At 38.0% G+C, this 72,089-nt stretch overlaps 2 protein-coding genes and 1 long non-coding RNA gene across 6 annotated transcripts in view; 2 read left to right on the top strand and 1 right to left on the bottom strand.

Annotated features, from left to right (window-relative positions):
* Window positions 1–16,580: 16,580 nt before the first annotated feature.
* LOC115926777 lies at window positions 16,581–18,880 on the bottom strand. The gene is made up of 3 exons (XR_004065262.1): window positions 18,821–18,880; window positions 18,461–18,513; window positions 16,581–17,072 (listed from the first exon to the last, which is right to left on the bottom strand). It is a non-coding gene; the product is annotated as an uncharacterized LOC115926777 (long non-coding RNA).
* A 17,436-nt stretch (window positions 18,881–36,316) lies between these two features.
* Window positions 36,317–65,144, top strand: LOC588060 (acyl-CoA dehydrogenase family member 10). 4 transcript variants are annotated; one of them, XM_030992074.1, is made up of 18 exons: window positions 36,317–36,417; window positions 40,012–40,193; window positions 41,099–41,247; window positions 42,339–42,533; window positions 46,882–47,040; window positions 47,436–47,806; window positions 49,019–49,200; window positions 49,973–50,123; window positions 51,755–51,903; window positions 52,558–52,731; window positions 54,074–54,265; window positions 56,350–56,516; window positions 56,988–57,128; window positions 58,570–58,707; window positions 60,193–60,531; window positions 61,911–61,994; window positions 63,130–63,273; window positions 64,237–65,144. In XM_030992074.1, exons 2-18 carry the CDS (start codon window positions 40,016–40,018, stop codon window positions 64,459–64,461), a joined length of 3,138 nt encoding a protein of 1,045 aa, XP_030847934.1. In that variant the 5' UTR covers window positions 36,317–36,417; window positions 40,012–40,015; the 3' UTR covers window positions 64,462–65,144. The 4 variants fall into 4 exon arrangements, with proteins under 4 accessions (XP_030847934.1, XP_030847936.1, XP_030847935.1 ...); XM_030992075.1 differs by lacking the exon at window positions 36,317–36,417 and adding an exon at window positions 38,801–39,596; XM_030992076.1 differs by lacking the exons at window positions 61,911–61,994; window positions 63,130–63,273; window positions 64,237–65,144 and having other exon boundaries at window positions 60,193–60,630.
* A 6,357-nt stretch (window positions 65,145–71,501) lies between these two features.
* op (ovoperoxidase) overlaps window positions 71,502–72,089 on the top strand; it is a 19,044-nt gene continuing 18,456 nt past the window's right edge. Inside the window, exon 1 of the mRNA XM_030992073.1 lies at window positions 71,502–71,770. Within this exon, the coding sequence (XP_030847933.1) occupies window positions 71,706–71,770 (65 nt within the window). The 5' untranslated portion in view covers window positions 71,502–71,705. The remainder of the gene's footprint in view (window positions 71,771–72,089) is intronic.

Raw genomic sequence — 72,089 nt, 5'->3', positions numbered from 1 at the left:
TTTCCCATCCCTCCTCGGCATAGTCCCACCCCTTGGACTCAAGGATGAGCGTTCTCCCAGTGCCGTATGCCATTATCATGCAGAACGACAAATGATGAGTCTGGCAACCGAAGCCGCATCTCTCTTTAAAGTTGCACACGATCTTTTTGGCCTTGCTACAATCTGGAGGGTTCTGGGTAAAAAAGATTAGGAAGGTGAAATAAAAATTGTCCCCTTCTATTTACTCTTCCACATGGTTCCTTTATTAAAAATCAATCAGAGAGAGAGGGAGAGAGAGAGAGTGAGAGAGTCTATTAGGAGAAATGAGTATGGTAAAACCGGTCATTCAAAGATTTGTTTGTTCTTCTTTTAAATACATTTTTGAGGCACTTCGTGATCATTTTGAAGCACAATTGTTTTAGGGGTTCAACGTTTTACCACATCACAGACACTGATAACATGTAGGGCTATGCCTCTCAGATTTAACATTAGTAAACGATGCCTTTATTGAAAATGTTGATCCTTTTCCCCATTCGATAGTGCCTATTATTGCCATACAGTCGACTGCGACTGCGCAGGAAAAAGGTAGTGATAAAGAAATGCTATTTAAAATCAATTCAGACCAGTGCTTCTAAAGAATCCAAACATGCAGCTGCACTTTCAATTTACACATGCATTCGTTCATAGAACACATGACTGTGTGACAATTAGCTTGGAAGATCTACTTGTCGAACATAAATACAGATTTCTTTATTTGCCATATCCCTATACCTCTTCGAAATATTTCTCCAATTAGCAGATAAAAAATGGAAAAGACAAAGTAACAGTTTCAGTCAAGAGTACTTTGTACACCCTAGCCAATGTTGATTAAAGTTGATTCTAATTCATGCTCTCTTCGTATAGAAGAGACAACTTCAGGTCCAATTGTAAACGTCAGTGTTTTAATTTCTTTAGTAGAATTCTTTTTTCTTTAGTTATTGACCTCTTTTAATGAAATCATATACTAAATGTATATGTTCATCTATCACAACTAAATGAGAAAAAAGGGCGATCGCGACGACTGTCCGTTTATAAAGTTTTCAATACCTTATTGTTTTGCTCTTCGTTAGAAATTATGTTCAGTTGCAGGCATGGTACTATTCAAAAAGGGGACGCCAAGACTATTTAAATTGACTTTAAAATATTTTCGATCATGTTTTCGGTAGACCATTTTCCCGATGATATCTTTTCTTACATAAAGATCTAGAGACAAATTGGCCTAACTCTTACTACCTGAACGAAATGAAGTCTCTGCTGTATAAGATTTGAGAGCTTGTTCGACTCATTTTGTTTCCATGATGAATTTCCATCTCCTCGACTCGTAGTGTTGTCTTCCGACATGATGTACCTGGGCAGAAATGCAAAAGATTTTTCATAGGTAATAAAAACACCTTATTCCTTTATCAGAAGACCTATCAAATAATGAATTAACAAAGACCACGTACATTTAGAAAAGGTCAATAAGTTTATTGGACACAAGAATTAGAAGTCGAAACCTGTACTTTGATTAAAGGAAATAGGCAGAACAACAGAGTAATTTTCCGGGGGCTGATTCTCTAGGGGGTAATTGTCCTGAAGGGGGGAGGGGGGGATAGTTATCCGGGGAATAATTTTCCGGGGCGGTGATTTTCCAGGGGGTAATTGTCCTGATATGCATCTGAGAAATCATTCTCTTTCTCTCTCTTTCTCTCTCACTCTCTCTCTCTGTCTGTCTCTGTACGTCTGTCTGTATCTCTCTCTCTCTCTCTCTCCCCTCTGTCTCTCTCTCTTTCTATCTCTCTCTCTCTCGCTCTCTCTCTCTCTCTCTCACTCTCTCTCTCTCTCTATTTCTCCATTTCCTTCTCTAATGCCATTTCCCCAGCAATTCTTTGTCTAATCAAGGCAGTGGATATTGAGTTTTGCAGGGTTGGGTATTTCTCCCTACCTATGTTTGTCAATATCTGGAAGATAGAAAGAAAGAGGCTTGGCGAAATGAGAAAACGGTTAATTACTTTTGTTCTTGGGCATGTTTCTTGATGTCTTTGTTCTGTAAACTGTCACTGTAGAGCTCCGTGATAGGTGAGCTTTGCTCGGAAGGCTTACTGTACTGGAATTGGCCAAGTACAATGAAGCTGACGATAAGCAAGGCTGTCGTCGTCGACAGCATCAACTTGAACCATTTGTCCATTTCTCACGGCTATCCCTCGTTAGGCAACCAAACGTAATTCTGCTTTCTACATTATAGATTAAGATAATTACATAGACAGTGTTAAATGGATCACAATAATGTCAAAGGTAATTAGCGTGTCACCTCTCTTGAAAACAGAAAAGGTCAGTTTTTTTTCTCTACCCCCTCCTCATTTTTCTTCTTCTTCTTCTTCTTCTTCTTCTTCTTCTTCCTCTTCTTCTTCCTCTTCTTCTTCTTCTTCTTCTTCTTCTTCTTCTTCTTCTTCTTCTTCTTCTTCTTCTTCTTCTCCTACGTATTACTTCTTCTTTTCTCCCTCACCTCCTTGCTCCCTCTCCTCCTTCTCACCCTTATTCTTCTTCTTCTACTTCTTCTCCTCGTCGGTTGGAAAGGGCACTCTAAGGGAGGGTCACTCTCGGAGGGCACATTATCGCCCAGCATTTTTGTAAGGCTTATTTCACTTGGATTTGTAAGTACTGAGAAGAAGGTTAACGTATCAAAGAACTTAAACAATGCACATGATTATACTATTAACATAAGAAGTAAGAGCTGGTCAGCTCCTGCATGGTAATGACAACGATTGTAACAGAATTTTCAATAAAAAGTACACCCTTTATTAATTTGTGTTTCGTATATGTCTGCTAACATACAAATTATTAAGTAAGCAATTAAAGATAGAAATACATTTTAAAAAATGCATTGGTAATTTTTTTGAAGGATGCTCGGTAGGTAGCAATTAGGATCAACGTTAATATTTATTTATTTATTTAAAATTGTTTATTTCATTAACAGTGACAAAGTAAAATTACACGTAAAACATTATGCATGGTAGCATTATGGTAGTAAAATTGCAATTATTTTTTACATATGATATATAATTGTGCTTCAACGACATTGGCAAATTGCTTGGTACATATACAGAAATCTGAATTGTATAACCATATTTGCAATAAAATTATATATTGAACTTATACAATATATGAATAGTAATACATTTTTATATTCAAAAGAATCAAATGTTTTGGTTGGAAAATGCATAGCCAGATGGGTATGGTATGGTTATGGTGTTTTCTTCAATAACAGAAACAGAGACAACAACAGAAACCAAATCCAGGAATTATGAAATCAAATAGAGGCTACAATGATTTAAACAAATTATACATTGTAGGTAAAATGTAGAACATTTTGTATTTGGGCCAATTTAGTAAAAGGTACATGTAGAATATTGCATAAAAATAAGATAAGTTTCGCATAAAAAACATGGGTAAAAGGTTGATAATGTAATGTTCGATACAATGTGCATCTTCTTGGGAATTGTTAAAAAGTCAAACAGGATACAATTATTTATGTCTAAATAAGACACGGTACCCCTTGCCCATCAACTCAAGGTAGAGACGACGTCATTTTGAATGAATCATAATGTGCCAGGAACCTGTCCATAACAAGTCAACCAATTTCAACCCCTATGAGGCCTTATACTTCGTTCAAAATTAAAGATATTTAACATTTGTGAGGTCACAGTGCGAAAAATTACATCTTATAAAGTAGTAAAAAAACCAATCCTGATGAGACTGAAAATACCTTTAATATGGCATCATATTTTTATCAACTATAAATGCGAATATACGCTTTGCGAGAAATTAGAGAATAAGTTACTCTTGGCCGCTTTACGTTATGGTCACATTTTAAGGTGAAAGGAAAAGGGGGCACTTATCACCCCCCCCCCCCCAAAAAAAAAAAAAAAAAAAACTTGTTAGAAACGAAAAGTAACACGTGTTAAATTTAAGAGGGCTATTATCACAATGTGAAATGAGGCACTTCTTGTACCTGAAAATGGGCACTCACCAGAGATGAAAAACTACTTATGGGAATGGAAAGGGGGTATTCGTCAAAGGAAAAGGGGCATATATTAAATATTAATAGGGGCATTAATCGGAGGAGAAAAGCGGCATTTGTGAAAAGGGGAAGGGGGCTCTTATACCAATTCAAAAAGGGCAATTATAAGAACGGAAAAGAGCACGTGTCAAAGTAAAATTCCAATTGTAAGAGGTGAAAAGCAGCCTTGAGAATAAAGTCACAAAGAAATTTTTTTTAAATCTTTTGCAGTGTAATCAATATGTTTTTCGTAATACTATCAGACTTTCGTGTCTGTTTCGGGGGCTATGGTTGACAATCTTTATAGTAAGGCGGCATAGATGAAAGTGTTCTGCACTTTTGTCTGAAACCTGAATATTTTGCACGTTGTGAAGTAACTTATTCTGATCAATATCAGATATGGAAGCATTGTCAGAAAGTGTGTTAATGGTTCATGAAATTAGTAACGTATGCTTGCACAATACTATTTGCCGAGTTAAAGCTCGTCCATATACAATGCAAAAGAAAAAGTCATCGAATGGGCTTCCATGTTGTCCCACCCCTCCCCCTCTCCCCCCCCCCCCCTCTTTCTCTCTCTCTCTCTCTCTATCTCTTTAACATGTGGTGTACCGCAAGGCTCTGTCCTAGGCCCAACGCTTTTCCTACTTTATATTAATGATATGCCATTTGCTACACGTTACTTTAACTTTCGACTCTTTGCGGATGACTCAAACTTATTCCATACATTTCCTGAAGGGCAAAAAGAAATTGATATGACTGAAGTGAACACAAATCTTCAAATTGTTTCAGACTGGTGTAATGCTAATAAACTGACAATTAATTTACAAAAGACGAGTTATATGCTAATAAGAAACCAGAGACGGCAGATTAATGTTCAAGGGCAACTGGCTATATCAGAAGCTGAAATAATAGAAGTTGATTCTTCGCTCTTTGTTGGGATAAAGATTGATAAACACTTGACTTGGAAACCCCACATACAAATGGTTAATAAATGCATCAGACAAAAAGTAGGAATCCTCTTCCGCTTACGGCATTTTGTGCCTAGAAATATCCTAGTGTTGTTGTATAAAACCTTTATTCAACCTCATATATCATACGGAATTGAAGTGTGGGGGAGCACTTACAAGTCTCACTTAAATTGCATACTGTATACACAGAAGATGGCCATACGGACAATCACATTTAGCCATTTTATGAGTCGTTCAGCACCATTGTTTTACGAATTGAAAATCTTAGATATTAACAAGTTCTATGAGTTGTCTCTACGTACATTTATGTATGACCTAGTACATAATAATTTACCTCACTGTTTGACGGATTATTGTGATAAAATTGAGCATAGATACAATACAAGAAAAAGAGAAAAGGGCCATCTACGTATACCACTGTATAAAACAACACAAGGCAAATTTTCAGTAACTTGTGTAGGAACCCGATTATGGAATGAACTTCCCGATGAAATCAAAAACAAAGGGTCTAGAAACACTTTTCGTAAACATCTCAACGATTACTTGATGAATAAGTGATTGAATTATGCAAGTACACATGTATATATTGTAAATAATCTCCATATTACATTTTTGTTGTTTTTTTTTTGTCAAAAAAATGCAATTTTTTGTATAAATAATCTGTAGATACATGTATCTATGACTTTTTAACCTGGTATATCCTCTTCATAATTATATTTGGAGTGTAGAAATTGTGCTACGGTATTACTCAACATGTATACTTCTACTGTCAAGTTTTATTTTTTGATAATGATATATTTATTTTTGCCAAGTGTGTGCTAAGAACAGGGGCCAGACTCGACTAGCACATGTGCTATTATTTGGCTCCTTTTCATCACCTTCTATATTCTATGAGAAAAGACATATGTCTAGCATATCAATACTTTGTTAGGTTTTTCTTTAATATGATCTATAATATTCATTTATGAACATGTACCATTCACGATGTATTCAAATGTTTAATCACTGATGTTATTGATGATGAATAAATAAAATAAAATCAAATCAAATCAAATCAAATCTCTCTCCCTCTCTCTCTCTCTCTCTCTCTTCTTTCATTTTCATTCATATTCAGTTGATAGGGGTACGTCCTCCCATGTAACATTTGATTTCAAGACTCGATCCTTAAATTCAGATGCCATCAACAGTTAACAGGTAAAGTCAAGTTTTGGAAATGCCCCTCTCAAAAATGAAATAGAAGCTCTTATTACCGATCATGTGAAATAATATGTTGTGACTAATACGTGATGATACAAATTTTGCCAGGAAACCGCCTACTAATTGTGTGCTAGATGATCAACCTTTTCTGATCGATTCCATAACATTTCTTTCACAATACATTCACATGACCAGAACTATTCTATACCTTTAAGAAACAAAACTAAAGTAAACCCATATATCTGACGCAATACTAAATGAAATATAACCATGAATATAAAGATAATACAGAGTTTGATACATAGACTGAAAATAGTAAACTAGTTAGGATTTGTTAGGGTAAATAGGACGCATTCTCAATTATGCAACCATGAGGTGGGGGGGGGTAGGGCGGAGAGGGGCTCGTATTTGAAGATAGGATGTAGTGGTGTGTGACCCCTAACCCCCCCCCCCCAATAAGTTATGTCTCTCATTGTGGTTTGTTTGCTACACTTTCGAAATTATCACCATGGGTGCGGGTGACAACAAATCCTACTTTTGTATATCACCAAACAGTCGTCATGCAAATGGTTTATTGGCGCTCATTGTGGAGCATTTACAAACTCATAATGCAAAACAGACTGCTCTGAAAACGCCTGTATCAGTGAATTCCTGATTTTCAATTTCGATGCCACAGTTTTTTGCAGCAGTGTTGAAATGTTTTCGGTTATTCCCAATGAAGTAGCTAATATTTAGGCTATATTTCCGTTTTTAATTAATTTTGGACAGGTGTGTTATATTATCCCTCATGCATAATCTAGTGATTTCGTATGTTTGATAATTATTACAAATTCATGAGATTCAGTGCATAAGCACGGCAAATATTTCTTTCTATTGGGCTAAAATAAGCTATGGATATATTGCAATCTAAATGAGGGATAACATGTTCCAGTTCAGGCCAGAAGCGGATTATATGTATCACTTTGGGCCGTTGGCCAAATCGGACCTCACACATATTTAATCTGTGAGATCATAATCATTAAAGCATACTAAAGGACAACACCATTACCAGAGGGTTGATTTCTGTCACTAAAACTTGTCATTCAATGGATGTTAGAGCCGCCTTTTTCATCAATGAATCTTGCTCAGTATTTAATGAACGGGAATCCCTCATCATTTAATACATTATTCAGTTTAGGAAGGATGGATTTTTTTGAACGAGTGGTCCCTAAAAGGAAACTTTATTGACACTTGCCATGATAGTGTTTCATCCCTGTATATATGTCTTTCTTACAAATCACCACTATCGTTGTCATCTTTGTTATCATTATCATCTTCTTCACCATCATCACCATCATCATCATCATTATACTTAAATATATTTTGCTGTGGCTAACCCACTTGGATCATTCTATAATATAATATTGAAAATTCACTGTTGCATTCGGCTACCTTGGCTACGGCTAACATTAGTAACCTTCGGCTACTCCAGTCAAAACATTGGGCTGAGACATTTATGACCAGCTGCCACCGCAATTATATTGTGCTGAACAATAACTAGATCAACCTGGGTCTGGCCTTTATCAGAGTCGTCATGTGCACAACAGTTTGGTCACATTCCAATTTTGGATGTAAAAAGAATGTTCACTTCGAGGAATTAAACTGGGACATGTGCATGTCACAGTTGATCTAAACTAATTGTCCTTGTGAGCACTCTGGGGCCCTCCAGAGCAGAAAAGTGTGTTGCAGTCTTTAGTTAGTATTTGCTATACATTGTTTTTTCAGATTTTGCGGGGGGGGGGGGGACAATCCCCAGAATAAAAATTAAGGGGGACGTGCTACCCCCCCCCCCCCCCTGCGTCGCCTCGGGATCACCGCCCCTGTATATCTATATCTATATACAAAGAGTACCTTGTGCAAATCAGCATACACTTATACATAGTTACATTGGAACTAACTCTCATCAATTATGACCGATACAGAAATTAGGAAACAAACCTCCAAATTAATGCTGTTTGAACTAGAAGCTGGTATTATTTATTTTGAATTTTTAAACATAGCATTCAATATATTTATGCGCTCTATAATCCTTTAATAAACCTTCAATTTATGCCATAAAGACAATTTTCCATGTTTAAACATCAAATATGGAAAATCATTGCTGAAAATGATATCTTGCATTGATATTTTATTTGAAAATTCAACAGTAATGAAAACCGGAAGATGGATGCATTCGATCCATGAAATCTTCCACGAACCCCTTACATACTTATAGGGGCGTGAGTGAGAGCTCAGTAGGTAAAGACAGCTAACAGGGGTGTTGTAACCGGCAGGTCCTAGGTTCGAAATAAAGTTGATGCTTTAGTGCCATTTGGAAAGGCATAGTTTAATCAAGGCCATCGGATATCATTTAAAGCAGTAGGTCCCCTTTGTTGCTCACTTGTACTTCCTTTCTTATAAGTTATAGCAGTCAGGTAAAAATTAATATCGCCACTCTTTATAATTTTGATATCTTTTAGATTCATCACGTAGTGGATTTAGATCTACATGTATTATTCTCTTACGAATTGTTTGTATCTTGAACTTGAAGCATTTCGGGAATACTAAATTAGAGTTTTGACTAAAAGATAATAGTCGATTATCGCCCTTTCAACTGCAATATATACGAATGAGTGAAAATGTAACCCTTGTGTGTGTCACAATTCACAGCATAAAAATGTTTGTAATTCCATTATTGCAGACCGTGCACAGGCCATAAAATCTTGCGATGCTCGACTTTATCGTGTTTTAAGCCACTTGACACTTCTATTGCCCATATAAAGATGATTGAAACTTGTTGAAATTTAGAATGGAAATACGGTGTACTTTTTTAATGGCTCGTCCCTAACAACGAGATATGGGGATCCTGACATTCAGCCAAAGGTAACCCCAAATTCAACCATAGTTAAAAAGTTTTCACCGAGTATTCTCCCGGTAAGGCAGCTTTATTTCAGGTACGAAATGTTCATAGAACTATCACAGCGATCTGTGATAGCTCCTTGATCAGACGGTCAACATTTATACTTCGCTTCCCAAATATGTTAATCAAAAGAAACATGCAATCAGGTGCTGGGTATAATTAAATGAAAATAATAGTAACAAACAATAATAAGGGGCGGGAAAAAAATCAACATTATCATTCCATCCAATAACTTACCGCGTAAACGCCTCTGATGTGAACGAGGCTAGTAGACAAGAAATGTTTAGCGATTCCAAGAGATCGAGGGGTAACATAAATCATGGAAACAAGGCAAACATTGAAGCTAGTAAATCCAGGAAAAACATGCCCAAATTTATCACGATCGAGTTGTACTAGTAGCAACTGCTCGTTCCTGTGATCCGCCGAGCGCTCAAATGTCTGTTAAAACTACGTGTACTGCCCTCACACGAGACCGAGTGCAATATTTAAAGTATCGGTATTATCTTTACATGATATACCGATACTTATTTGTACGCTTTCGACAAGAAACCTTCTTTATCAATTAAAAGTATCAAGCAATATCAATATCTAATTGATTACTTTTCATTTCCTTTTAGTCATGTACAAAAGGGGCTCCGCAACAGGGAAATGTGTTCACCTTTTTTAATGCAAATTCCTCAGTAAAATAAAGTTTTGCTAAAACGATATCACCGACTGATTTTTGGAAAATCGGAACTCATATTCTACGGTTAAAGCCCACCAGTGATATGCAATTCAGAATAATTATTTTAGCTGAAAATGTTTGCCGGGTGTAGAAAACCCACTATGAACAATACAGTTTAATACTTAGGTTAAAGCTAAAGTTTAGTACTGGTTGTAAAAACGTATTGACAACAAAACTGATAATTTATGGTCATAAAATGTTTGATGGATACTAAAATATCAAATTTCATCAATAGTTTTCAATTATCCTAACGCATTTTGAAGAATTCTGGTGTTAAAACAATCCTCGTCTGATACCCTTTTCACGAGGAAACCGTCGAATGACTTGTTTGAATGTGATAACGGTCCACATAAAACCACAGGGGTTCTGAAGTTGCTCCAAACGGACATAAATAACCATCAACTCTAGAGAATCAAGAGGACTGCTTTAAACTATTTTCTAAGGTAATGGGAGCACAGTAAATTTCTATTTCGGTATCAAAATACGATGATACATTGTGGGTATGAAGCTTTGATAGCCAAATACAATGTATGTCTTAGGAACCAACAAATCTGATTTTAGGGTTCAAATGTAACTATAGTTAGATGATATATTTTCTCTGTACATACATGTGTAATTGTGTTATACTATAGAAGGTACTTGTTAATTCAACCAGGCGCGGATCCAGGATTTTCCAATAGGGGGGGGGCCGGAAATTTGAAAATTGCGCATACCGTTTTTTCAACTCAACATAACAATACTGACAAGGTCATATTAGAAGCAACATACCGGTACAATTTTTTTGACATTTTCATCGAGGGGGGGGGGGGGGGGTTATAGCCTCTTGTCCGAAAAGTAATTTTCTGGTTTTACAATTCGGCTCGTGAGCAAAGCGATCGAACAAAATTTTGAGCATATGTATTCTGTGAAAGCGTTATTTATTACCCAAAAAGAACGAGAAAATATATCGAAAATTCATATTCGGGCAGCTCGCTGTCCCCCCCCCCCCCCATTACGCGCGAAGCGCAGAAGCTCCGATGTTTCATGAAATTATTAGAGAAAGAAGAGGATTCCTTGTACCATTCTCGACTCTTACTCCTTGTTTGAATTCAGTTCCTCCCCCCCCCCTCCCGCGCGAAGCGCGGAAGCTATGACCTTTCATTAACTATTAGAGAAAGAAGACGATTTTTTTGGAACCATTCTCGACTCTTATTCCTTGTCTGAATTCAGTTCCCCCCCCCCCTCCCGCGCGAAGCGCGGAAACTTTGACCTTTCATAGTTTAATGAAATTATTAGAGAAAGAAAACGTTCTGTTGTACCGTTCCCAACTCTTAATCCTTGTTTAAATGCAGTTTCCCCCCTCCCGCGCAAAGCGCGTGGAAGCTTTGATGTTTCATTAAATTATTAGAGAAAGAAGACGGTTCGTTGTTCCATTCTCGACTCTTAATCCTAGTCTGAAGTCAGTTTCCTATCGCCCGCGCGAAGCGCGGAAGCTTTGACCTTTCATAAATTATTAGAGAAAGAAGACGATTCGCTGTACCGTTTTTTACTCTTTGTCCTTGTCTGAATTGAGTTCCCCCCCCCCCCCTCTCGCGCGAAGCGCGGAAGCTTTGACGTTTCATTAAATTATTAGAAAAAGAAGAAGATTCGTTGTACCATTCTCGACTCTTAATCCTTGTCTGAATTCAGTTTCGGCCCCCTCCCAAGCGAAGCGCGGAAGCTTTGACATTTCATTTCATTATTAGAGAAAGAAGACGATTCGTTGTACCGTTCTCGACTTGTCAGAATTTTCAAAAATGTTTCCTTGTCTGCTCCTTATTCGTCCTATGTCCTCTTACTGCCCCTACCACCCTTGGCTACGCGCCTGCTTTAAAAGGTAATTCAATCGACAACGATTGAATACCTTGCAGGATAAAAAAATATCTGTTATAATTAATGGTACCTTACTAGAATGTGTATCTGAATATAAGTGTCTGGGGGTGTCGATTGATGATACTCTGACATTCAAATCTCATGTTACTTCTATTGCAAAAGTCATGAAACAAAAACTTGGCCTAATTAGAAGAAACAAGTATATATTTAATGTTGATCAACTCAAAAGATTATATTGGGGATTTGTTCTCCCCCATGCATTATATTGTTCAACCGTCTGGTCATCTTCATCCGAATCTAACTACAAAATATTAAACACGCTACACAAGCGCGCAGCATATATTGTAAGTGGATATACTTGGGAAACCTCATCGGAAACAGTTTTTCGAATACTAGCCTGGCCTACTCTAAAAGAACTGTTTAACAAGTCAATATCATGCATGGTGTATAAATGTGTAAGTGGGGTAGCACCATCCCAGTTAAGTAGTAAATTTGTTTTAAATGACAATGTCTCTACACGTGTAACACGAAGCACCAACAGGTTGTTATTACGTATCCCTCAATGCAAAACTCAATTTTATCGGAGGACATTTGTACCAGTTAGTGTAAATGAATGGAACTGTTTGTCCGATGAATGCCGATCTGCCCAGTCCTTAGCCATTTTCAAAAAATGTATCAAACCTGGCAATAAATAGCTTTTTTTAATGAAGGTGGAGGAGGGGGTTGCAGTGAGGTCAAATTCATTTTATGCTTGATTTTAATGTAATTTTTAGTTTGTAAACAGGTGGTAAACAGGTGTGTGTGTGTTAGCTTTCGTTACCCCTGTCATTTCTATATATAATATTGTTCATTGTCATTTTATGTTGTTTTTTAAACAGAGCCCTGTTGTAAACCAGCCTATTTTAATGTTTTTAACAATGTTTTGTAATGATTTTTAGCTGAACATGTTACTCTGTATAAAGATGCGAAATAAATAAATAAATAAATAAATAAATAAAGGAAAATGAAACAATCATGATTGTAATAGCACACAATTAGGTCAGTAGAAATGAACGGGAAAAAAAGAAAGATCTATTACACCAACCATGGATAAATCACGCCCGGGAGCGTCAGATCATAGTTTTGTGTTATCGGGCGAGGGCCGTGGAGTAGCGGCCAAGCGAGATTTTTCAATGTTGAAAGCTGAAATTATGCATTCTAGAAAATACCTAAGCCCAATATGTACGTTCTTTCCGCTATATTTCTTTCGAGCTATATTTCTAAATTTCCTGGGGGACGTGTCCCCCTATCGGGCCAGGATTGCCGCCCCTGTTCATGATTACTACGAAGATGAGTTCAAATACAAGAACAAGCGAGTCAGTATGAGCTGAATTTAAATGAAGGGCAAAATAAGAGTTGTAAAGCGGCCCTACCGTTAATTTCAAATTGTATGAGTATATAGCTTCTATTTAAAAGACATCCAAAATATGGTGCCCTTTTCAAATTGCTCACTAAAGAGTGATGACCTTTGTAGCGCAGGGGCTGTTTTTAACGTTTAACTTTGAATCCGCGGCTCGAGATTTTATGCGGCCGGCCCGGCCCTCTCTATTCACGAACGTTTGTCAAGCCTTCTGGAATGACCCCAAATCTCCCGATTACAGTTGTCCCTTATTCGTCGTTACTCTCACTTAGCGCCATTTCCTTTTCTTTCCCCCTTTCTCACCCGACTTTTCTCTTCCCCCATTTTTGTGTATTACGGGCCGGACTTCGTTGGGAGATTTTGGTCACACAAATTCGGTCCCTCCGCCCCCGGAGTGGGAGGGAAGGGGGGGGGGGCGTTCTTCGTGTTATTTTCTACTTTTTTTCTCTCTCTCTCTCTCTCTCTCTCTGTTTCTTTTCTTCTCTTCTCCTTTCATTTTTCCTCTTCTTTTCTTCCTCTTTTTTCCTTTTTTTTGCGCCGCCAATAGGGGGGGGGGGGGCCGCGGCCGTTTCGGCCACCCCCTGGATCCGCCAATGGTTGTAGTCATTCTCGAAGTCGTCACAGCGGATAAGAAGTCACAGTTCGTAGGGAAAAAAACTTGTCGGCCGACCGAAAATATACATCTCCTTCTCATCGACGTCAAACCTCTGCATTGATATAGTACACGAGGATCGAGCAAGAATACCAACACAGCTGAACCGACACAGCAACATATTTATCTGTGTCTTTCTTGTTCCCTCGACGAGACGACTCCACCCAACAACCCCCATAATTCTCTCTTTTACTTCCATTCCTCCTTTCTCAGACTCTCACCTTCCCTCTCTCTCCCCTCTTTCATCCCCGTTTCTTTTGTTTCCCTTTCACTCTTTTTCCTCCTTTTTTTCCTTTTTTCTTTTCTTTCTTTTCCTTTCTTTCCTCTCCTCCCTCTTTTTCTTTTTTCTCTTTCTTTCTTCTTTTTTCTTTCCTTTCTTTTCCTTTCTATCTTTTCTTTTCCTTTTCTTTTTATGTTTTCTCTCCCTTTCCCTTTCTTTTTTCCCCCCTTTTTTTTTTCCCTCTCTTTTTTCCCTCCCCCTTTTCTCTTTTTTCCCGACGGCAGCGCAATTTTACAGACAATATCCTTTGGCGACGCACCTGCCTTCCGGCATAAGCCATTCATATCGCCCTTCGTATGATAACATTTCTTATGATAAAGGAATGGACTAGCATTAAATTGAAAGATGACTTTTAACGATAATAAAAGTCTATGAGAAGAGAAACAGGGAAAGAGAGAGAGAGAGAGAGAGAGAGAGTGAGATAGAGAGAGAGGGGTTGGGTGGGGAGAGAGAAGGGGGCGAGTGGCAGGCCGTAAATTGATAGAATCGTTCTCAAACAAAATTACTGTATAGATTATAAAGGAATTGAATTGAAATATGATGGTGCAAATCGGTAAATCATCTTATACCAATGTATGCACAAAACAACAAAAACTATTGCTGCCGAAATACACTGTCAAATATGCTAGTGCAATCCTTTATGATAAATGAATGTATACTACTACTAGCAGGCGCGTACGCAGGATTTTTTCAAGGGGGGGGGGGGTTTAACATTTTTAAATCTGGCCGAAAATTTCGCAACGACTCAGCCAGCTGCCAAATAAGCGGGGGGGGGGGGGGGGGGTAAGAGGACACTTTTTTTTGGGTCCCAAAAAATCGCAACGACTCAGCCAGCCGCTGAATAAGCGGGGGGGGGGGGGGGGGTCTCGAAATGTAAAAATTTGACATTTTGCTCTGTTGGAGGGGAGGTCAGGTCAACTTTTTTTAGGTCAGCCATTGATATATATATATATTTTTTTTTTTTTTTTTTTTTTTTATTTTTTAATTAAAAAAAACAAACAATGATGATACACGTGTATAAAATAATGGGGAGAGAAGGGAAGTAGGGGAAAAGGGCGAGAAAGAGAGATGGGGGTGGAGAGGACAAGAGATAGAGAGAGAGAGAGAGAGGGAGAGAGAGAAAGAGAGAAAGAGAGAGAGAAGGGCTGGGGAGACGAGGCCGAATTTGATGACATTTTTCTCAAACGAAATTACTATGTAGAATATGTAGATAATAATGGCATTCAATCTCATTAGTTTATTACTCGGAATGTAAAAAACTCAAATTCGTTAATGGTATGGACAATATCAGTAAAATTTCATAACAATTTGAAGTAAGAGCAAAAGCATTATTAACGAAGAATTTATCATCATTGTGAAATATAGATATAAAATTAAGAATGATAAGGGCTTTTTCAATGATGATGCGTAAACAATGTAATTTATTTTCTCCAACTGTTCCTAGATGTAAATATGTAACTGAAAATAAACGATTCTGTAGAAATGTCATGCTCTACCTACACAACTGAGGTGTCTCTCATAAAGTTGTATGATATATTATTTCTTGTGAAATCATTAGCTTGAATTACAAAATATCAAAGGACATTTGCTTTCTAATCATGTGGCAATGCATGGACCAAATCTTCTTAAACGAACCAAATCTTCTTAAACGAACGTGCATCATACAAAATAACTATTTCATTGAAAAAAGGTCTTTTCATTCTAGTTTAAGTAAATGCATTTCCCCAGTAAACTATAGCAGAAATCACCTCGAAATAACTAGTTTTTATGTTTTAAAACTCCATCAATGTTTCCAATCATTTAGAATTTATATATATATATATATAATGTTAAAAGAAGGTATAGTACGGGATATTCATATATAATTATCGATATGATAATTAAATACAAGTCATGATCCAAAAGCAAAAATTGTCAGATAAAAAAAGAACATTAACTAAACTGTGGATACTTCATTGTGTAACAGTGATTAACAATAATTCCAAGTATCAATTTAAAGAAATCAAAGCTTCCCTCTTATCTGGAACCCCTCCCTATATTACACTAATTTGAATGCTCGAAGTAGGAAATTGTACGCACATTCGTGAATTTGATTTCACCGAACATGAATAAGAAAATTTCATAATTATTACACATTCTACATTATGTGTGTTTTCTTTTGTTTATTGTTTTAAAGTTTGATTATTTAATATTTAACATGAATACATATGTTCTTAACTTATTTATAATCTTGTTAAAAAAAAAATTGTTTTTAATTTATATATATATATATATAAATATGCAAACAGATTATGATGATCATATGTAACTTATTCAATTGTTTATCTTTTGGGTCTACCAATATAGTTTTAATTAAGTAAAGTGTTTATAGCTTATTTCCTATTATTGTCGTGTTATGGTTGTGAATCTGTCAGTGTTATATTACTTTTGTTTATATGTCATGATTATGTTGTTTTTTATCGACACATGCCCATATTCACCTGCGAGCGACCTTGAATTTGGATGAAAAAAAAATGCAAAATTGGCCACAAAGACCTATATTAGTTTAAAACTTTGAGTATTATTATCATCACCAATTTACAACAATATGAACTGAAATATGCTCACTGATTAATTTGTTTGTAGATCTACTACCAACGAACCAAGGGCGCATGATTCTCCGGCAGGGGCCACATTATAGAGACTGACTTTTCCAAGTCTCCAAAAGTGTCTCGAAAATTGCCCAAAAGTGCTTATATCCATTATACAAACTACTAAAACCTGTTGGCATGTCGGCAAAACCTCTATTTAACAGACCTAATTAAATTATGATCAGCTATACTACTCAATATTTCTTATATTCATGTGATATTTAACATCACTGTAGGCATATCAAATGCATAATAAAATTGTAAATGAAAGATGATTTTGTGGTTGTAAACACTGAATTGTTAAAACTTGACCGACTGCTTCTCATGAACCACGATGGCACCGGGAAAATTAAGAGTAGAAGTATACCATCAGCAGCTGAAAAAATAAGATCAAGGAAAAATGATTTCACATTGGTATCCACGGAAATTTTACCAAATTATGATTGAAAGATATAATTTTCATAAATACCAAATGGGTAAGTTTTGATGATTTAACGTTACAAAATGTAAAATTTCATCTTTTTTTGCAAATACCATCATACAAATCAACTTTTCAATTGCTTCACATTTATTATCCACTTCGATTAAAAAGATTCGATATTTTGTTTAAATGTCATGAAATATGCGAGGAATCCCTTATTAAAAGTCTAGGACGGAAAACAGGAGCATAATCAGTTGCGAATCCAGAATTAGTCCCCCAAAATTTGCGAATCGCAAAAAGGAAACAAAACAAAAAAATTGGGGGGACTAAAATTGAGGGGATTAAACATTATTGATTAGGGACACGTTCTCCTTTTATAAATTTGTACTTGAGGTATGCCACATAATATTTATTGCCATGCATGCCCCTGTGTCCCTCCCCCTTGATCCGCCACTATTATTGTATACTTACTTGGTATACTTACTTGCTACTTGGTATACTTGGTAGATTAGCCCTCTTTTCCTAAGGGAAGGGCTCTCAGTTGACTTTTAAAAGTCGCCACTGTAGGTGCAGACACTACTTTTTCTGGTAGGTTGTTCCAAGGTTGGACCACTCTGTTAGTATAAAAGTGGCCAGTCAGTTGAGTTCTGGAACGTCTTTGGAACACTTTTCTAGAATGCCCTCTTAATTCCTTATTTGGGTGGGAGAAGAATCTTTGTGCTGGAGTTGTGTAATAGCCATTAAGGTATTTGTACAAATTGATAAGGTCTGTTCTTGCTCTTCTCTCCTTCAATGTCTCAATAGGAATTTCCTTGTTACCAAGACGTAGGCATTTGGTCTGCACCTTCTCTAACTTCTCAATATTCTTCTTTGTAAGTGGGCTCCAAGCAGATGATGCATATTCCAGCGCTGGACGAATTATGGATTGGTACAAAATGGTGATTTTCCTTTCATCCAGTGCAGTGAAACAGCGTCGGAACATTGCAATCTTACAGCGAGCCTTTTTAACTAGTTCATCAACATGTTCGTTAGGGGTGAGGGTATTGCTAATTATAACTCCCAAGTCCTTTTGGTTTGTCACTTCCTGCAGATGAACACCATTGATAGAATAATTGTAGTTAATAGCTGCTCGGATGCGCAGGACAACACATTTTTCAGCATTGAATTCAAGTAGCCATAGTTTAGACCATGCAGCGAGTGCATTTAAGTCTCTCTGTAGTATGTCACAATCATCTTTCGATGTTATTTGGCGGTAAATCTTGGTATCATCAGCAAACATCTTAGCAGTAGTGAGAACCATATATGTGCCTGTCATAATTATATTGAAAACATCATTATCTTACTTCTTCCAAATTGAATCTGGCCTTGTCACCGCGGCTCTTTGATTCGAAGGTAGCTGTAAAACAAACCAACAAGAAAAGAAATTTCGTCACAAAATTAATATTCAACTCATTTATTTTAATGCCACTTTTTAAAGTTTTTAAAAAAACGCATCCCCAAAATTACGCTGAAAGTCTGGAGCTTCATAATTGATGCTAACACATACAGTGAGATTGCAAAATTGATATTGCAAAAAAAAATTGTTGAATAGCTAGCGCAGGTTTAAAAATAATGACGCAATCGAAAAATGGCGCCTCCTGTACAACGGACATGAAAGACTGCAGTGTCAGGTTTTTGTCATTAATTGGTTGTAATTCACTAACCTTGACGAAGGGATGAATTTAGAATGTCCCGAAGTTCCCAAGCATCAACCTCCATGTCCTGAGGAAAAACACAATAAAATTGTATAATCAATTTATAATTGGGTATTTTTGGCTTTATGTTGATATACCATAGACTTAATTATGTTTTGACATTGGTTATATACTTTATCAGTAAGTATCATGTACACCAATCGTCTCCACACACTATTTTGCATTCGATATAATTAAAGGCAAGTTTTTAACATAAAATCTATATAGAGAACGATACAAAATCAATGTAATTAATAATTCGGAAATGCATACAGCCTATTGACCTTTACTTTTGATAAATTGTTTTAAAATTTTGTCATAAGAATGTTTAATGAAAGTTCTAATTAACACATGTCTTTAAAAACGACGTGTAATATTATTATTTAACGTAATATTATATCTAACGTATTATTATGTCAAACGGTGTGTTCTATTTAATGTATCAATTCTTGTTTTCTTTTCTTTTAAAACCAAGTGTGGATTTTTATCGTCTTCTCACTTCATCACTCTCCTATGATAACGTAAAGAAAAAATCATAACCGGATGGGCAGTTTGGTAAGAATTCACAGCAGAAAGAATAGTGTGGGAACGGTTTTCATTTTCTATCGTTACTTTTTGTCAAAAATAAATCATCAAACTTTTGAAATAGGCCACTACAAAATGTGTGAGCGGTTCCAAATTGTGATTTTCGTTTGTTTTCATAAGCGTTTGAACAAACTTGTCTAATATTTTTGCCTGCCTTCCCCTATTATGATTCACGGTGTGAAAGGCCTTGGAAAGGTCTGAAAATATTGCCTTGAGTGCAAAATCATTGTCAAGCAGGCCTTTGTTTGCTCATGTCGGGCAGGCCCTTGTTGTACATTGTCAAGTGAGCATTGTGTTGCAGTATATGCTGAACTCGATAACCAAATTGTATTTTACTAAAAATATCATATCCATGCAGCAAGTGAGTCGTTCTTTTCTTCTTTACAAACAAGATGTTTACCAAAATGTGAAGACATCAATAATTCATCGAATTTACGTGTATGAAAGCACTCCTTCATAAAATTGCATTTTCATTTTTCAACTGTAAAATAATACAAATTCTGATCTGATCTTTGTTTTACTTTCCTTTGATCTTCTCCTCATCTCTCTCTCTCTCTCTCTCTCTCTCTCTCTCTATAGCATTATATTCTGGCTCCTCTCTCTCACACTCTCTCTCTCTCTCTCTCCTACTCTCCCCTCTGTTCTGTCTTCCTTTCTCTCCCTCCCCTCTCTCGTTGGCTAATTATTTAAAATTCACATTATATATATATATATATATATATATTTTTTTTACCTGTCCGGACAGTTCTTTGAAGGTTTTTTTTAACCGAATCATGTCAACATCTTCCTTTTCTTCTCCTCTCCGCTGTTGAATAAATATTTCCAAAATAACTTCATGTTATAAACTTGTTCATTCAATGTCATTGACTTTTAAAGTTAACACATATTCTTCACATCGTTATATTCCAAGTTAGAGGTTTAATCGAACTCTTCCAAACCTTGATTTGCAAAATTATTCTGAATTTATTAAACATTGTATCTACAATAATGATACATTGTACATAATGACATTTATCTAATTCAGTTCTCGTTGAAATATCATTAAACTACATTAAATAGTAGTAGTATAGTTGTTGTAGTAGTAGTAGTACGTGTAGTTGTAGCAGTAGTAGAAGTAGTAGTAGTAACAATAAATATGATAATTATGAATATAACAATTACAATAAAAACACAACTATTATTACTACTTCGACTACTACTACAACAACAACTACTACTACTACTACTACTACCAGGCGCAGATCCAGGATTTCTTAGGGGGGGAGGCCCAAATTTGAAATTATGCGAGCCAAATATTGGTACGTAATGGTGACCAACAGTGACGTAATGCGGGGGGGGGGGGGCGAGTTTCCCCCTCGCAAGCTTTAACGTTTCATTATATTATTAGAGAAAGAAGACGATTCGTTGTACCGTTCTCGAAAATAATTCTCGTCTGAATTTAGTTTTTCCCCTTCCGCGCGAAGGGCCGAAAATTTTACGATTTATTAAATTATTAGAGAAAGAAGACGATTCGTTGTAGAGTTCTCGACTCTTAATCCTCGTCTGAATTCAGGTTCCCCCCCCCCCCCCCTCCCGCGCGAAGCGCGGAAGCTTTTACGATTCAATAAATTATTAGATAAAGAAGACGATTCGTTGTACTGTTCTCGACTCTTAATCCTTGTCTAAATTCATTCCCCCCGTCCCCCTCCTGCGCAAAGCGCGGAAGCTTTGACGTTTTATTAAACTATTACAGAAAGAAGACGATTCGTTGTACCGTTCTTGACTCTTAATCCTTGTCTGAATTCAGTTCCCCCCCCCCTCCCGCGCAAAGCGCGGAAGCTTATACGTTTCATTTAATCATTAGAGGAAGAAAACGATTCGTTGTACAGTTCTCGACTCTTAATCTTTGGCTGAAATCAGTCCCCCCCCCCCCCCTCCCCTCCTGCGCGAAGTGCGGAAGCTTCTACGTTTCATTAAATCATTAGAGAAATAAGACGGTTCGTTGTACAGTTCTCGACTCTTAATCCTCGTCTGAATTCAGGTTCCCCCCTCCCGCGCAAAGCGCGGAAGCTTTTAATCTTCATTCAATCATTAGAGAAGAAGACGATTCGTTGTACCGTTCTCGAAAATAATCCTCATCGGAATTTAGTTCCCCCTCCATCCCGCACGAAGCGCAGAAGCTTTTACGTTTCACTAGATCATTAAAGATTCGTATTACCGTTCTCGCCTCTGAATCCTCTTCTGAATTCAGCCCCCCCCCCTCCCCTCCTGCGCGAGGCTTTGACGTTTTATTATTAGAGAAAGAAAACGATGCGTTGTACCGTTCTCTATACTCTTAATCCTTGTCTGAATTTCAAAGATGTTCTTTGTCTGCTCCTATTTCTTCCTACGTCCTCTTCCGATTTGGGGGGGGGGGCCGTCCCCCCCCCCCCTGGCTACGCGCCTGCGGTCAGATAAACACATCTTGATACCTTGTCCGATCCCGCAAGCTCAGGGGATTTAAGGCAATAAATTACGGTCAGATAAGCATTCAGGGGCCCGCCTTAGGGCCCCTGGTGGGGTCGAGGCGGCGAAGCCGGCCCCGGAAGCTCAGGCGTTTTAGGCGTTTAATTAAGGTCAGATGAACATATTTTTTTGTTTACCTTGTTATTTTGCGACACTGGCAGGTCACTATTTGGCGTGGGGTCCAGGTCCAAAAATCAGGGGTTTTAGGCATTAAATTACCGTCAGATGATCATCTAAGGGCCCGCCGTAGGGCCCTAGATGGAATCCAGGGGGCAAGGGGAAGCTTAGGGGTTTTAGGCATTTAATCACGGTCAGATGAGCCTCATTTTGATGCCTCATTATTTTGTTAACACTGGCAGTTAACTATTCTCACTTTCTTGCTCTCATTTTTTTAAATTTCTCTTTAATACACTTTTTCAAGAAAAGTGGGGGGGGGGGGAGCTCGAGGCTCTCGATCCCCGCCGTACCTCGGGCCCTGACATGTAGGAATCTCAAAAATCATATTTTTTCGCCTGGCTGTAAATTAAGAAATTTGTCATTTTCCAACAAACACATACAAACGTATAATTTACTAAACAGTGAGGAAAAATTTCGGAAATTATGTCATTTCAGCATTATTTGTAATCCACCGTTGTGGAATTAGAAATAAACCACGTTTGAATTTGATTTTGATTGGGGGGGGGGGGGGGTTAAAAGCCTGGGAGGCAAGGCCCTTTCGGCCCCCCCCCAATCTCCTTCTTCCCCCTATTCTTTTCTTCTTCCTCTTCTTTCTTTCCCTTTTTCTCCTTTTTCCCTTTCCCTTCTTTTCCTTTTTTCTCTTTTTTTTTTGCGGGGTGGGGGGGGGGGGGCAAGGCCCGCTCGGCCCCCCCTGGATCCGCGCCTGAATTCAACCAATATACATCTTCTTTTTTTTGGGGGGGGGGGGCACCTAAGAAGGCCCCGGTAGCACCGAAGCTATTCATCGCGTCCCAATAAAAAACGCGTAAAAAGGCGTATATTTCTCAGACTAGAATAATTATTTTAACAAATACTATATGTTTGAACATATTTGTGGCTTACACCCAGTAAAAAAAAAAATACTATATGATGTGTAAAACCCATCGATGATATAGTATAGTATTAATGACTGCTTTGAGAGAAATAGTTGTTTTATTACGCTCAAGGGAAGGTTAGAATTGTGCTATTCCCCGAGGCTTGCCGAGGGGAATAGCCCAATTGTAACCTTCCCGAGAGCGTATGAAAACAACTATTTCTCGAATATTAAAGCAGTCATTAATACTTTTATATGCCGAAAAAAATAGACTAAAAAATAAAAAATAAAAATATTTTACATTTTTGTCGAAGACGGGATTCGAACCCTTGCGTACAACAAGAGGTGTATCGAAAACCAACGCTTAGACCACTCGGCTATCGCGGCGCCGTTAACATGCTCGGCAGTTTTCTCCAATATATACATTGAAATGGATTGAAAACGGCTCCGCGTGAGGGATGCTTCGCAAAAGCTCCATGAAACGGACCCTTCTTTTACTTTTGCAATGCATATTGTCACGAACTTAGATCAAGATCTATCGGCAGATGTTGTTTTTTTGTTTTTGAGAGTTAATTTTCGTCTTCATGTCAACAATGCAAGATAAAATTGTCGGTAAGATCGATCGAGATTCAATTGTATTGAAATTGCCGACCAATTTTTCGCACACGTATGGTATCCTCCATCGCTCAAACCATTTTTTAACATGTAAACCTATGGGGTAACCAAGGAGACTGACCTATTTTTTTAATAACCATGGTTATTAAAAATATTGAAATGTTTTATGCATGGTTACCGGGAATTTTACAGGAACAGTTGAAGTTTATGAATGCAATTCGACCAATCAGATGGCTGGATTTCTTAAGTGAGGTATATAATTGTAGATAACAAATTGTACACCGCGGGCACTTAAACCTTCAATAACAATGCTTAATTTCCTTTTTTTTAATTATTTTTTATTAAATCGTAAATACGGGCTACTGAGGGGCCTATTGTCTTGCTTGAATAATGGAGTGATCATTAAAATTATTGGTATCATATCTTAGCTAATATGTTTAGTTTACAAATGACATCTTTACCATATTAAAAATGTCATTGTTTTGCTTTGTGGCACTCTGGTATCACCGTGGTATTGTTAGCTTGCTTGCAAGTATTAGGAACGAAATGTGTCCGTACGTGTGTTTAAAGAGTGATGACAAATGAACCTTATGTAAATAAAATTTTACCTTAATGAAAACATCATCATTTCAGAATTAAAAACAAAGGTGTCTGTAAGTGTGCACATATCACTTGACGTGTGCAAGAGTGATGGGAAATGAATTTTCTGTAATTAACTTGGAAGGTGACGCGAAACATTATATTTCTGGAAAGGGTGCCGTCCCCGGCCCCCCACTCCGTGAACGGAGGGATACCATGCGTGTTCCCAAACTCTCCGGCTCGTAACAAAATAAAAAGGTCTACCCGTATTGTCTTTACACACCGGACTTTTGCTGAAAGGGGGGGGGGGGTGCTGAAAAAGGCTCTTATAACAAAAGAAAAAGGTCGACCCGTATTGACTTTACACACCGGACTTTTGCTGAAAGGGGGGGGGGGTCGCTGGGAACACGCATATGCGTACCCTAAATAACACCGAGTTGGGGGGGGGGGGGATGGGGTGCTGTCGCTATACAAATGTTGAAAACGCTGGCCTTATGTATGCTGCGAGTTATACAAACATCTCGACCGGCATTCCTAAAAACTTGATTAGGTATCTAACTAGGATTATAGTTGCATGTAGTCCGAGACTCCGAGCAGTGGGCACCCGCATGGTCCTGTATTTCTTTTGTTGTTGGTTAAGGTACTTTAGTTTTATGTCCCATTTGCAGGCCAAACAAATGAAAAGGTTAAATTCCACTGGCATTCGAAAAGTAATACTAATTTAGAAGTTCCCTCATAACGAAAGGGCGTGAAAATGTCCGATTTTGGGAAAATAAAGACCGTTGGTTGTCGAATCATCTTTAGTGATTGCAATCTTTTTAGTAAACAGTCTGATTTTCAGACCCTTGTACCGAATGGTATACGTTTTGTGGTGCGCAAAGATTCAATCAGTCTAATTTTGGCCATTACAAGAACTGGGTTGTTGATGTAGTCAAATACTTATGTATCCTTTACAGCTCATTTTTACAGGGGGGGGGGGGGGGTTAACATTTTGAAATCGGGCCAAAAATTTCGCAACGACTCAGCCAGCCGCTGAATAAGCGGGGGGGGGGGGGGGGGGGCGGAAGAGGACACTTTTTTTCTCGAAATTTGAAAAATTGACATTTTTCTTCTTTGGGGTGGGGGTAAGGTCACCTGTTATAGGTCAGCCATGAGCATATTTTTGTTGTTGTTTTTGTTTTTGTAATTAAAAAAAATCAAAGAGGGGGGGGGGGGGTTAGGTTTGTTTTCTTACAAATACACACATAAAAAAACCTTAACCCCCTAACCCCCCCCCCCCCCCCCCCTGCGTACGCGCCTAGTTACACAATAGACTGTTTTTTACGGTTATCAACATTCTTGCGGGGCTCTAGGCTCCTCCTACTTTCTCCGGTGCGCAGTCAGAACCACTCTATTTATTGTGCAATGTCATTGGTTATATTTAATTGAATGTATAACTTCTCTCTTGATTGGTAGATTGAACTAATCTCGAGGCCGGGTGGCTAACGAATTATTCTATATATCTTGTAATTGGTTGTCTTCGTAAGAGCCCTCGATCTCGATTAGCTGAATAAGATCATGTGACTCCGGCCCCCCCCCCCCCCCCCACTCAGAGGTCGGAATGACCGCATGCGTGTTGCCAAAATGTCCGGTAAAGGGGTACTTTTCGTGCGACAAAGTCCGGCCCGAGATTTGTAAAAAAAAGGGGTGAATTTGACTTTTCACCCGGAGATTTCTTTAAAAAGGGGGTGTTTTTCTTTTTTTCTCTCATCTCTTTGGACTCCTGAGAAATTATTCCGAATTTAGGGGGGTACATTGAGCATTTTTCCTGATTTAGGGGGGTCTCCAAGGCAGGAAAAGCCCGTGAAAAGCCCGCGAAAGGGGGTTCGGAAATGTTGGCAGTCCTCAGATAGGGGGTGCTTTCAAAAAGAGGGTACGAGCATATGCGTACCCTAAATAACACTGAGTGGGGGGGGGGGGGCCGGGCATGTGACATTGAAGTCATGTCGGTCGCATGAGTATTTAAGCGCCATGTGCATGGTTAGGCGTTGTTGCGTGCCCCTGTAATCCAGCTAACGTTAATTGGATGTTACAAACTGATTCAGCCGAGGAACGCAGGTTCGAAACTGAGTCACGTCTTTCGGATGGTGACGTTTAAAGTAGATATTCATTGATTTTCAAAACTAACTTTATTTTCATTATTGCAAAGTTGAAACTTTGATTCGCCAAGGTTATCAAAATTCAATGCTTGGAAACATTCGAAGTAATGATTATTGTAAATTACAAAACGCTTAAATACAGCCCCGGCATAGCACCTGAAGAGCTCTTCGAACGCTGCTGAGATGTGTGGGATCACAGTATGGACATGACTTGCATAAGCAGACGATGTCCCATGACATCTCACACATTTCCAGTGCCTGTGTTTTCATCTTCTCTTGAGTTCTTTCTCTTACTTCACTACCGTCAGGCTAAATGTATTCTATTGCCTCACTCTAAACCCCGCGCATGGTTTTATTTTGATGACAAATGCAGCGATACAAAAATAAAGGAATCTGTCGCTTGTAAACAAAATAAGACGCCATTGTATATTCAACTGCACACACCGGGGTATGTTCGGCGTTTCAAGAGGGAACAAATGCCTTCCTTAATATCATTCCGAGGGTTTTTCCAATTTGAAAGTCTGGTTTCTTTGATTGTTGATTAACCCTAATCCTGTGTATTTACAAGCAAAATATTTTAGTTATCAGAATCGGGTCATATCCCCTTTTGAATGGTTTGACATGCCATTACATTTATATACACTAAACTTATTATAATTTGAGAAATAATAGCTTTGCAATTATGTTCATTCTCTATGGGATGTTGTCTGCTTGGGCAGTGTTGGTCCATATAGTGACGTCATTAAAACATCGATATTTTCCCGGCGAATCTCTCGTATATCCCAGCTGCTATGGAGGTTGTTGTATTTGTATTTTTATAAATCACCCGATATGCAGTTGACCTAAAACTTGTCCGATGGCAATCTGTTAGCTTTTCACCTTTAAAAGTCGGTCCCCAGACGTAAATAATCATATCTGATTGATATACACGTCTGTAAAAATCCAATACACAAACACACTTCGTACCCCCGTTTAGTTTGTTCCGTTTTTCTATTAAAAAGGAAGTGCTGCTAAATTCGCTTGATAGTAATTATAAATTGTCCGGGATAGTTGAGTTCTGTTGCAGAGGGCGCTACACCAAATAATTTTATTGTGAGATAATGAAAAACTGAGTATCAAATCTGAAAGAACATACAATTTAAACGACAAAATCATCTTTGTTTGATCAAAATCGGTTCAGAGACGGCTTAAATATGCATAAATATAACCATTTCTAATAATTATTGTGTACCACAACAAATATTAGATAATTTGGACAAGCCTTTGAAAGACGAAATAGCGCCTTATACGTTTTATTCCAGCCGAATTAATGCCGATGTTGGCTTTTTGTTGGCTTTTTCGTGTTGGTTATAATACGCACATTCAGTCGGCCTATGTATTGTTATCATTAATTAATTAATTAATTAACGGTTATCGTGTTTTTTTTAAAAGTAGAGCTGAGTTGGTATGATCGAATTGGCTAAATTTCACACATTTTTGGGTCTAAAATCATTTTCATAGCAATTTCAGGTTCTAAAAGGGCACTAGAAATGTCATAAATAAGAATAGGAGCAATAACCATGCACTTCGAAGGCATTTGCGGTCTGATACAAGAACTCAACTATCCCTTTAAATAAACAATCTTCGTTAACTCCTGGAGCTTCGGCTTAATTTTTAGCGACGTTATAAGTAAAAAAAAAGTGGACTTCAACTGTATTTCCGAGCCTGGTTCGTATTCATTTTTTCCCTGAACAACCGTCCCATAACGGGTCCATTACAATAAGGAATATCCGAGTAAAAACATTCATTAGATAAAATAAATGCGAAGACGAATATCACACACCCACCCCGGGACCAACCCACTGCAATTCGGACTCAGACAATGCTGCTGAAATACTCTTTCTAATTTATTTTGTTTAACGGCTTACAAAAACTGTTCCTGTAAATCTGTTGTAATATAGCGTGGCATGTTTAATCTTTTCTACTCTTTGAGTTGTAGGCCCATAAATTATGATAAAAAACATACGTATACATTAAGTTAAAAATGGTAAGCAAAATATTTGCATTAAAAAAATCCTTGGAATACTTTTTGTTGTTTCTTGTACTTGAAATATATATTGGAATACATATTCACAACATTTTACGAATGAAAATCAATCGAAATGTTTCAGTGGTGATATCACCAAGAAATTAAAATGAATGACCTCAATGGAAAGGTTTGTTGTGAAATGCAGAAGCGACAGGTTTACGCTTATGTGCATTGATGTTATGCAACCTGCCTTCTTTGTAACATTCGGAAAAGGGTTCGTCTTACAAAAACACTCATGAATTTGCAATTGTAACATAAATCCTTGCAAAAGTCTCAACTAGATCAAAAAACAATAGTACAGCATTACCCACGAAATTTCATCGAGGATGAATAGGGATGGATGAGTAATTATTTAGATGTTTCCAATTAAGTCTCGTTGCATTTATTTTGATGGATGAGTCTTTCGCAATTCTAGTCGGTTTACCAATAGTGCTAATGAACGACTTTGCTTATAAACTATAGGATTTCCCGGCCAAATTCGCGAGTTTGTCATTCGAATTCATTTACTTTGCAGTTAAGTTAGCGCAGATCAGCTTTGCCATGCAATTATCATTCAATTTTCCCGATTTTGTATTTAATTTAGGATATTGGTCGAAGGATTTCATAGATCTGTCATTCAATTTAAAAACTGATCAACTAGCATTCAAATTAATCGTCACTTGTCGAGGCGTCATTTTTATCATTCAAATTAACACCTGTCATTCGTATTCGAATTATGTTTATTCAAGTTAGGAATGTTACGGGGGAGAAATGCAACACACGTTTACAGCTTTAAAAAAATGTAATTAAATACATGATTTGCCATTGGGGTCTGTTCTGTTATTCAATTTATTCATTTTGAGGACAAAGCATTTGTTTGTAGGCAGACATTAGTTAAAGAAGGGGCGAAATCAAGGGATATGGCATCTCTGAACGGACATGTTCATATACCCCGGAAAAGTGGGGATACAAAAACACCTACCCCAGTCACAATATTGTACCCTTCCTCTATAATGAAATTGTATTAAATTTATGATGAAACACAAGACAAACAGCTTCCTTACATGTAAATTTACACAAGTATTGAGACCATCAAGTCCGTAGATTTAAGTCTTTTTTTTAACAATCAAACTTAAAGGCTGATGGATATCTGATAAATCTAAAAGTATGTAAAGAGTATAAATGCAAGAAAAGAAAATAGGATGAAATACACATGAAAAAACGATCTTGAAAGAAAAAGAATGAGCTATAAAAAGTGTTTAATAAACGAGAAATGTATATTGACCATTAATTTTAGTGCACAAAGTGCTAATTTGAATGCTACAAATGAATTCGAATGCTAGAAGTACACCGTCGCGATGTCAGAAAATCGTGTTGCGCTAAATCGAATGACCAAATAGCGAAAGAAGCACTTTGTTCATTAATTGGAATGAAACATACATAGATTCTAACGAAAACTTCATAGATTTGAAATCTAGAAAAAGGAATATAAACCCGAGATATACCCGACAGCACTAAAACCGTCGAATTTGAACTCAAGACAAATGAATTTGAATGGCAAACTCGCGAATTTGGCCGGAAAATCCTATATTAATAAATGTATTATAACGGGGGGGGGGGGGGGGAGGGTCCGTGTCCAACAAGTCTATATTAAAATTACCTATTAAATATACATCCTTATTTTCATGATGTATACGTTCTAGCAGAAAGCTATTAAGAGGCCGATAGCTCGTACATATTATAATATATTTTTTGTTATGCAAGCTTATTTCTACACTTTTTGAGACAGTGAAGGTAATATCTGGTCTTATTTTAAATGAACGCCAATTAGAAATGTGTATTGCAACTCAGTTCAGTTCAGATCAGTATTTATTTTACTCTCAATAAAAAAAAAACATACATAAAATATATATACAACAGAGTAATATCATAGAAATCAATACAGAGCAATTACGCATAAACAAATTATGAGAACGAGGGGAAACAAAAGAAGGGCAGATAGCCTAAATGTAGGACGTTGACCCCAATACATACATAATTATAACAAACAAACAGACAAACAAGTAAAACAAGGAAAAAAACATGTAATATATATCATCTCCTCTACCACCTCCTGTATCAGATTGTCTATCATAATGACAGTAAATAATTACTGATGCTATCAGGCGCGTACGCAGGGGGGGGGGGGGGGGTTAACTCCCCCTTGAGTTTTTTTATGTGTATGTTTCGTGTATGGTTTTTTTGGAACCCCCCCCCCCCCTTTGATTTTTTTTATTTTTATTTTTTTTTAATTAAGCGGCGGATTATTCAGCGGCTGGCTGAGTCGTTGCGAAATTTTGGGTCCGATTTTAACCCCCCCCCCCTTGAAAAAATCCTGCGTACGCCACTAAATGCTATATAGAACGGAAGCGAACTTTTACTCTATCAAGTTCTAGCGAAGCCTATTACTGAAAATTGTACAATGGCAGGAAATACAAGTTAACTCAAACATTCATTGTTTTGGTAAGACTGAGAGCACCCCCCTTTGTATTTTGTATGTGTGTATTTTGGATACCCCCCCCCCCCCCCCTCTTACCCCCCCCCCCCCCCCCCCCCGCTTATTCAACGGCTGGCTGAGTCGGTGTGATTTTTTTTTAGACCAAAAAAAGAAACAAAAAAAGTGTCCTCTTACCTATACATAATAATCTTTCTTCAAAATATCGAACTGGAGAATTCTGTTGTATTGCTTGTTTATGTACATACAAAGAGCTTACTGTCAAGAGGCACTAGATCCATGTGTGTAACTTAAGAAAGAACTCTTTATTTACCAGATTTTGTTCAGGTGTCTATGGAAAATTGTTATTTAAAGATGCATGCGTCATAATTTCTCTCGTAATTTAGGTTAATAATTTTGTTCAAGGTAAATAGAGGAAAATGTATATCATTATCTTCATTTGCTATCAAAAGATTTTTCTCCTTTCGGAAAATAGCTCTTCAAATGTTTTACATGTAGAGATATAAATAAACAAAGAAATGGATGAAATTGATAAGCAAAATAGATACTGAGTATGAATCAGGGAACAAACTGAAAGTTTTGTATCCTACATGCTGCCATTTGAAAAAAAACCGTCTTTCTCTTGTCTTTCTTCCTTTTTCTCTCCCCCTTCCTTTTTTCTTCTGCCCGTTTCTTCCCCTTTTCCCTTTTTCCCAGATAGTAAGCACAAATGGTGCCCAATAATCGCTGTTTTCACGAAGTGACGGTAGTGAAAAAAAATTGCATTCACTTTGCATGACGATTTTCCTCACTACCGCCACTTCGTGAAAACAAGGATGATCTGGATCACTTGTGCCACCTGGGCTAAATGGAGCCCATTATGTATCCCATATGGGGCCAATATTTAGTAGCCCATATGGGATCTATCTGGGCCAGCCCTTATGGGTCCCAGATGGGAATGAGCTGGGCGTACACATTATGGGTAGAATATGAATATGCCCATATGGGTAACACATGGGGGAAACCTTGGTTAACCAACATGGGATATATCTGGATTAACTAATATGGGTACCAGATGGGATTAAGCTGGGCATACCCATTTGGCCCAGTTTGGTATGGGTCCCATCTGGGTCCCATCTGCCTGGGGAAAAAAAAACGACAACGATGTGGTCATTTTTTTTTACCACGTTTTGGTAGTCAACCATGCAACTTAAAAACGACCACGACGTAGTCATTAATTTTTTGACCACGTATTTTTAAGAGTGTATGCTTCTTCGGTGCCGATGCCTTAGGGCCCCAGATGGTTTTCCATATGGGGCCCATGTTTCAGGAATATGGGACCCATGTAGGTCCCACATGGGCTTGCTACCTGGGTTATTATCCTCTCTGTCTCTCATTATCTCTCTCTCCCACTATCTATGTCTTTTTTTGCACTTTTGCGCTTCGCGCTTAACATTTAGCTCGTTACGTTTTAACGCTGCGGCTTTGCATTTGGCGCACTGCATTTCTATGATGCTGTTGATTGAATAAATTGAATAAATTCATCAATTCCTGATGAAGCCGTATGAGCGAGAATTCAATTTATTCTTGTCTCATATACGGTTGTCTCATTTACTTCGTTTTCTATTTATATATGTATGTATTATAAAAATGAGATAGCAAAATGTGTATATTGATGGTCACCTTGCGAGTAATAACCATTAACTAATCTCATCGGGCTCTCATCATTAATTTTTCTCTTCATTTTTTTTTATGGTGAATTATTGGGGGGGGGGGGTGATTGTACAGGCCACCCCCTCCCCCCCCCCCCCAACCTGAAATATTTGGGGGATATCCCCCCCCCCCCCCCCCCCCACCCCCCCCCCCCCCCCCCCCCCCCCCCCCATGCCTGTTTGGCTTTGCAGACAAGTCCTAACCGGCTCTGTCTGGTTCGTTAATATATTCTATTGTTATGTAGATTTTTTCATTGTTACTCATGCGTGAAATATGCATCATATGAATTGCATCAAAATAATGAAAGAGGAGGATCTATATGCTTTCCAAATATGTGTCATTTAGTAATTATAAATGTGACTAAGTTATGATAAAACATCGTTCATTTTCGGTTTCTTTTTTTTCTGGGACTCGCTGTATATTTAAAAAAAGGGACATTAAACGATTATAAACTAGTTTTTCGAATATGTTAGATAAAGTAGAACAAGTAGATGTAGGCCTGTAATTTGTCATTACCTTTCTTATACACAGAAACAATCCTGGCCTTCTTAAGACAATGTAAAACAAAATGCATTGGGGTGTAACACATTTCACGATAGATTTCTTCAGGACGTCAATGTTCTATGCCACTATACAGTGCGTCCCAGAAAAAACGAAACTGAGAATTATCGATGTTTTATCATAACTTAATCATAATTATAATTAAAAATGAAAAAAATTCGTACATATTTGTAAAGCACATATTCGGGGAACCGTCATTTCGTGTTATTGAGGTGATAAATCTAATTATGAAAATGCGATAGGCAAACTCTAATTTGTGCTCTCTAGCTTAATCCAGCATCACTCGCAAAGTTTAGTAACAGGAAACTTGATATTCAGGCCTATTGCAATAGGTTGTCTTTGTTTTATGTGTCTTTCCTATTATGTATGACATGGGTGTAACAATGGGATTACAGTGATCTTAATCTCTCAAAATAAAAATATTCAAACAACTAATGAAGACGAATTTGTCCTTATTTCTCACAATGTTGAGAGGAGTCACATTCACGTTGTAAGCCAGGAACAATAAGAGATTATGATATGAAAGAGAATATAGAGAAAAGAGGGGAGAGAGAGAGAGAGAGAGAGAGAGAGAGAGAGAGTATGGATTAATCGACAAACAGGTCAGGGTTTTTTCTTTTATTAGATCAACGTTCGGAAGGGCACTTGGGTAGTAATTCGCTAATATTATGCTACATGACATAGAAGTTTGTTGAAATGTTTTCAGGGAGATGTCATTCGGGAAAGTGACAGCCCGCCGCGTAATCGAATTAATATGGGTAATACCAATGTCTTAAATATAAATATTTTCCCCTTGAGGTTTCCCTTTGTAGGTGCCACTATTTTCAAGAAAGTGCTCTTCTTTTAAAGACGCTCCACCCCCCCCCCTGGATAATTTTTTGTTTATGGGGGTGGTGTTTGTTTTGTTTTGCTGTATGCCTTTATTGCTTGTTTGTTTGAATGCTAGACAATTTGACTAAAATGTTACACCTATTTTTACACCTACAGTTCGCATGGGCGTTTACATATTATAAAATTCTCGTACACTTTCTACGGAGAGTTAAATTATGAATATCATATTACTCTACATTTACGCATAATTATATCTATATTTCTTGTTATCAAATAAAGATATTGATTTAGAATAACATTATAAACCAGGTGGCGTGTTGTTACTATTCTTGAAATTCCTGCCACACGTTAATGCAGCGATCGCTCATTACATTAAAGCCCACGTACTGCACTGTTTACAGCTAATTGGCGCCATCTATATAACAAGCAATGGCTAATCGGTGCCTGTTGGTCCCCCATGACCCCTTTTTCCTAAGTTAGTTGAGAGCTGATTTGATGAGATAACCACCTGTCCGTGACCTTGCAGGGAGGTCTAATCCCCCTGGCCAAACTAGTGCAGACGGGATTTAAAACTCACGAGAGGGCAATCCAACCGTCAATTGTAATAATTTGATTTGTGTAAAAAACGAAATAATAAGATAAAAATGAAAGGCGTAAGTTTAAAATAAATCAGTTATGAGTTTGAAATATGAGATCACTACAAGTCTATGCGAATCTCAAATTGGCAGTTTGGTCCAAGTGGATGGTGATGAAGTCGCAGATAACTCAGTCTCCCATTTATCGTGTACAAAAATATCATAAATTTATGGGTTTTTTTCCTAGTCAAGGGTGCCCGCTCCCTTGGGTAAAGGATAGGTCCTCTGTTATAAAGAAAAAAGACCCTTCAGAGTCATGCATGTTTTGAGATTTCCTTTATAGTAATTGAATTAATCTGTTGAAACAAAATAATGGGAAAGTTGTCCGCCATTATAATGTACATCACAGTGACAACTACAGATTCAGCCAATTTGAAAAGCCCATACCTTAAAATTCACAACTTGTTCACTCATTGTTCGGATTCATTCAAACTTTCAACTTTACACTTCTCTGATTGTCTGCTTTCCTCTGGCATAGAACATAGTTTCCTATCAATATTTCCCTTTATTATCAGGGGGCAGCCGCGGGTAGGTAGACTCCCACCCAGCGGCGCCGGAAGTGCGGGCGGTGGGGGGGGGGGGGGGGGTAGGGGGCAGTCGCCCCCAAACGAAAAAGTGGGGGGGGGGGGGGAATGCATTTTCGTCCCGAACCCCCCCCCCCCCATCCTGAAACCAAATCAGCATAGTTAAGGAGTAAAAATGGTTTGTATTTTTTAACAAAAGGAAAATAAAAAATAACTCAGCTGGTGTAAACAAATAGACAGATACTTATTTATTAGTTCAGGGGGTGAGGGGGCCCGGGGTGGGGGAGGTTACTCAGGTTTGGTTTGGACGGGGGTGTGCCGCTGTGCCGCTCAAGCCTCAAGCCTCAACCCCCCCCCCCCACTCAGTATTATTTAGAATACGGGTATGCATGTTCCCTCCTTTTGAACCCCCCCCCCCCCCCACCCTTAGTCCGGTGTGTAAACTGTAAAGTCATGCAATATGGGCCGGATTTTTGCGTACTACAGTACGAGCCGGACTTTGGTGCGTGAAAAATACTATACCCCTTTACCGGACATTTTGGGAACACGCATGTGGTCCCTCCGACCCCGGATTGGCGGGGGGGGGGGGGGGTCAGAACCCTATTCATTATTCATGGCCATTTGGGGGCATTTTACTTGAAAAAAAAAATTGTATTTTTTTAAATGTGGGACCCATGTTTGGGGATTTTTTGTGAAAAAGTGCATTAGAGCGGCACACCCCCGTATTTCCTAATATGTGAGTCTCCCCGGTGTCTGCTTTAACGAAATTTGTTTGAGTAGGGTGTCTCCACGGGTCAAAGTCTGGATAGACTTCTGAACTAGCACCTAATTTTGTATTTGAGTGGATTGTGCCACGATTTAATATGCCCTTTTATTCACACCAACAGCAAAGAAATAAGAAACGTCTTGATAATCGGTTTCTCGAATTTGCCTACAACCTAGGCCTAGCCTAGTCTACAAGCACAGACCCTAATTTGACATTTTATCAAAAAATAATTGTGCCTTGAGAGAAGCCTAGCCCAGCTACCTACTGGTTGTGCCAATATGTCAGGAGCACTGATCTCTACGGAAATTGGTCAGGAGCAGCTACAGCACATGGCCTATGTTAGTCTTATAGTGCAGACTCACTTTTACGACTGACCAGAGTCTGTGCTTGCAGACTATAGGCCTAGCCATGGCCATCCGTGAGTAAACAAGAGTACGTACAGCGGCCCGCGCATTGCCAGTTTGCCACTCTCTTTCTCCGTCTACGTTTCTCTGGATTGTACTTGTAGACCTAGCTGTTTAGTGTTACGGTAATTCTCCAGATTTTGCCCAAACCGCCCAAGTAGTAAGACAGAAGTAACCGTCTGGTACGTATGGGTCATTCTTTAATAAAACTGTCATTTGTCAACCCCCGCGTCTCAACCTTCCCCAGGCACACATGTACACGGCGCCCACGTACATAGTGATTATAGATCGAGCTGCATTAGGCCATAGCTGCATTACTATCCTGGCTGTGTATGAAAAGCTGTGCTATTGATTCTCAACATTTCAAACACCTCTGTACAAAACTCAATTGATTTCACTCAAAATCGGTACTTTAGTGACATTTGTTGATACCTAAATAGCAGTAAAATATAATTTTTTCAACTTTCTGATGTTAGAAAGAATAATTTAAAAATTCAAATTGTGAGTCTCTACCGTCAAACTTACCGATCAGCTGCATCGGCATGATTGTGTGCATCTTTGTGTTATGAGTGTATTGACTATTCATGTATTCAAATGCTGCCTATTAACACGTAGGACAGTGTTAGATGTCAATACGCATTAGTATACTCTCTATGCTAGCTTTGCTGGAGTGATAAGGCCTATAGTATAGACCTATAGACCTATATCCAGTCCGTGCACAACCTCTGCTCTATTTCAAGCTCTCTAGATTGATTCTCAACATTTCAAACACCACTGTACAAAACTCAAATTGGTATGGGGTCTTGAATTTGGTTCAAATAAACATATTGTAAGCATATGCGATTTGACAATATTCCATGATCGTTGTCGCGGTTGAAATCGAAGTAAAGTGATGAAATTATAAATAATAAACCCTTCAGGCTTCATATCCTCTCAAGACTGATATTACTTTAACCTTAAAACATTGTTTCTTGACTACAATCGACCTATTTGCTATTCCTGTTTGGAAATTATATATCAAAATTGCATATTCTGAGATTTTCATGGCCGCAGCTGCCATGGAATGCATGGCCTTTAATATCCTAATGGAGAGTAATGCTTAATAAATTAGGCGCTATTTGACATTTTTCTTGAAAGCAGAAGTAGAAGCAGAAGTGTTTTAGAGGCTAAATTTTCTAGGGTTTATAATACAACCACAGGGGTATTCATATCAAATTATAAAGAATTACTACATGTATGCATCCAATTTTCAAAATTTCCAAAAACTTTGCATTACCTTGGCTTTAAAGGTACTATGTCCCTTTTGCAGCCAACCTCAAATTCTGTAGAACTTTGCAGGAATTATGAATATGTCACGTATGTCCTATCTGTAAAATTTAAACGTTAGCAGTGTCCTAATATTCAAATTATGCAAGGAATTAGGAAACCCATTTACTTGCTAGACTTCACTGTCAGACACTATTGAGTGACTGACTGGCTTTTTTCTTCTCTAGTAATAACATACATGAAATGAGCTGTAAAGGGTACATGAGCATTTGTCTACATCAATAACCCACTTCTTGTGATGGCCAAAATTAAACTGATTGAATCTTTGCGCAGCATAAAACGTAAGACCATTCGGTACAATGGTCTGAAAATCAAGACTGTTACTTATTGGCTCTGTAGCTCCTAAGTCGATTTGACAACTCTAAAAGTCCTTATTTTCCCATTTGAACACTTTTTCAAGCCCCACCTTCTTTAGGGCAGTTCTAAATTAGTATTATCTTTCAAATGCCGTTGGAATTTAACCTTTTCATTTTTTGGGCCTGCAAATGGGACATAGTACCTTTAAAGGTAATACAAAGTGTTGGTATGGGGTCATGGATATGGTTCAAATGAACATATTGGAAGCATATGCGATCCTACAATATTAAGTGATCGTTGTCGCGGTCGAAAACGAGTCTAAAGTTATGAAATTGTAAATAATAAACTCTTTATGTTGTATAGCTCCCTCTCAAGGTCAAGATATTAATTGAGCTACAAAACAATGTTTCTTGACTAAAATCGACCGATTAGCTATTCCTGTTTGAAAATTATTTATCACAACTACATATTCTGAGATTTTCATGGTCGCAGCTACCATTGTACAGCCGTAGGCGCCATTTGAAATTTATCAAAATTTACAGGGAGCACCGGTAAATTCAGATCCAATTTTTCTCGAATGCAGAAGTGTTTTAGGGGCTAAATTTTCTAGTGCTTATAATACATCCACAGGGGCATCCAAATACATCAAAATTGTGAAGAATCACTACTGTCAAACTTGCAGATCAACCACTTACATGTAGTATTCATTGTGTACACATGCATTAGTGTGCAATTGTGTGTAATGAGTGCAATTGCTACCTCTCAGCAATTATACAGCGCTGGAGGTCAATACGCATTAGCATTGATGCTTTGCTGGAGTGTCCCCAGGCCCATACACGGTCTGGTGGGAAGAAGGCCAAAAATTCTGTCTCTTTCGTTCATTAGCCTCTGATTTTGGGTAGGGTCGGCTTCTCTCTTTCGTTCGTTAGCCTCTGATTTGGGTAGGGTAGGCTCCTCTCTTTCGGAAAAGGAAAAGCAACAAATAGAGAATGGATTCTTGACTAATGTATATCATGTCTCTTGGATAAGAGCAAAGAATTCTATGATCCTGTCAGCCTTCTCCCGTACTACACTGTTTCTTCAAATCACCTCACATCTAGATGTGCATTAAAATTGGAGAACTGTATGATTCATTCAGTTTGCAGAAGTATTTTTTTGACCAACTGTCAGGAACCCTCAATGCACCTCGATTTTTGAATTCAACATGTCTCCTAGTGTCAGTATTTAGAGCTCTTTGGTGCTGTGTTTATGTTCCACAGTATGGTGTTTGGTATCCTCGGCTGTTCAAGAACTGGTATGCTTTCCAACCATGACTGCATGTAATGGAGCCCATTTTTACGTGTCTCTTGATGAAGGGTGTGATTGTTCCTTTAATTCATGAGCTTAGTATTTTAAATAAAGTGGAGGGATAAATGTTTTGCTTGTCCAAAATTCCACACCTTAGTCGCGATGGCCTGGGATTTCCACAATGTATGTTTTGTTTCTGGTTTGTAACCTATAGGTTGTTTTTAGCTGGTAGCTCCTTAAATTCCTTATTGGTTGAAGGTTCCTGACCTTTGGACCCTTAACAATTGTGCTTATAATTATCGAATGAGAAGTGACCTGCTTTATTTGCATTAGGACACGTACTAGCCAGAGCATTTTTCATTTTAGCTCTTGCCAAGGCACTCTGAATACACAAGTTACCGGGTATTAAAATATCCTGTCACAGGATCATTGAAGATTGCGGTACATGTAGGTGAGAATATTGTTGAAAGTTTATTAGCTAGGGAAGAGGGGAATTTTATTTGCTATGTTTTGTTTTTATTAATTTGTGTGACTTCTTTAACTTTTTCAGGCTGTATGCTAACACTGTGGTGTGCTTGTACTGAATTTGGTGCAGCAAACACAGATCGTGCAAAGTTGAGTTAACAATCAATTGCACTGTGTGCCTTTACAGTGTTGGTAATACATCTCTCGCTCTGGACTCTGAAGGTATCCAAGTCATGCATACACCAATTACACAGCATTTACAATTCAAATCTTATTCGAGAGATGATGATCCACATTATGCAATTAGAAGTATACAGAAATCATTTGATGTATAACTAGAATCAGTGAGAATTTTATATCGAATGCATTGATTCACTAAATTTGATTGTCTTATATCTCAGAATCATGCAGAGCTTATTAAGGAGTGGAGTTGGGCATAGATGGTGCCATGCTGTACAATGGAAGACTATGCTTGGTAGTAGACACAGGCAGCTAAGCCAACCAACAGTCAGACACAAGACAAGAGCTGTTATATTTGACCTGGGTGGAGTATTGGTACCAAAGCCATACCCTATATTTGCAGGTAACCATAAGAATTGTCTATTTCTTAAGTATCTAAATGTGATGGTCGATTTTAACTTACAACTAGTTTACTCTTTCAGATATTTACTTTAAAATATATATCATTGGAAAAAATTCATTCTCAGAATGATTTTAAGCCATAAAACCTGAGATAATCCCACTCCATTGCTGAGTGATTCCACCTCAAAGCAACATGCAATTACGACAATTTATGACAGATACGGTAAACGTGGATACCCCGAAAAAGGAAAAAAATAGAATCTAGACTACATTTAATGTGGCCTATATTTCTAAAAGAAATATACCGGGCAAACATATAAAGTGCTTAAAAAGACTCTAATATGAAAATCATTTAAATGTATGAAACGATAATGAATTGAAAAGTTATTTCTTCAATCAAATTTTCAGACTTCAAACATTGTTTGAACAAATGCACAGAAACCGCAGGCTTATACGGGCTCAGGCTCGCCAGTGTAAGCGGCATTTGCACAGCATTTGCGCTTCAACTTTACTTGAAGGCATAAGCAGTTTCCAACTTAGATTTCATGAATTCCGCTAAGTGAACGATAAAATAATTGATTATTGACATTTCTGATCGAGATGAGATCTGTGTATTATGTTGTCAAATACTTGTTGCCAATTTTTACTCATCAACAAATATTTTGAGCTATTATGATGAAGACACATGTTAATGTTGTGTCAAGACTACAGAAGACTATGGAAGTAACTTTCTTTGCAAGGCTTGAATGAGATTTCACCTAGCAATTACTCTTCCATTGTTTGGCTTTTGTTTATGCATCGATCACCAATTCAAGCGACATTTCTTTTTCATCCTAAAGCTTGATTTGAAGGCAAGCACCCACTCATTGTTTTTACTATCAACCTCCTTTTTTTTTCTTTATTCAGATTATGAAAGAATGAAAGGTGTACCTATAGGTACAGTGAAGGACCTGATTGTAGCTGCAGGAAAAACAGGTTCATTCAGACGGCTAGAAAGAGGTCGTATCTCAGCTGAAAGATTCGGCCAAGCATTTACAAAAGAAGGCAAAGAAATAGTAAGTACCAGTATGAAATAATGGTGTACTTCAATAATACCCTGATTTGGTAGTTTATAATGATTTCTTCATTATTATTGCTCTCCGGCTGGGAAAGGAAGAACTTTTTCTTAACCTCCAACTTCTGCACCCTGTGTCATAATTACCCTACTTTTACAAGAGAGCAGTCATTCTTCTGTATCTACACATATAGAGGGTGTAGTTCTTTTCTTCATATGAAGGACCCCCCCCCCCCCTTTTACTAGTTAAAAGATGAATGGACAGTTGTCTTTATAGTCCTTGCCCAGGAAAGCGAAGAGCCATGCTAAACTTGATTTTTGGTAATAGAAGTAGTACTAATTGAATTGATTTAGATTGAATTGAACATTGTAATTTTTAAAAACTGGAAGATTCAGCGTAGTATGTTAACCCTTACAGTGCCACTCAGTTAGTGATTCATGTTAGTACACGTATTAGAAGTAGCATAGTGAGAGGCAGGCTTTTAATTATGCCTTTTCTCACTTTTCATCCTGATACAAACATTGTTTCTATGACTACTGACTTCACACTTTGATCACATTTTAAATTTCATGAAGAATTAATTGCTCTTGTTCAAAAAAATGATATGAATGTAGACAATATTGTCAGCTGAGAGCCAGAAGGACAGTACATGTAACTTTGTGTGAAAGAGTACAAGTTATTAACACCGTTCTGACTCGTAGTAGACTTTATCAGAATTTTTACAAGATTGCCTACTGCTCAGAACTGAGAAGGTCATTAACTGAGAAGGTCCTTCTCTCTCTCTCTCTCTCTCTCTCTCTCTCTCTCTCTCTCTCTTTCGTTTACTCTCTCTTCTCTTCCATTTTCATTTAATTTCCTATTTGTATAAAATGTTTTATAGTTTGTTTATATTATGTTTTTTTTAATTATTGTATATTTTGTGTATTTGTATGTGTATTGTAAGATATTTGAAATGTAATTTGTTTGTGACAGCAGGGCTCCCTTGTAAAGCAGGCCTTACGGCTTGAATGGGACTACTCTGCTTTTTATAAAGAAAATATAAATAAATATATAAATTAATTAAACATCTGCTATTTGTTATCTTTAAACAGCTTGGCATAGACTGTGACTTCAGTGACTTTCTTGGGTTCTTTGAATCACACATCTCAGAGCCATTTCCTGAGATGATTGACGCAGTCCAGTGTGTACGTAGTGAAGGCCTCAAGACAGCTGTCTTGTCAAACTTCTGGCGTTATGAGGACCAGCAACTTTCTCCTCTACCAATAAACCGCAACTTGTTCGACGTGGTTAGTAGATATATGTATATACAATACTCTCTTACTAGGGGCTGTGTTCCCTAGGAGAATGCATGGTTTCCCTTAAATTAGCACAATATAATTGTCTGCCTCCCCCACCCCCCGCTCCCCATTTGAAATGTTGGATTTGTTTAACAGTACATCATATACTTTGATTAATAGTTGCATGAAGAAAGTCCTTGAGATATAATGCAAGAGTTATTGTATGATATAAGATGATGACGTGGATCGATCCTAATCAAATGATTGGTTAAAAGCATACACGTGACCAGGCATTTATTTTGCCTAACGCCTAATTTGGATAGTGACTGGTCATTAGTAAAATCATGTTATAAAACATAATTTTATAAAACAAATAAAACATAATCTTATAAACAAATAATACACATCATTTTGTTTTTGCATTAGTAAAATTACCCTCACTCAAAACAGTCCAAACACCCTCGGCTACCTCCATGGGGCGTGTTAGACTGTTCCTGCTTCCAAAGGTACCTTATGTGGGTAATTCCTACTAATGCCCTCACTGCTGTGTATTATTTATATACTATTTGGATTGTAGAGTCATTCGTGCTGTGTAGGCTATGCCAAGAGTACTACCTTTAATACTGGACCAAGCATTATTACATAATCCTAATTTTCCTAACCCTTAAAGCTGAAATTATCCCAAAATTTGATAGCAGCCTTAACCCTAACCCTGTTTTTTTCAAAGAATGGAGCCTGGAGCAAATTTGGGGTAATCATCCTGCCATCATTTTTCAACCTTTAAAAAAAAAAGAAGGAAACAAATTTTGCATCACCCTAATCCCAAGTTCATTTCATGACACTCAGCATGAGCCACGTACACAATAGCACGTTTGTTCTTAAATTTTGCGATGGAGGGAAGATAACGAGCAAAAATAAAAATGACACTTTTAATATAATATATTTTGGATGATGTTTGAAGGTTTGCATGGTGGTATGAATAATCACGGTAGAGGTTTACGGTACACCATGTGTAAAGTCCTAGAAGGACTAAGGAAAGTGGATAGAAAATAGAAGTGAAAATAGAAAGGCGAGAAAGTGGAGGTTGGAAGGAAGAGTATCTTTCAGAAGTGAGTATAGTCCTGAAAAGGACTGTAAACCAGAAAGTTGTAGATAGGATGAGAGGTTTGAGTAGAAGACTGGATTGAGTTGGAGAGTTGAGTAGAGTTGCAGAGCAGGAGCAGGAGAGTAGACTCGACGTTTCGGACAGGTTGACTGTCCGTCTTCAGGAGTGAGTGTTCGCTATGCGTGCGGCGGTCCTTATAATGGCGTGAGTGCGGACTTGGGGGAAAGCACTGGGCCGGCGGGCTCGGCGGGTTGGCAGGTAGCTGTCGGTGGTGGCGCTCGGTTGCGTGAATTGGCGGGAAACGAGTGGGCGGCGATTGTGCGGACGTCGTGTGGTTGGTGTCGGCGGAGTAGCGGGCGGTGTGTCCGCTGATGAGTGGGTGTATCGATCGGCGGTGAGGATAGCTATTAGTGGTGTCGCTCTGTGTGTGTTGGTCGGCGGTTGCGTCGGCGTAGGTTGTAGCGAGGTGTGGGCGTGGTCGGTGCTTGTGTGGGTGAAGTGGCTAGTTGAGAACGTGTAGTGCTTGTTTGAGTAGGAGTGGTTGGGTGGTTGCAGGTGGTGTTTGGGCTGTCGGATGGATGGATAGGTGACGTGTTGGTGGTTGGCGTGCTGGTTGTGGAGTTGGTTGAAGATTGGTCGGAAGTAGAATGGTGTGGAAGGATTGGGTGCCAGATGCTGTTGATGTGAAGGCCTGGGTCTTGGGGTACGATGTTGTGTTGGTGGATCTCGATGGCTTCTCGGACCCTTCGGGTGTGCCAATGTCGGATGGTGGTGATGAGGTGACTTTTATCCCAGTGAATGCGGTGGAGCTCTTGTTGTGCGTGCTTGACGATGGCTGACTTGTCCCAGTCGCTGCGTCGGTGGTGGGTCTTGTGTTCTTTGAGTCGGGTGTCGAAATCGCGGCCGGTTTCTCCAATTTCCGATCTCACCACCATCCGTCAGTCCACCAATCAGTCTCCAACTCACTCATCAGACGAGCCCACCAACTCAGTGACAAAGCACATCTCCAGCAAGAACTCAAGCACATCACGCACGCACTCACTTCCATCAACCAGTACCCAAGAAGGAAAATCAACACCCGAACTTCCTACCACAAGACCAACAACATCACCACTGGAACCCAACCTGATACCAAGCCTACCGCCACCATCGTACTTCCCTACATCGGCAAGACATCTCACCGACTACAACGCATCCTCCGCTCAGCACCCATCCAACAAACAACCAGGCGTCTACAAGATTCCCTGCGACTGCAGCAAAGTCTACATTGGAGAAACCGGCCGCGATTTCGACACCCGACTCAAAGAACACAAGACCCACCACCGACGCAGCGACTGGGACAAGTCAGCCATCGTCAAGCACGCACAACAAGAGCTCCACCGCATTCACTGGGATAAAAGTCACCTCATCACCACCATCCGACATTGGCACACCCGAAGGGTCCGAGAAGCCATCGAGATCCACCAACACAACATCGTACCCCAAGACCCAGGCCTTCACATCAACAGCATCTGGCACCCAATCCTTCCTCACCATTCTACTTCCGACCAATCTTCAACCAACTCCACAACCAGCACGCCAACCACCAACACGTCACCTATCCATCCATCCGACAGCCCAAACACCACCTGCAACCACCCAACCACTCCTACTCAAACAAGCACTACACGTTCTCAACTAGCCACTTCACCCACACAAGCACCGACCACGCCCACACCTCGCTACAACCTACGCCGACGAAACCGCCGACCAACACACACAGAGCGACACCACTAATAGCTATCCTCACCGCCGATCGATACACCCACTCATCAGCCGACACACCGCCCGCTACTCCGCCGACACCAACCACACGACGTCCGCACAATCGCCGCCCACTCGTTTCCCGCCAATTCACGCAACCGAGCGCCACCACCGACAGCTACCTGCCAACCCGCCGAGCCCGCCGGCCCAGTGCTTTCCCCCAAGTCCGCACTCATGCCATTATAAGGACCGCCGCATGCATAGCGAACACTCACTCCTGAAGACGGACAGTCAACCTGTCCGAAACGTAGAGTCTACTCTCCTGCTCCTGCTCTGCAACTCTACTCAACTCTCCAACTCAATCCAGTCTTCTACTCAAACCTCTCATCCTATCTACAACTTTCTGGTTTACAGTCCTTTTCAGGACTATACTCACTTCTGAAAGATACTCTTCCTTCCAACCCCCACTTTCTCGCCTTTCTATTTTCACTTCTATTTTCTATCCACTTTCCCTAGTCCTTCTAGGACTTTACACATGGTGTACCGTAAACCTCTACCGTGATAATATATTTTGTTTATTTTATAATCAACACACTACATACAATATAGAATTAAGTGTGTGGGCACCTCGCTGCGGAATACATGAATACAGAAATCACTATGGGTGGTATTCTCGAAAGCGGACTTTAGTAAATGGTTTAATCCTCTGACTAAGTATGGAATGCCAAGTGTCCATATAAATATATTTTTGAATAATTTGATATGTCCCTAAATTACCATGATAACATAATTATTTCATAATTAAATTATTGTAATAAACTATGTTATTACAAAAAAAATTCTTTAATGAAAACATTTTATTGTAATTATTCCAAAAAACATTCATATTGAGATTTGGCATTCCATACTTAGTCGATGGATTAAACCATAGACTTAAGTTATTCCGCTTTCGAGAATACCGCCCTACATTGTGTGTGCGGTCAATTCAATGCAAGAATATGAGGAGATTGGGCATCTCATTGCCCAGAATTATACTGTTTCTTAATGTTGCTAGCAAGTGAAGCAAAGGAGCATGGTAAAAATGTAATTTCGATATAAAAGATTATGATACAAATTTGGCGCCTCACTGTCAAATGGAAGGGTATTCAAGCACCTAGTTGCTCAAATATGGAGGATATTCAGGCACTTTGCCGCCAGAAATGATCATGTTTATAGAGGTTGCGAGCGAGCGAAGCAAGCCTGGAGAAAGACACTTGATTAGCTTTAAAGTGCTGTTTCCTCATACTTTAGCAGCTTCTTCTATTTTTCTTCTTCAAAATAACGAAATCAGTTATTTAAAAATAATGAGTTAAAAAGAATATTACAAAAAATGATCTTGCAGCACCCCAGTTTGCTACGGCATCCCAGTTGAAAAACACTGGTCTAGGCTATTTTATGGCTGATATTATTTATCTTTAGATCTTAGAATTTATGTAGACCATGCTAAGGCTGATTTTATTTTATCCCCAGATTATAGAATCTTGTTGTGTAGGCTATGCCAAGCCTGATCCTGAGATCTATACCCTGTGCCTGGAGAATCTCAGATTGAAGCCAGATGAAGTCATTTTCTTGGATGATCTCAAAGACAATATCGAAGGGGCTAAAGAAATGGGAATTCCTGCAATTGAGGTAAATATGCTCATTTGCACTACAATCTAACTTTTTGTTTGTACTTAAAAATTAAAACTTATATGAATTTGACCCCAGCTGAACGTGGAGATTGTTCACCTGGAATGTACAGCATGCATGATTTATGTCTGTAACGTGTATAAACCGCACCCCGGCTTTTGATGTTTACCGGCGGTAACAAAGTTGCGGTTAATACACCGTTAATTACGGTAGACGTATGTGAACAGTAAGTGAACATTCCTGGTATGGAGGAGGTGAGATAATGCACAGTTATGCGCAAGCTTGAATCTAATAACCATGGAGTTATAATGAACATTGTAAAGTGCATGGAAGTATACATTGTAATCCCCTGTATATTAATGTAAAGTAATTTTAGTTTTGTAATGTTTTCACAGGTGCATAATACACAACAAGCCCTTGATGATCTCTACCGGTGTCTTCAGTTTCCTGTCCAAGGGTACCAGCCTGGTACTACATCGGTTCGTAAGGGAATGCAACTCAACGAAGACAATCTGAAAACCTACCTAACATCGCTAGGAGTGGGGTCATCACAAGATCACATCACTATCCGAGAATTCAAACATGGACAATCGAATCCAACATACTTTGTGAAGTTTGGTGGAAGAGATCTGGTGCTTCGAAAGAAACCTCCAGGAAAGCTTCTGCCAATGGCTCATATGGTAGAGAGAGAGTATGAGGTGATGAAAGCATTAGGACAGGATGGGGTACCAGTCCCTCCTCTATTAGGCCTCTGCCAGGATGACAGGTAGGAATATCAAATTAAAAAAATTATAGGCCACATACCACCACAAACCTGAACAAATTTGTGTGTGTGTGTATTGGGGTTTTACAGACGTGTATCAATCAGATATGATTATTTACGTCCGGGGAAGCTAGGGTCTGAAAATCAAGTTCAAGTTCAAGTTTTATTTCAAATCAAGTCCATAAAAAACATATAAGATACAGATTATATACAATATAGAAAACACAAAATACACACAAAATGGAAACATGTCTACAAATATATCGGAATTATAAAAAGTTAAACAGCAATAGAAATGAATTGGGGAAACTGCAAATAAAACCATAAGGTTCTGTCGAGGCAGCTCCCTGTTATTAAAAGATACATATACAAGTTCCAACAATTGGCTATAAAAAGTATAACAATAACAAAACAGTGTACAAAACATAGGAGACGTATTAACATGCAAATATTATTATAGATTTAAAAACAGATGAAGTATTTTTTTAGTTTAGATTTAAAAGAGTTTAAGAAAGCAGTATCACGGATATCTTTGGGGAGAGAATTCCATATTTTCGGGCCAGTGTGTCTAAAAGTAAATAAGGAATTTGTTGATGGACATGTTTCAATAAAATAGTTATCAGGATTTCTAGTATTATAATTATGAACATATTTTTTACATTTTATCATAGTGGTAAGATTAATCCGCAGTTTATCAGTTATTTAAATCAGACTATTTAATTTAACAAGCGCGCTCGCTAAATTCGATTCGACAATTAACGGTCGTTATTTTCCCACAAAAAGACATGTTCAAGCCCTTTTGTTTTGAGGGAAGTTCTAAATTAGTATTGTCTATCAAATGCCTTTGGAATTTAACCTTTTCATTTTGGGGCCTGCAAATGGGACATGCATGTACCTTTAGAATAAAATAGTGAGAAAAGATGATGGGAAAAGTTATTTAGGAGAATCCTTCCCTAAAAGTTAGAAAATCAGTCAAGCATACAGTCAATAAGCACTATTAATCAACTACAATATATGCCCTCTTCCTAAATTTACAAGTTCTGAAACAAGATACAATTGAGTCTGAAGATAGATTAGATGTCATAGATGCAAGGAATCGGTTGATTGACAGGTCCTGTTATGACATGTGAGGTTTTTTTTCAATCCTGAAGTTAAAACTGTGAAAGCAGCCAGATGTGGTAACAGCTAGTACGGTATCCTTTGATCTTTGTATAGTGTTATTGGAACCCCTTTCTATGTGATGGAATACGTAGCAGGAAGAGTGTTTGAAGACCCTACACTACCCGGCATGGAGGCATCAGAGAGACGAGACATCTACAAAGCCATGGTAGATGTGTTGTGTAAGATACACGACGTAGATGTAGCACAGGTGGGACTAGACAACTATGGCAAGCATGGTTAGTACCAATTTCCTTGACTGTTTCCAATTATCCTGGTATACATTATGCTTCACCTACACATGTGTGTGTCATTGATTGTAGATGTACATTTGTTGGATTTTTTAGTTAGAATTGTATTATTTATCCTATAAATTATATGCCAGTTATTAATCAAGTAACTATATCCCAATTGCACTTGTCTGCCTCCACTGCCAAATGTGGTGCAGAGGATTTTTGGAGCTGTTTTTCTGGACCAATTATTTACACACGAGAACTTGAGAACCATGTAATATAGTTCAACCACACTTGTTTAAGTACGCGTCATGAATTACATTGAAACATGTTTAGAAAGACTGCTCAGAGAAGACAAGAAATGTGTTTATAAGCAGATGTTTGTTATATACAAATTATTTTTGTATAGATTTTATTATGGATATTGTTCAAGTGATACAAATTATGCATTCCTTGTAGACAGGTGGTCTTCATGTAGATTTCATAACTAAAATGTGTTTCTGTGAATTAGCATGGTAGGATCTGAATCAATTGGGTTCGATTTTTTTTTATTTTTTTTAATAGACATGTATCGCAGAATGAAGTAAATTGCACATGTGAAATAAATATTACAAATTTCAATTGAATGATTTTACTGTAACTGCTACCAGCAACCAGTGAAAGTAACCAATATACTCTCTTGATAGTGCCTTTTCAAAGAAAATGTATAGAAGAAAAATATGATATATACTTTGTATGAAATCTGGAATTTATATCTAAGAGATTTTCTTTGTGACAGGTCAGTATGTTGCTAGACAAGTGAAGACATGGTCTAAGCAGTACATCGCTAGTAAAACCCATGAAATTGAGTCTATGAATAAACTCATGGAATGGTTGCCTCAACATGCTCCAAAATCAGATGACACAACTGTTGTTCATGGGGATTTCAGGTAAGTAGACCACGGCCACGACCACGGCCACGACCACGACCATGACCACGGCCTCGACCACGGCCTTGTTTACGTATATACCATGCACTGTACCAGCTAGAAACCAACAAAATTTAGGCGACGTACCTGGTTTTGAGTTTTGAGGAAGAGAACAAACAAAAAAGAAAGAAATCCTACCGACCGTCCCAGGTTCTGGCACCTAAAGGGCAATACAGCATCTTTTTCTTTTAGGCCTCGCATTTATTAGATATTTTAATTAACACGCAGTGAAAACTATGTATGTATATATGCTGACAGGAGAGCCCCCCAAAAAAGTCTTTGTAGGCAGGTGGTCCTATATGTCCAGGTTTCTTAAGTACCATATTTGCCGGTGATAAGGCCGCAACGCCGCATAGGCCGCACCCCAACTTTGACATTTCAAAGAGGGAACAAAAAGAAGAAGAAAAAAACGGGGAAAAAAAACAGACAAAATAATCGTAATTTTCTTGTAGAACACTATTTTTTACAAAGTGATACCAAATTCATCAATATTCTTATAAATTACCGGAAGTTTAGCTAAAAATGATCGCAGGCAGATTTGGTGTCCGATATAAACCCCTACCACAATGTATGGTGTAATGCACAATTGCATGAAATGGATACAAAATGGCGACTTTTGAGTGCTGGATGTGCAATTGCGTTCGCGGCAGCTCCGTAACGGTCCCTTCTTTTACTTTTGCAAATTGCAATGCATTGGCACGAACTTAGATCAAGATCTATCGGCAGATGTTGTTTTAGGAATTTTTTTTTTGTCTTCATGTCAACAGTGCAAGATAAAATTGTTGGTAAGATGTGTGGAAATTTCCTGTACCATAGTGGTATAGTTATTGTAGTCCCATGTACAAATTCATGCTGTTTTTTCATGGTTTTGACTCTTTCGCCACAAAGGCGGCACCCGACTTTTTGATATTTTCTCTTCCAAAAATACTGCGGCCATTAGCAAATACGGTATAGGTTTCAGGGAACGCTATTCAATGAAAACCAAAGATGTCTTTTTATGTGGTCACAAAAGCATGTTTCACTGTATTTTGACAATATTGATATTAAACTACCGACATGTTACAGGTAAGAAGCTGGAGTGACATCATTTATCATTCTTTTATTGATTCATTCATTCAAGAGGGGATAGGGGCTGATCAATTAAAACTATTTCTGAAAGTTGAGACTTGTGACCAATTATCATACTGGTGTTGAGCCTGGATGTTGAAATATGCTATCCAAAATATCAATGAACCCTGTGGTTTACTTCTCTATGTATATATATTTTCTTGTATCATCTGGGGGGTGTTTCACAAAGATCCTTAGTAGAACTTAACACTAAGTTGGACTAAAGAATTATGGACAGCCATTGGAGCCTTAAAATTAAATATATTCAAAAGCAGAAATTCAAGTATTTTAGACTTTTTATGAATTCCACATCCAGAACATGAAGTCTCCTTGATGATAGAAAATATGAATTATTTGAATCAACATTTTATGCCTTTCAAAATAACTTTTACAAAATATTTTTAAAGATGCTAATGGCTTTCCATAATTTTTAAGTCCAACTTAGAGATAAGTTTAACTTAGGATCTTTGTGAAACACCCCCCAGGCTAGATAACTTGATATTTCATCCGGAGAAGCCAGAAGTCCTAGCCATCTTGGACTGGGAACTCTCAACGCTTGGTGATCCTTTCTCGGACCTTGCTTATAGCTGTCTGCCATATTTCATGTCCAGTGGTGAATCACCACTGTTCAAAGGTAAATAGTCAGTCAGACGCACTATTTTGAATGCACATTATTGGTGTCATTTAGTAAAGCAAAAAGCAGCCCAAACGACTGTGCGACTCAACTTTATATTCATAACTGCAAACCAGTTTTATAAAACAAATAGTTCATGTTTTTGAGCACGTGCATAAGTAATGTCAGTACACTTGGCTAACTCATTTACGTCAGATAAAGAACTTGACAAATCTCATTCATTTTCTGATTGTGACTTGCCCTGTGTGCAGGGCATATTCACTAATGCACTCACAAACAAGAAATATTTGTTTATTGACTCACTTCCAGGGAATAAAATGCTGCTATCTCTCTCTCTCTCTCTCTCTCTCTCTCTCTCTCTCTCTCTCAGAATGAATGAATAGTTTTTGTGAACTTGCATAAATGCTTTAATGTCCTGTAATTGTACCTGCCTCCCTTCTCAGCTAATCTAAGTACATTAGCTTTCGCATCCTACCGGGTACCCATTCACATCACCTGGGTGGAGAGTGGCAAATGTAGATCAATGTCTTGCCAAAGGACATTAGTGCCGCGGTGGGACTTGAACCGTGGACTTTGTGATCCACAGTCCGGTGACATATCCACTCGTCCACGACACCTCTACCCTTCTATCAACCATTTATTCTTTATGCTTAGGTTTCAAAGGGTTGGACATTGATGCGTTGGGTATACCTGCTTTGGAAGATCTCACAGCCTTGTATTATGAGAAGAGAGGCCTTAAACCGATCGATAATCTTCAGTTCTATATGGCTTTCAGTTACTTCAGGATTGCAGCTATTCTTCAGGGGGTCTACAAACGTTCCCTACAAGGTCAGAAAAAACACAACCAGGTTACCTTTACAAAGTAATGTCATTTTAACTATTTGGATACATTTTGTACACTTTGGGAACCAATCAATAGTGTGACGTTTTTGCGGAATGTCTATTATTTTGGTTGGTTATTATTTTTATGCCTCCGTTACGAAGTAGCCAGAGGCATTATGTTTTCGGGTTGTCCGTCAAGAACCGATTGATAGATTCCAGGCAAACTTATGTCATGTATGTATCTTGCAGAGCCAATGAATTGATTAGATTTTGGGGTCACAGGGTCAAAGGTCACAGCACTCATTATGCATACATGCCAACCGTTCCGATTTTAACGGAACTGTTCCGTTTTTGAAGTTTTTATAGTAACTAGACTTAAATGCATCATTCTGCCTGAGTGGCTAATTAAATCTATGTCTATTATCTGCTCTGCCTCTGCCAAGGATAAATTAAAATGTGGAATTCACTTCAATCACTTTTTTGTTTGGTATGACACAAAAATTACCCATAAACTTGGGTTGAATTTTAGGAGAAATGGTCCCTAAAATAGGCTCAGATTGCACCAGAGAGCATCTGGAAACCCAGAGCTTCCAGGGCCCTAAAGCGGGCCCTGGACCCCGGCTAAAAGGACTTCGCGCTCGTGATGTGCGCTTCGCGCACATAGTGTACAGATTTCTGATTTTCAAATGTTGGCATGTATGCATTATGTAGGCAAAAATAACTTGTGATCGTGTTATCCCAAGAATCGATTGATGGCCATGTATGTATCTTGCAGAGCCAATGAACCGATCAGATTTGGGGGTCATGAGGTCAAAGGTCATGGGGCTCATTATATATGCAAAAGTAGCTTGTGATCGTATTATTATTAAAACTGATGGACAATTTACCGAAGTTCCATCTAGTTTGAGTCATATATAAGATAGTGTACCAATCATTAGGAATGCTAATTCTATATCCTAGATGTCAAAGTCAATAAATATCCAATCAGGATGCTTCCCCCATCATCTGCACTATATTTTACATATTAAATATTTTTTGCGAAAGAAGATAATATATTTATTTAATAGTTCATTATTTAGTGTGTGTTGTGATGATTATCTTCCTCTAATTCAGACTTATTATAATTTTTTTTATTTTTTTAAACTGAATTTCCTCTTAAATGAAAAAATTAACAAGGTTTTCACTGTCTGTTTGAGAGAAAACATATTTATATAACCACTTAGTTCATTATTAAGTATGTGTTGTGATGCTTTTCTTCCTCTATTTCAGACTTTTTATAAATGATTTTTTTTTTTTAACTGAATATTCTCTTAAATGAAGAAATTAACAAGGGTTTCACTATCTTTAGGTCAGTCCGCTTCAGGCAAAGCTAAATCTATGGGAGCATTAGCTGAACAAATTTCTGATTTGGGTTGGTCACTCGCCAGTCAAGCTCAGGGTTTGAAAGGAAGCGGGAACATGTCCTCTCGAAGCTTCTCTACTATGGCTGCTCATCATAGTGTACCTGTTAGACATTACTCACAGGCAGCAAGACAATCAGGTATGAACATTTACCCACCTTCATATCTTCATTCTTAATATGAATATCTTAAAGGTAAACACCAGTTATGGTCATGCGATTGCATTTTGAGAGAAACGTTGTGGAATTGATCAGAAGGGGTTGATCATCTAGCATATAAGTATTGGTGTGTACTGCAAGGTTCTGGAATCATCAAAGTGATAAGAAATATGGCCAAGTCTTCGTAAAGTTACAAGCACTGTACACAGAAAGATGTATATGGGACTATACGCACACGTGCGCGACACATGCTTTTATCTCTCACAGACCATGTAGATAAACTAATATACCAAATATATCAATTAGTAGTAGATCTAGGCGCTTTCACATGATTGGTAATAAGAGCTTCCATTTCATTTTTTGAAATTGGGGGCGTTTCCAATACTGGTCTTTACCTTTGATATGAATATCTTAATAACACCCTCCAATTATATACGCCATCTTGTAATCTTCGCTCAGCAGTCGACACATGTAAACTTATCACTCCCAAATTCAGACTCTTGATGTTTTGCAGTAGCTGCACCAAAGATTTGGAACAGCATCCCTCTTTCCATAAGGGAAACTACCTGTCTTGCCAACTTCAAAAGATCCCTCAAAACTTACCCTTTTCCCCAGTGATCTATGTGATCTACTCCCTGTGAGACTGTACATTTTTTGTCCTCTTTTCATATATTTGTATTTGTAAGCATCATGATCCTTATTGTTTTTAGCACTCCGAAATATTTGATATTATTATTATTATTATTATTATTATTATTCCTTCATCATCCTCCACTTGCCAATTTTGTTTCTTTTCATTTTCAGTTTTAGGTTGTTGTTTTTAAAGTTTGTCTTTCTTGTAAACAATAGATATACCATACTTACAGGAACCAAAACCTTCATACTAATTTACTTTTATTGTAAAGTTTAAAAGATTTGAATAAAATCAGTGAAAATTTGAACAAAATCGGGCAAGGAATGAGGAAGTTATAGTTTTTTAAATGACTAGTCACCAGAGGGCAGTATTCAATTTGATGACATTTAAGCTAGGGTGGTGTCATGACACATGAAGGGTGTACCTTTGCAGTGCTGTTGTCACATATATGTGACAAATACACTTATCTTCACTCACAATTAGCTTTATCAAGAAATATGTCTAGTGATAATTTTATATCAATATTTAGGGCATGAATCAAGTTTTCTAAATATCTGAAAACTGTTATATACTACCAACGACAATTTTAGAGAAAATTAGCAGTTTATCTGCACAATCTTTTCTCACTTTAACATTGATCAATAGTAAACAAATGGGAACCAGGAATGAAAATGACCTAAAGGAAACTTTCATTTCACAAAACTTTTCTTTTTTTTCTTTTCTGAAACACACCATTTTCTGGTGTTAACTGGTGTTATTGGTGGTTATTTTACCTGACTGCTAAGAAAGCATAAATGCTTGTAAGCAACCAGACGGTCGACAGCTTAAGGTCCTCTCCAAGGGACCTGGTAATGAGGATTAATGCCTTACCAAAGGGCACTAGCGCATCGACTTGGTTTCGAACCCGGGTCACCGGATCACGAGACCACTGCTCTACCGACTGAGCTATCCATTTTAAAGCCATTTGAAAAGTAGGCAAAGTTTGCGTTTGAGGAAAATCTAGGAACAAGCAAGACCTCAGTGTTGTCACTGGAACATTTAATATACCTTGAATATACCTTGAAGGCCACACCACTCTATCGTGGTGATGAACATCCAGCAGATAGTGTGGTGTGGCAGGGTTAAGGAGGTCCCGTGGGACCCATTAAAAATCCAGGTTGGATAGTTGGCTTTTGAAGCTGAGGAGTGTGGGTGCATCAATGGCAGTTTGTGGCAGCTTGTTCAATTTGCTTACAACTCTCTGGCTATAGAAATTTGTCCTGATGTCAAGGCAGCTTCTTGTTTTGGCTAGCTTCATGGAACGGCCTCTTGTTCTTTCATAGTTAGCAAACTGAAAATAAATCTCGGGTTTGGATTTGTCGATTTGCGCCATTATCCTGTAAATTCGCAGTAGGTCTCCTCTCTAATAATGCATTCTTCTCTTCTTTTCCAGGTGGGTTTGCGTACACACCATCAGGATTGTCGGAGAGAGTGCAGGAACTACACGGTAAACTCCTAGACTTCATGGACAAACATGTCTATCCTGCAGAGCAAGAAATGGAAGAATACTATCTCCATGCAAATCATTGGAAGTCACACCCTCTGATGGAAGACCTGAAGGTAAAGTATATGACAAATTGAACACATGCATTTAAGGATGATTTCTGAGCCCTTTAAGGTGCTATGTCCCATTTGCAAGCCAACAAAATGAAAAGGTTAAATTCTAATGGCATTTGAAAGATAATACTAATTGAGAACTTCCCTAGAAAAAGGGGGGCTTGAAAATGTCTTAAAGTGGGAAAATAACGACTATTAGTTGTCGAATCGACTTAAGAGCTATAGAGCCAGTAAGTAATAGTCTGATTTTCAGACCATTGTACCGAATGGTTGTACGTTTTATGCTGCGCAAAGATTCAATCAGTTTCATTTTGGCCATTACAAGAAGTGGGTTATTGATGTAGACAAATGCTCATGTACCCTTTACAGCTCATTTTATGAATGTATTACCAAAGAAGAAGAAAAGCCGGTCAGTCACTCAATAGTGTCTAACAGCGAAGTCTAGCAATGGTTATCTTTGTTTTTTCTGTACAGAGTAAAGCTAAATCAGAAGGGTTATGGAACCTGTTTCTTCCCGTTGAGTCTGATCCAGGACTCAAGTATGGAGCTGGTTTAACCAACCTAGAGTATGCCCATCTGTGTGAGATCATGGGACGTTGTCTCTATGCACCAGAAGTAAGAGTATATCTATCTATCTATCTATCCAGCTATCTAAGTATCTTTTCCCTTTCATCCTATCTTCTGTCATTGTGATGTACTCTTGCAGTTTTAGTCCACTCAAGTTCTTGACATTCTCTTCCCTGTCGATTCTGGGATTCCCTCTTGGTCTAGATCCTTCCACTCTTTAATCCAACACATTCTTTAAGAGCTGTGGTGCCTTTTAACATGACCAAAGTATTTGAATTTTCTCTCCTTAACTAATCCTACCAGTGCAATTTGTTTACCCCCAGCTATGTGCAATATCTCTTTGTTGGTTTTCATTCGTTTCCAGGATATTTTCATCATTCTTCTGTAAATCCACATTTTAAGAGTATATATAGTGATAATATTTTGCATGTAAAAGATGAAAGATACATGACAAAAGACCATAGGTCAAATATGATATAAGCCTTGCCACAATCAGAAAACCAGATAAGTACAGGTATCTCTGAGTTATAGCTCATACCATGGTCACACTGCCCAGCTGATTCCAAACCTCTCACCCAACAAAATCCAGGATATTTAGGATGATAATAAAATAATAATAATATGGTTATTTATACAGCGCCGGTATCCGCCAGGTTCTGACGCTCATGGCGCTTTACACATACTACCCTGGTCGTAGCTGAGCTGCCAAAGTAACTAGCGCTCAAGCATATCAGGTACCCATTTACACCTGGGTGGAGAGTGGCAAATGTAGATTAACGTCTTGCCAAAGGACATTAGTGCTGCGGCGGGACTTGAACCCCGTACCTTGTGATCTGCAGTCGGGTAACTTATCCACTCGTCCACTCGTCCACAACACCTCTTTAGTTCCAGCTAGAAGAGGCCTATTCTAAGCTGTTTGGTTGTTTTGTGACGGTCCCATTCGTTACCAAGTTTTGAGGAGTTGTGAACATTCTTTTGCATCATATATATCAATTCACTTCACTTTGAGTGTGATCCGTGTTCTCTTAGGGCTGTTAACTTCATACAATCATATAGTCAATTCTTAGATGTGATTGATAGTGGACGCATTACCGGTAGCTTGGACTTGCCCCACCGCTGGCATAGAATACTTGGAATGCATTTGTTCTAGGGTTATACCCCTTCGTAGCTTTGTGCATTTTTTATAACTATTAAACATGCAGTTGTTTTATTTCAATAAATGATTATATCTTCACATTTTTAATTTTTTTTTTACATGAATGCTAAGAAAGCATGTGTATGCCTGTAAGTAAACAATCGGGTGACTGACAACTTTAAGTCCTCTCCAAGGGACTTGGTAATGAGGATTGATGCTCTACCACTGAGCCAGTGCATCGTCTTTGTCCATTTAAATCTTTTCTATCAGAAACTGGATACATGGACGCTTTTGCTAGGTATGCCACGGAGTAACACAAAGACTTTTTGATGTGTGTTTGTGATCCCTATGTAGATCTTCAACTGTAGCGCACCTGATACTGGTAACATGGAGGTACTTGCCAGGTATGGTACTGAGGAACAAAAGGATCAATGGTTGAAACCTCTCCTGGCCGGTGAGATCAGATCCTGCTTTGGAATGACTGAACCGCATGTAAGTCGGTCCCTATTAATTCCAAAATTACTTAACATTATAAATGTATTACAAAATGGTAGTCAGGAGACATGTAAAGAGTTGAAAAGAATACATAAAATGATTATGCACTGTTATTTTAAATTAAATATATGGTAAAAGATGAAGAAGAAGACATTTATTTGGTCCTAGAAAGAGACTTTCCTACCAATGATAATGGCCTGTTTGGTGGTTGTATTGATAAATTTACATCATTTGATGTGATATGGTAAGAAATAAAGAAGATGCTTAATAAATTATGTCAAATCTTGCAGTAGGCCTACACAATTTAAAAGTTTGTGAAGGAAAAGGGCATGTTTATATAAAGCTATGGACTTTATGCTGCATTATTGTAGAGCGCTTAGAGACTTCTGACAAAGTAAGTGTTAGGCGCTATATAAGCACTGTAATTATTTTTATTACTGAATGCAGTGGGAAATACACAGGTTGTTTACTATACAGGCCTGATAAAAACCCGATTTAAATTGGTTTCCAGATTTTTCCCTGATTTTTCTCCGATTTTTTTTTTCTTCCCGATTAAAAAAAAAAAATTTACCAGATTTTTTTCTTTCCCTATTTTATCCTGATTTTCCCGATTTCTCCTTAATTTTCTCTTCTCTTCCTTATTTTGTTCCCAATTTTCTTACTCGAAAGGGGGGAATGTTGTTAGATGCCATTTTTTCGCCACAAATTCTCTTCTTTTTTTTACTCAAGGGGGGCATGGTTGAGGGGAATACAAAAAACCTATTTTTGATGTACACACAGTATCCCCAAAATGATGTTACTTTTTTTTTTTCCAGTTTTGTAATCAGTGTCTTGTGATTTTCTTCTATAATACATATGGTATGCTGGTGAGCACTGTCTACCCAAAACAAAGGGAGTTTCTAATGTATAACTTTAATTAATCTAGAGAGAAGGGAACTATCTGTCTTAAATATTCCTTTAGATCCATTCATGTTTCATTCTGAGGGCTGATAATATTTATTCCTTTCTGCCTCAAAATTGCCACATTGATGCATTTTTGTGCCTAATTTTACAATTTGGTTTGATATTGTGATATCTGGATATAATGAACCGTCAAAACAAATACTCTTAAAATTGTATACACATACTTTCTATGGCAAATTATGATCATTTATTGTGTTTATATACGGTAATCATGATTATATAATTACGATGTACTTGTACATCATAGTCCTGTTGGGGGGGGGGGGTATGAATGTGGTGACTGACTTTTCTTTTAATTTCCATTAATTCTGATTTCATAATTATGATGTACTTGTACATCATAGTCCTGTTGGGGGGAGGTGTTGGGTTATGAATGTAGTGACTGACTTTTAATTTTCATTAATTCATCCCTGAGACACTTTTTAGAAGTCTTTTGAAGTCAAATTTTAATGTTCAGTTCAATTCATTTTAGCTAAAATCAATTCATCTTTCAATCTTAAACCATCTCTTGTCGTTCAGGTTGCCTCTTCTGATGCTACCAATATATCAGCTCAGATCGATATCGATGGAGATGAGTTGGTTCTCAACGGACGTAAATGGTGGACCTCAGGAGCAATGAATCCACACTGTAAGGTGTGCATCTTCATGGGCAAGTCGGACACATCAGCCAGCCGTCACCAACAGCAGTCCATGGTACTGGTTCCTATGGAGGCAGCAGGAGTGACCATAGTACGACCCTTGTCAGTGTTTGGGTTCTATGATAGGCCTGAAGGGCATGCAGAGGTAGCCTTTGATAACGTCAGGGTTCCTGCAGGGAACATGATCTTGGGAGCAGGGCGAGGATTTGAAATTGCTCAGGTGAGTAGTGCACCGATCTGGGTGTGATATACAAATAATACACAGCAGTGAGGGCATTAGTAAGAATAACCGACACAAGGTACCTTTGGAACAGTCTAACATGCCTGAGGCGAAAGCCGGGGGTGTTTAGACTGTTTTGAAGGTACTGAGTGAGGGTAATTTTACTAATGATTAAACAAAATGATGTGTATTATTTGTTTTATAAGATTATGTTTTATTTGTTTTATAAAATGATGTTATATAACATGATTTTACTAATGACCAGTCATTAGCATTTGATAATGACCGTCATTATCAAAATTACGCATCAGGCAAAATAAATGCCTGGTCACGTGTACACTCTCAACCAATCATTTGATTAGCATCCACATCATCATCTTATAATATTCTTTAACTGTGGTCTATTTCAATGAAGACTTTCAAATCAATACAAAATTTCACTAGAGAAAGCCTCCTGAGAAACACATCGTAAATCATGTATTAATGTCGTGGGTTATATCATTTTATGTGTATTCATCCACTGACTGGAGGATCTTTCTCCATTCTTCAATTGGTTTACCAAATTGTCTGGTTGGTTATTCTAGCAAGGTCATGAAATACAGTCCTGTATAAGCTCATATTTTTGCGTACAAAACTTTTGGGAATGGCAGGCTAAGAGACATTTTCGCAATTCGTTGCTTTTGCGAAGAGCACACAGTAGAATTAATGAATGGGCATGAAGTATTCAAAAACTTTCTTACGTCAACACATACACACACAAACACAGACTCGGTCACATAAGTACACACACATGTTTAGGCAGCCCATCGCATCACATACAGCTAGCCAAGTACCGTAACAGTATGAGGATAATGTGCGTGCTTCGTGCAAGCTGTGCAATATACGAACGGAGAGATAAGGAATTACGCGCGGGGCGGGAGGCAACAGCATTGCATTACGAACATAAGATAGTTACTAGTAGCTAGCAATCAAGAGGACGCAAGCACATAATTCGATGATATTTTCGCGCTCCGGAATGATGAGGTGCCAAAATTTTCATGTGTTGATAAATTCACGACACGATAATATGCAATTTGCAATATTTGTGAAAATAAAACCCTCACTAAAAAGCTTATACAATAGTTTTCATTATTATATATGTGAATGACAGGAAATCTTGTTTTAATATTCTGTCACATAGTACATAGTATCAGCATACATTGACAAGAAACATATTTATTTTAGTAGAGGTGCTGTCTTGTATGTGCGTGGTAGATAGGTCATAGACCTACTTCTAATAAATACTATAAGGTTGAGCAGTATTCTTTAAAAGAAGTTAATTCCTCCAGTTATACATATCTATTCAATTCTTGTTCACTTTTTTTTGTGTGTGTTTAAAGGGTCGTCTTGGACCAGGTCGTATACATCATTGTATGAGATTGGTTGGAATGGCAGAGAGGTCTTTAGAACTCATGATACATAGGGTAAGTGTTCATAGATCTCATCAGACTAAATCACTCTTCTTTATAGTCACTTTGTATAGTCATAATATTCATTCTGTCTGATTGTAAGTTGGTGTTTAAATACCACAATGCCCTGATATGTAATATCTTAAAGGCCCACTGCACTACTTGTAGCTAATTGCGCCCTCGATATAACAAACAAAGCCTAATCGGTGACCATTGGTCCCCCATGATCCTCTTTTTCTTATGTTAATTGAGAGCTGAGTTGATGTGATAACCACCTGTCCAGCGACCTTGCAGGGCGGTCTAATCCCTCCTGTAAACTAGTACAGATAAGCTTTAAGACCCTACGTGTTTTATCATTTACCCTTTGCAGATATCAACCAAGTAGCCTTTGATAAGACTCTACCTATTCATATCAGTTACCTGTTATAAGTATTGAACCAATAGCCATTGATAAAATTCTACCTTTTTTTAACCCTTGGACTACTAAATTCTCCCATTCCCATAGGCTCATTAACGGAATTACCCTATTCCGGTAGGCAGTGGGTTAGCCGTTACCTGCTCTATGTTGTTGTTGTTAAATCTATTGACTCTTCCATGCAATGGCCAGCAGATCCTGCCCAAGAACTTAAATATTCTTTGTTTCTGAATAATAATGGCTAAAGTGATCAGGAACATGAAAAGTGAAGTGTATACCCATACAAGTTCTTCTATGCTTAAACCATCAACCAAAGCTTTATAAAATAAAAAAAAAAGTCTCTTGAATGTTTGTACCAGTATGTGACAATTCTCTTGACAAAATGATGGTACAGAAAGGATTAATTAGCCTAAGCCGGACTGTCGATCACAGGGTCCGCGGTTCAAATCCCGCTGCGGCACTAATGTCCTTTGGCAAGACATTGATCTACATTTGCCACACTCCACCCAGGTGAAGTAAATGGGGACCGGCAGGAAGGAATTCCTTGAATGCTGTGAGCACCAAAATCGGTAGCCTAGCAGAGCCGGGGTAATATTGGAGCACTTTGAGCACCTTGCAGGGTGGATATGTGCGCTATATAAATATCCAATATTATTATATTATTATTATTAAGCATTCAATTTGTAATATTTTACCACATTATATTTAGTAATATATATCTGTTACTCTTTGCAGGTATTGAATCGAGTAGCGTTTGGTAAGACTCTAGCTGAACAGGGTGTCATCCAAGAAGATATAGCTGAATCAAGGATAGAGATTGAACAAGCTAGACTACTCACTCTCAAAGCAGCTCATTTGATGGATACTGTAGGAAATAAGGTAACAGTCTTCATATTCAAATCACTATGTAATTATGGATGCATACCTGCCAACCCTTACAAATAATCCAGAATATTCCTTTTTTTCTGGATTTCTAGGAATTTTTTATTATTTTTATTTTTTATTTTTTTGTTGTGCTAAAGCCAAATTAAGCTTGTTTTATCATGTGCCGCGATTTGAGAGTTGACGTATTGTGTGCGTTGAATGATTGTATTCCCCTTTTGGTACAGATTTACCGCGTATTGCCAGTTACACTGCCGCTGCAAGTGCGATTTCCTTTTTTTTTTTAAGGCATACCGTGCTAAAAATTCCTAATACTTATTTTCAAATGTTGGCAGGTATGTGGATGTAGATGTGTGTATTCTTAATAATTCTCAAGAATCTGATATCTTCCCTTCATCTCCAACAGAGTTTTCATTGCACAGTTGAACTTCATTATAGCAAGCTCCTGTGGACCAATAGAATTACCTCTATATCGTAACCTAGTTGTATCATGGATAAATACAATAGAAATTAAGATAAGAGAATAGCAAAATTGCTTTGTTACAATGAGCATTTGTTTTAACTATGTCCTTTACTAACAGAATTAACTGTTTCTTTGAATATATCACAGCTGCTGAACTTAAATTCTGCATATTGCAAAAATACATTCCCATCCTGATTATTTTATTTGAACAATCTGCGCACAATAAGAAACGTCTTCCATGATTAACGTGGGACTGCACTACTTGTAGCTACTTGCGCCCTCTACATAGCATACAATGCCTAAGTGGTACCTGTTGATCCCCCATGATCCCCTTTTTCTTATGTTAAGTGAGAGCTGATTTGATGAGATAACCACCTGTCAGTGACCACGCAGGGAGGTCTTATCCCTCCTGGCCAAACTAGTGCAGACAGGCTTTAATACATGAGGATGTATTTGACCTGTTTAATGATGAAGGCTTTCTTATGTTTTGTTACTAGAGAGCTGCAGCAGAGATAGCCATGATCAAGGTAGTAGCCCCTAATATGGCTCTGAGGGTGGTAGATCGTGCCATGCAAGCACATGGAGGAGCAAGCGTATGTTCAGACTTCCCCTTGTCCCATTTCTACGCTGGAGCTCGTTCCTTGAGGCTGGCTGATGGTCCAGATGAGGTGCATCGTCAGGCTATAGCTAGGATGGAGCTTAAGAAGGCTAGACCTACCTAGTCCAACTTATCCCGCACAGGTACAGAACAACATCTGAAATAAAACCAAATCATGCAATAGAGAAAGGAGAATTTCATAGAGTTTATAGGAATTATGGAAATGAATCTTAATCTAAATGGTATAAAATACTGAATATTTGAATGACTTTTCTGAGATTCATTCAGATATTGGATCTTGATCAAATCATGCGATGGTCTTTGGACTTCAATTAATTTATTGATTTATGTCTATTTTCATAGTGAATGCGTTAACTGTAGTATAATTTTTTTCATGGATATGGCTTTCATCTTCAGTCAAGTTATACTGTGTATGTCAACCTCTGATGTGCCTTTAACTCATAGCCTGCCATAAGGCTGCATGCACGCTATCGTTATAGTGCTTTGTATATGCGAGAGAGCCATCGCTTGAGTGCCATGTGCGTGCAATGCAGCATTCGTAATAGCAGTTATTGTTCATGCTCATTGGACTGTGCTGTGTATTTTGCACTCGCTATTCATAGAACTGTCGTGTTAATCAGATTATCTCCAAAACAACCTGGCACGGGGGGATTTGGGGCTTGGCACAATGGGGATTAGTCCTGTGGCATGATTAGAGTTAAAATCATTTGGGGCGTGGTGGATGTTGCAGCTAAAGGCCACTCATATCTGCTTGAGAGTCTTGGCAGAGAAGCATTGTTTTAAAATGAGGAGAAAAATAAAAAAAGAATTGATATAGATAGTTTGCTCTCCCAAAGAGGGTGAATGTAAGTACTTGCCTTACCTGTACGCCTACTCATGCGATGTTGTTATTGTATCTTATGTCATCATGAAATTACATTTCTTGTAAAGAGTGTACAGAAATTGTTAGTATTAGTGCCGCTTCAGTAGTCTCTTTGAAGGCCCATTAAAGATGAATACATGTTAACCAATAGGCATAGTAACTAATCTGTATCAAAGTCCTTTCTAATGAGTTTAAGTAGCCACTATTTTAGTAGACTATATACAATGAAGGACTTTTAAAAGAGTTAAAATCATCACTGCCATTAGTCAGTATTGAAAATATATCCAAAGACTTAGATTAAGGCCACAATTAACAAAGAAGGTGTTAATGAAAAAACACTAGATCACTGTTTTACTTATATGTGTAAACTCCCATTCATTGGACATGAGGCATTACATATAATCAACTTACACAGGATTGAAGATAAAGTTGAGTTTTGGTCATGCGATTGCATTGTGAAAGAAACGTTGTGGAATCGATCAGAAAAGGTTGATCATCTAGCATATAAGTATTGGTGTGTACTGCAAGGTTCTGGAATCATCAACATGATAAGAAATTTGGCCCGGTCTTGGTAAAGTTCCAAGCACTGTACACAGAAAGATGTATATACACAAACATGTGGCATAAAAATCCATCCCAATTTTTATTTAAAAATTTTTAGGCCATCAAAGAGCCATGCTTTTCAGGGAACATTTTTTATCTGATGTTACTCCACACTTGCATAATACAATGATAGCGCTCACAAATTATTTTTCACCTCTTCCCAGAACTCAACCTTCTCTTTTAACCATAGCGTAGATAAACCTTTGTGAAAATCTGGGAGGCGTTTCACAAAACTTGTCATCAGTGACAAATGACAGTTTTTGTTATAAGCTACTAAAATCCTTGCTTCTGATTGGTTATCAGCAGATTTGTCACTGACATTTGTTGTTTGTCATTGAAAAAAAGGCTTTGTAAAACGGGTCCCTGGTCTTAGAATCTCAGAAACAAGACAGAAGTAAGATTGATTAGAACATTTAAATGAACTACCTGAGAGCTCAAATAGAAGTTTCTGCCTTCATAAACTCTAGCATACTTCAATATGATTTGTACATTGTATAATTCTCTATTCATTACAGCATTGTTTAAATACAGTGAACTCTCATAACTTGAAGTCAAATTTTCTCTAAGTTTGATAAATTTTGTTTACACACCATGCCACATGTGTTCATAAGTAAAATACTCCTTTTCGCGGTCCCTACAGGTTCTTCTGCAAAGTTAAACATTATTGAGTTGAGTGTCCACTTACTCTGTTTCATGCCACATTCAAATTGACACCGATTGTTCAAGGTATGTTATTACAATGTTTAAGCTTGAACATGCTGGTTTGAATCGGTTGGACATTCCCCAATGAGTAAACAAAAATTCAGAGACAAAAAGAAGCTATAAAACCAGCTGAGAGGACACAGTCACAAACGCATGTCAAGTGTTATGTAATCATTGATTTTGCTACACATTTCAAATGGTTATCAAATGCAATGAACATGTAAATCATATTCAAATGATTGGCTGAGAATGTACATTACAAATCATTAATGTTTATGACATATATCATGACCACTCCATCATCTATTGCCTCAGGATTCAGACTGTTCCATAGTTATGTTGTATAGATGATCAGGGAAAAAAATACAAGGGGGCTCGGGGCGATTTAGCCCCCGAAATGCCCAAAAGAGCCCCTGAAAATCTTAAAAGAGCCCCCCAATTTTGCATAGAGTTCAATGCAAAACAAATTAAAGCATGTTATTTTCATGCAAGCAAATAATTTTTTCCCTGTAGACGATTCTTATTAATGCTCTCAGTGATGTGTTAAATTGTATCAATCACCAAAGAATTATTTGCTCTGTCTCCAATACGGGTTTCATATGGGTATACTATGTCCAGGTATGAGCTCCAAATATTATTTCTGTAAAAATGTTTTGCAAGTTTTTAATACACTCACATAATCTTTACATGCTCAGGTGAAATAGCTAGGGCCCACATGGAACCGAAGTACGACTTAGGATCTGTGTGAAGGGTTATGAGTTATTTTTTATTTTCTTCATACTCCATTAACCCGACTAATGTTTGGTAAAGCTTTTTGAAACTGATTTTATACATTCTAAGTGTACACAGATTCTTATGGGTAAAGTGGACGATTAAACTGGGATCTTGTGTAAATACCAAAACAACATCTTTAGATACGTGTTGTACACTTTCTAACACTTAATTCTAAATTTTAATTTTGTCAGCTGGTATGTTTTATCAATTAGTAGTGTTGATATCTCTCTTGAACAAGAGATATTACCTTGCTACAAAACTATGTAATGTTAATAACGCTGTGATCATGTAACTGTAGTGAATATCACTTTAATAGTAAGGTAATCGTGAACCATGGGATGTACACATACTTTAAACTCAGGAGAGAATTGTTTGCATATGAGATGATGATGACAAATTATGCTCAGAATTGATTATTATATTTTATGTTACTACTTGGTGTAAGACATGTTTTGTATGGTATGCAGACGATGACCAAATATTGTAAAATGTACATGTACTAGTATATGACATAATGTATGACGTGATTGAATATTCATGAAACTGATATCTCAGTCTTAATTTTTGTATTATATATTAATGCCATTTATATACCAAAAGGAAAGTTATATTTTGTCAGAGAATAAAGTTGTGACAGGTGATCAATATATAAAGAAAATTGAATAATGAACCTAAACTTGTGTCTAAGAACTTTTATCGCAGATAATCTAAGTGTAAAAGAAGAAAAACATGATCTCATCTAGACTTTGGACAAAAATCAACATTGGGTAATTTCAGTAGCCGTGTGCTTCACTGATTGAATTGTTCAATAATATATATATTTGTAAAGCGCTTTGAGAGGGCCTGTGGTCCTGAAAAGAGCTATATAAGAACGAACTATTATTATTATTATTAATGACATACTACAAGATAGGACAATTTTTTCTATAGTAAAAGAAGAGGGTACTGCTATTGCCCTTAGGTTGATTTGATAAAAAAAAGTTGATGTGATCATGTAAGAAGTAGTTAAGAGAGATAAAAGATGGATGATCGTTTGTTGAGATGGCCATACAAAAATCAAATGGAATATCCTCAGTGGCAGAATAAGTGAATGTACATTGACAAGAATAAGAGCGAAAGAGAGAGAGAGAGAGAGAGAGAGAGAGGGGGAGATAGATAGAGAAAGGGGCAGGGAGGGGGAAGGGGAAGCAAGGGACATAGATACAATGGAGAGGAGAAAGAATGAGATAGAGGGGGTAGAGAGAGCGACAAATGGAAGAGGGTTAGAGAGCAAGGATAGACTAGAGGGAATGAGAGATGGAAAACGGTGAGGGATAAAGGGTAGAGAGAGAGAGAAAAAGATTGGTAAGGGAGAGGGGGTAGAGAGAGAGAGAGAGAGGAGCGAGAGATAGAAAAGGGTGAGGGATAAGGGGTAGAGAGAGAGAAAAAGATTTTTAAGGGAGAGGTAGTAGAGAGAGCGAGAGATGGGAGAGGGTTAGGGAGAGAGGATAGACTAGAGGGAGTGAGAGATAGAAAACGATGAGGGATAAGGGGTAGAGAGAGATTTAAAAAAAAAAAGATTGGTAAAGGGAGAAGGGGTAGAGAGAGAGAGTTAGAGATGGGAAAGGATGAGGGAGTAGAGAGAGAGAGAGAGCGAGAGATGATGAAGGGATATGGGGTAGAGAGAGAGAGAGAGATAGTGTGAGTGAGATGGGAAAAGTCCAATCAGGGAGGTGAAAGAAAGGAGTGGAAACTCATGTAATTTATTTAAACGCATTCGTGATTTCTAAAGCGCAACAATGGGATGAGTAACATTCCACTGGCCTTTGAAATTCCATGCTCCGAGCCGCGCTTCCACTGCAGGGTATTTTGGAGGCCAGGCACCAGTTTCACATTTATTACAAAATTTCAGTGTAAGTTATAAACTTTATATGGGGACTGTATTGGAAAAAGCGCATCAAACAATGTTTTAAATTTAGTACTCTGCCTTTCCTATAATTTGTGTGCCAGAGTTGGTAAAAGAAAAATTATAGATCCTGACAAAAACTCAATATTTTAGGATAATGCGCTAATTTTCTGCATGTTTTAATGTTCCGTTATTTGATCCGTGATTTACAATCTTCGACAACTTTAAGTTTGCTAATGCGTTTTTTTTTCCACGTGTTTTTTGTATTTTTGCAGTTGGAAGAAAGGATGAAATTACACAAGTTTGTGTTTGTGCCAGAGTTGGTAAAAGAAAAATTATAGATCCTGACAAAAACTCAATATTTTAGGATAATGCGCTAATTTTCTGCATGTTTTAATGTTCCGTTATTTGATCCGTGATTTACAATCTTCGACAACTTTAAGTTTGCTAATGCGTTTTTTTTTCCACGTGTTTTTTGTATTTTTGCAGTTGGAAGAAAGGATGAAATTACACAAGTTTGTGTTCGCTTGTTTTACTCATTACACATTCAACAACTGATGAGAAATCATTGAAAGGGACAGCGAACAGTTGCTGTGATACCATTTTCTGATGAAGGAATTCTAAATCCTGAAATTTGATGCGCTCTTTTATCTCACCACCTGGTCATATCAACAGTTGCAGATGAGCGCATAACTTTTCGGCGGCCTGGAGCATGGGGTCAAAGGGAAGCAGCTTGATTCCACTCCTTTCTGTCACCTCCCTGGTCCAATCATGCCTTTTCCATCTATAGCGCCGTAACTTTTCCGATTTAGTGTGCGCCGGTCGGCCACGCCCCTCACTATTTCCAAACACTTGAACTGTTGTTTATTAAAATATAAAAAGCGTCAATGTAGGGTTGGACCTTATTTTAGCTCAACGGAGGTTAAAGGGGTTCGACATGCAGTAAACTCAGCACAATGTCAGGCAAGACAGGCATTGAGATGATAGAAAAAAAAAACCCATTCAAATAATGCCATTAGATGAATGTGCTGCACCAGACGCCATATCATGTGAAACCGTGTGTGAAACCGTGTGTGAAACACCCATATAAATTATGATGTATATGGGTGTTTCACACAACGATTTCTCAATGAAGCATTGTTCTAGATGAAGAAAATATATTCCGAACCTGCCCCATTTAACAACAAGTATATTATACGATGCACTGAGATTAAACCACAGACCGTCATATGCCTGCAATCAGTAGCGTACGCAGGGTTTATTCAAGGGAGGGGGGGGGGGGTTAACATTTTAAAATCGTGCCCGAAATTTTCGCAACGACTCAGCCAGCCGCTGAATAAGCGGGGGGGGGGGGTAAGAGGACATTCATATTTTTGTTTAAATTAAAATAGAAAAAAAAAGGGGGGGGGGTTCCTTCAAAATACACACATTAAAAAAATACCAAAGGGGGGTTAACCCCCCCCCCCCTGCGTACGCGCCTGCAATGACCCAGGTCAATAGATCATTGCAGGCATGTAATCAAATTTGATGCATAAAGTGCCATGTTACAAATTATTTCATTCACCTGTTAGGAGTAATTGTATTTTAATATATAGTTAGAATGCAAATTTGCATACATTGTTGCTAGGTAGGACAAACATTATAGGTTGTCCTGACTAACAACACGGAAGGTATGCAATTCGCATTCCGACTATTGAAATACAATTATTCGTAAGAGGTAATTGAAATAAGCACTTAACAAATACTTGTGTATTGAACTTGCTTACATTACGAAAATGGCCTATTGAATAATAACCAGGAGTACTCGGAAGAAGCATTTTAATCATTTACATGTACATGTGTATGTATTAGCGAACCAACAAATCTTTAATAGGCCATTTTCTTAATGTAACCAAATTTAATGCATGAGTCTTTGTGAAGCGCCCCCAATACAAATTATTTCAATTACCTGATAAGAATAATAGTATTTCAATAGACAGAATCCAAACTGCATACATTATGTGTTGCCAAGTTGGACAAACGTTATGGCTTGACCTACCTAGCAACACTTTTATGCAGTTGCATTCTGACTATTGAAATACTATTATTCCATCGGGTGAATGAAATCATTTGTATTGAGGCACTTCACAAAGACGTATGCATTGAATTTGGTTACATTACGAAAATGGCCTATCCACACCGAATGCTGCTGCCTTAGAAATACAGTGATACAGCTGTATCGAATACTTTGGGGGGGATTCCATAGATTGAACACGACGTGCCTACGATGAAAGAGCCATTTTTAAGGGTAACGTGTCGGCGCCATTCCGAAATCCGGATCATTTAGCTCAGACTCTGATTGGAGCATGAGAAACAATTGTACTTAAAAAGGGAGTGGCAGAAATTGGTGTTCGACAATCTTCAGACAGATCATATCATACCGTGAATACTACTAGGAATTGCCTTTGACTTTGGTAGGATATATCAATATCCGTTGTGATCCGAGTACCTCTACACTACAACTGTAATCTATCAAAAGAAAATGGAAATCTCGTATGGATTAAAACCCAATTGGACAAGGCTTGTCTTATCGTGCTGTCTAGTAATGTGAGTTATTTTCATTGTGTTGCTTTTCTGTATTTAAGGCAATGATCCCGGAAGGACTGAGCTAGTATCACTGATTAATTTGTAAGAATATTTCGCTCAAAATGAAACGATGTCATGTTCTATTGACCGAAAAAAGGGAATCGCTTAAATCGTGTAAAATTTAATACCAAGGGACTCTTTATTTTTATATTATTGACAGGACTATAAACCTATGAGCTTATAAGGTCGAAGTTGCCAAAAAATGATTCACCTCAACTTATGTCATTTTGCTTTTATCGCTCCGTATATAGCTCAGTTGTAATATTCCGTATTAAATGAA

This window comes from Strongylocentrotus purpuratus, unplaced genomic scaffold, assembly GCF_000002235.5.
Source record: "Strongylocentrotus purpuratus isolate Spur 01 unplaced genomic scaffold, Spur_5.0 spur5_scaffold_2, whole genome shotgun sequence".
Classification (NCBI taxonomy): Eukaryota; Metazoa; Echinodermata; class Echinoidea; order Camarodonta; family Strongylocentrotidae; genus Strongylocentrotus; species Strongylocentrotus purpuratus.
The sequence above is the reverse complement of the archived record's forward strand: the minus strand, read 5'-3'. Positions and strand labels throughout refer to the sequence as shown.

What these genes read in the sequence shown, in the direction of transcription:
- LOC588060 (XM_030992074.1), top strand. Translation starts at nt 40,016, where the DNA reads ATGCAGAGCTTATTAAGGAGTGGAGTTGGGCATAGATGGTGCCATGCT. An exon ending in GCCATACCCTATATTTGCAG is followed by an intron (nt 40,194 to 41,098) that starts GTAACCATAAGA and finishes TTCTTTATTCAG; the next exon opens with ATTATGAAAGAATGAAAGGT. An exon ending in AGACAACTATGGCAAGCATG is followed by an intron (nt 49,201 to 49,972) that starts GTTAGTACCAAT and finishes TCTTTGTGACAG; the next exon opens with GTCAGTATGTTGCTAGACAA.